Raw genomic sequence first — 71,178 nt, forward strand, 5'->3', positions numbered from 1 at the left:
AACATTTTGGAGGAACTGGTTGTCCAGCCTCTGTTGGTATCAGTCAGTGCTCTGACTCTTGCAACTGAAACTGTTCGGAGCATTCTGAAAATCGATGATGTGGTAAGTGTTTCCAGGTGGCAAATTTTCTTAGGAGGTCAAAAAGGCATATATTTTTTAAAGGTTTTTTTGTTGTTGTTTTTTGTTTGGTTGGTTGGTTGGTTGGTTTTTTTGAGACAGAGTTTTGCTCTGTTGCCCAGGCTGGAGCACAGTGGCACAATCTCGGCTCACTGCAGCCTCTGCCTCCAGGGTTCAAGTGATTCTCCTGTCTCAGCCTCCCGAATAGCTGGGATTACAGGTGTGAGCCACAACGCCTGGCCATTGTTTTTTAAAAAGTTTTTACTTTTTTTTTTTTTTTGAGATGAAGTCTTGCTCTGTTGCCCAGGCTGGAGTGCAGTGGCACAATCTCGGCTCACTGCAACCTCTGCCTCCTGGGTTCAAGCGATTCTCCTGCCTCAGCCTCCCACCTCCCAAGTAGCTGAGATTACAGGCATATGCCACCACACCCAGCTAATTTTTGTATTTTTAGTAGTTCACCATGTTGGTCAGGCTGATCTCGAACTTCTGACCTTGTGATCCACCCACTTCGGCCTCCCAAAGTGCTGGGATTACAGGCATGAGCCACCATGCCCAGCCAAGTTTTTACTTTTGATAAATGTTTGCTAGTCATCAAGGTGACAGCAGTTCTTAATACAGGTTTTCCTTTTATTAATTGCCTTAAACATTTTCCAGCCTTAAAATTATATCATTACAGGTTTTGAAATCTAAGTTTTTCTCTTATCAGGTAAACACTCGATAATCTGGATAACTGACTAGCACCATTGTGATCACGAGTATTGCAGCTGGAGTGGAACAAGATCACCTTGGTGTCCCTTGTTTGGAAGATTATTTCCTCTGAATTTCTGGGCTTGGTCTTCCAGTTGGCATTTGCCTGAAGTTGTATTAAAACAATTTAATGAAAACATTAAATATTTGGTTTCAAAAGGCAGATCAATTTATCTTCCAACATTCTGTTATTTCTGATACTTTTGAAAAACTAATAAAAGAAGCATAAAAAGTGAGTTTACATGTTGAGGAAAAAGATGGCCCAATATGCTCATCACTGATAAATGCTCATTGGCATTAAAAACTACCAACATGTAATATATATGCTGTCTTAAAAGTTAACAATACAAGTGGCACCTCTCTGAACCTACTCTGGCTTGGGAGGCTGCCCAATTAAAACAAAAATAAGTTAATGATACAGAAAGAGAATGAAAAATGAAAGCCTCCTTTTATCCTATCATCCTAATTCCTTTTCCCAGTAATAATGACTGCTGTGTTGGATTCCTTCTGCAAATAAAGGTGTATACATATATGTAGCAAATCTTTCTTACACAAAAGGGATTCTTAACCAATGTCTTGTTTCAGTGATTTTAAACATCTTGATTGCCACCGTCCTGATCTAAGCATCAGTGTCATCTCACCATGAAGAGTGTGAAATCTGTAACTAGTCTCTTCCCTTTAGCCACCTTCCAATCTATTTCGCACACATTGAAGTCTAGTGATATTTTTATTTTTTTAGAGAAAAGCTCATCACCCAGGCTGGAGTGCAGTGGTGTGATCATAGGTCACTGCAGCCTTGAACTCCTGGACTTGAGCTAAGAATAAAGAATCCTGCTTTATTCTTTTGAATAGCTACAGCTACAAGTGTGTGCCACCATCCCCCTATTTTTTTTTTTTCCAGAAACATGATCTCACTATGCTGCCCAGGCTGGTTTTGAACTCCTGGCCTCAAACAGTCCTGCCTTGGTCTTCCAAAGCCCTGGGATTAAAGGCACTTAGTCAAGCACTCTTTGTAAAAGCTTCCATGCCTTTGAGTAAAGGCTAGACCTTTTAAGGTGGATCAAAAGTTTGGCCTACACAATCTGGTATTTCAGCTACCATCTCCTTGGGTATTTCACAAGGAGTTTCATGAAAGCAGCTAGGCCCCTGTAGCGTTGTGGAGAAAGGATTTCAGCCAAACAGTCTTGAAGCTCCTTTTGTGTTCATCATGGAACTGAAATAGTTAACTAACTTGGTAAGTGTCTAATATTTTTAGATAAAGATTTTTGTATTATCTGGAATTTAGTACTTCAGTTTATTCCTCGTTTTGATAAGAATGTGAAATATGTTGATTCTGGCTGCCATAAAACAGTTGAATCAGGTATATCCTAAAATCATAAGTCAAAATACCTAATCCATATTTAAACATCTGTCAGTTACTCAGCACAAGATGTTTTGTTTTTCAGTGGCAGTGCCTTGCCACATTGCTTTGGCAGGAGTGTGGTGGCTATTCATGTGCAAAGATCATAGCTCAGTATAACTTCAAACTCCTGGGCTGCAGCCTCCCAAGTAACTAGCACTACAGGCCTGTGCCACTGCACCCAGATAGCAGAAAAGTTTTTTTTGTTTGTTTTTTTGAGACAGTCTTGCTCTGTCATCCAGGCTGGAGTGCAATGGTGCTATCTTGGCTTAACCACAACCTCCACCTCCCAGGTTTAAAGCAATTCTCCTGCCTCAGTCTCCTGAGTAGCTGGGATTATAGGTGCGTGCCACCACACCCAGCTGGTTTTTGTATTTTTAGTAGAGATGGGGTTTTAACCATGTTGGCAAGGCTGGTCTTGAACTCCTGACCTCGTGATCTGCGCATCTTGGCTTCCCAAAGTGCTGGGATTACAGGCATGAGTCGCCATGCCTAGCCAAGTGTTTTTGTTTTATATGTCTTGAGACAGGGTCTTGCTCTGTCGCCCAGGCTGGAATGCATTGACACAACTACGGCGCACTACAGCCTCAACCTTCCAAGGCTCAAGCAATCCTTCCACCTCAGCCTCCCTAGTAGCTGGTTTTACAGGCTCACACCACCATGCCACTAATTTTTGTATTTCTTTTTTTATAGAGACGAGGTCTCGCTGTGTTACCCAGGCTGGCGTTTAATTCCTGGGCTCAAGCTATCCTTGCCTTGGCTTCCCAAAGTGTTAGGATTACAGGCATGAGCCACCATGTCCAGCCTAACAGCACAAAGCTTTTTGTTCTTAGGTTATGCCTAAATAATACAAATAGTTTATATAGCAGCATTCTTAAAAGAGAATTCTTCCAGCCAGGTGCGGTCGCTCACGCTTGTAATCCCAGCACTTTGGGAGGCCGAGGCGGGTGGATCACAAGGTCAGGAGTTTGAGACCAGCCTGGCCAACATGGTGAAACCCCGTCTCTACTAAAGGTACAAAAAAAAAAAAAATAGCCAGGCGTGGTGGCAGTCACCTGTAATCCCAGCTACTCGGGAGGTTTCAAGAGTAGTATGTACATTGTATTACCCTCCACTTAGATTTAGCTACTAATTGACCTTTTGTTACATAATTATGTAACAAATAGGAGTCATTGCAGTATGCAAAATTGAGACAACACCCAAAAACTTTAGCACAAAGGGAACCTAATAAAAATAAGTTTTACCCATGTTAAATGGTTATGAAATACTGTATTAATACATCCATCTCAAGAAAAAAAAAAAGGAAAACAGTTGTAAGAAAACAATTCTGTAATGTCCAACACCCAATCCATGTTCAGATTCTTCTGACAATCTCCAGAGCAGGGGCGTCCGTCCAATCTTTTGGCTTCCCTGGGCCACGTTGGAAGAAGAAGAATTCTCTTGGGCCAAACCATAAAATACACTAATACTAACAATAGCTTATGAGCTAAAAAAAAAAAAAAAAATTACATATATAAAATGTTTTAAGAAAATTTACGAATTTGTGTTGGGTCACATTCAAAGATGTCCTGGGCTGCATGTGGCTTGTGGGCCGCGGGTTAGACAAGCTTGCTCTAGAGTGGTTTTTTTGTTTTTTTTGTTTTTTTTTTTTTTTTGAGATGGAGTTTTGCTCTTGTTGCCCAGGCTGGAGTGCAATGGCGTGACACATTGTATTTTTGTTATTATTTGACTCTCTATATAATTTCTGTCATGACTGTTTCTGTAACGCACAAATTGTTTTTTGAGGAGTTTTAAATTTCTCAACTAAAAAGGCTTTTCTAGTTATTTTTCTTTTATAATGTCTAACTTGGCTAGGTGTGGTGGCTCAAGCCTGTAATCCCAGTGCTTTGGGAGGTCAAAGCAGGCGGATCACCTGAGGTCAGGATTTTGAAACCAGCTTGGCCAACATGGTGAAACCCCGCCCTATACTAAAAATACAACATTTGCTAGGTGTGTTGGCAGGTGCCTGTAGTCCCAGCTACTCAGGAGGTTGAGGCAGGAGAATCGCTTGAACCTGGGAGGCGGAGGTTGCAGTGAGCCGAGATCACGTCACTGCACTCCAGCCTGGGCGACGAGGAGACTCCATCTTAAAAAAAAAAAAAATTAAGTTTTGTTAATTACAACAATTTATGTCAAAAACAAAGATAATTTCTTAAAACTCTTCACTTCCTCTTATGTTCCTTGCATTTACTGTATCTGTATGGTGGAAATATTATATAATGGTGTGCTACTAGACATCTTTTCTCAAATTCGTATTAAGTGATGTCACGTTGGTGGCTTGAAATTGGCCATGATGGGAGTATTGACATCATGGAAATCAGCAAATGCTAAAAATTGGACATTTAAACTTAAGAAACTGATGTGGAAAATATTAATGCAGAGTAAACTTAAAAGTTTGTGTTATCTGTAGCCTTTACATTGTGACCTGCAGAAAAAATTAAGAAAAATTATTCTGGTGTTAGAAAATTATAATCTATTTCAGCAAAGAAGTTGCTCATAACATTGACAAGTGAAATTCTGACATAAATCTTGGATATGTCACTCTCATCTTAATCATAAATAAAAACAAAAATATTAACCAACAATCATGTTGGAACTAGGTTGTTAATCAATTGCAACCATAAGTTGGCCACAAATATAGGACTACAGCATAAACCAACGAAAGCATTCCGAGAGAAGCAATTGTCTATGAGGAATTTACAGCAAAGAGAATCGTATATTTCATTATTTATAATTCATGTGCTGTAATTCCTTATCAATACTTTTGTTGTTGGTGGTGGTGGTGGTGGTGAGACGGAGTCTTGCTTTATTGCCCAGGCTGGAGTGCAGTGGCGCCATCCCGGCTCACTGCAACCTCCGCCTCCCGGGAGGGCGCCTGTAATCCCAGCTACTCCGGAGGCTGAAGCAGTCTTGTAGCCACAAAACTGGCTGCTGTGTCTGACGGGAAATTGCTCCCCTGGACACTTGGCCACACCTGGCAGTCCATATCTCATGGTTCTGGCTCTGGCTTCTGCTTAGAACCCAGTCAGCATCTGTTCCAGCATGGGAAGCAACTGTTCAGCCAAAACAAAGAGCAGCCTGAAGAAAGTGGGGACGTGGGAGACTTTGCAGGTGCTCACACCCAGAAAGGAGAACAAAGGTTTGGTAAGGGCTCAGACCTTAGAGATGGGTTCTCGACGATGTGCAACGCATAACGAGGAAAATACTGACCGGAGGAGGCTGGTCGTAGGGCTGGGGAGCGGGAGGAGGGCAAAGGATAGAGAGGGGGTAGATAGGGAGGGAGTAGATAGGGAGCGGCAGCCTCGGCCTCAGTAAGCAGGGGCTTAGGGAGCAGATGCCTGAGACTGCACCACGTCCGCTATTTTGAGGTTTGGCTTCTCTTACTGCCACGTGGTGCAGAGGGAAGGCGCCATTTGATGCGTCCAAATCCCGAGTGGGAAAAGAAGATACGGATGAGGGAGACAGATGTGTCTGTGGTGACTGGGCACTTGTGCCGTTCAATCCTGTCACTCTCAAGCTGATGAACCCAAAGCAAACGCTAGGTTTACACTACCTGCACTATCACTCATTAGTGGGAGGGTCAGGCGCCACCCAACTCTGGGCTTTTATTGGTCAGGCCAAGAAAAACGCGAGAGGGACAACTGGGAGCCTCCTTCTGATTGGTGGATTCCTGCAAGACCTCAAGTCAATCAGAGTAGAATGTACCTCCCTCCTTCCCACTCTGGCCCCCGCGGGAGACATGTTAGGTAGCGGGACGCCAACCTTGCCACTCTTCTGAGACCGCCACCCAGTAACACTTCCTGCTTTCCTCCGCCGCCGCCGTCTCCTCCATCAACCGTCTCCTTCTAACATGGTATTGCAGTTAATAAAAAAGCGCTCTTTTCTTCACAAAAGCAGTTGTTTCATTGTATAATGTGAGAAGTCTGCGTTCAGGCGGTTAGACGCAAAGGAGTGGCATAAGTGCCCTGTTCAGCCTGCCAACCTTCGGAACCAGCAAACAGACTCGGTACTGACTGCCACGATCCAGTAAGCACCCGACTCGGGTGTCTGGCAGCCTGAGTGGATTTTGCGTGACTTTTGGTCCCTGGCGGCTCCTGTAGCGTCCCCAGTTACGGCGCCCATAGCAACCGGCTCCCTAGCTAGGAGCCCCCGGTTTGCCAGGGGCCGCACCGGCTTTCCCGCCCCGGGCCAACGCAGGCGCTCAGGCCTCGGAGGCGGGGCGATGGCCGCCTCCCACCGAGCGGCGAAGCTGGTGGCCTCCAGTCTCCAGACCCCGGTAAATCCCATCACTGGAGCGCGGGTCGCCCAGTATGAACGCGAAGATCCCTCACAGGCCCTGGCGGCAGCGGAGGCGATCTTGGAGGACGAAGAGGAGGAGAAAGTGGCGCAGCCCGCTGAGGCATCGGTAATACTGGGGCGGGACGTGGGCTGGGACCTCGCATGGGCTGGGTGCAGGCCGAAGGCTGTCCGGTTCCCCGCCCAGCTGAGGGCAGGCTGGTAAACGCGGGTCCCTGTGCACATACTTCCTACTTGGTGGTCCTGGCCCAGCCCCTTCTCTACGCTCACGAAAAATACTCTAAATCGAGGCGTTGACAAGTGTTTTAATTTTCACCGGAGTCTGTTGTAAAAGTTTCCTAGACAACACTTATGTTAGTCTATTTCTGGCAAGTGCAAAGTATAGAATTTTACTCTCTACTCTCCAGCATCTCGGGAATGGATATATATACATAGATAGATATACTTCTATCTATGTATATATATCTATATCTATCTATCTATATATATATAGTAATTTGAGGAAAACTGTTCTCTCAGGTGTGTTTCGTTATTACCTTAAGATCTTGGTTATAAGTGGATCTCAACATAGTGCTCTAAAGATGCGTATTTAAAACCATCACGTGTTCACTGGCTAAATCAGACACGGATAGATAAGCAAATCACTGAGGTTTCAGTGTTTCCTAAACAGCTCTTTAGGGTACAGCGAGACAGCCTTTTCACTGATCAGTTTTCATTGTTAAATCTGTTGTGGACACCAGTCCAGCAGGTAGAGGGCAGGGTCTACCATCTGCTCTATTCACTTAAAAGATGGGAATCTTGGCCGGGCGCGGTGGCTAGTGCCTGTAATCCCAGCACTTTGGGAGGCCGAGGCGGGCGGATTACGAGGTCAGGAGTTTGAGACCAGCCTGACCAACATGGTGAAACCCCATCTCTACTAAAAATACAAAATTTATCCGGGCGTGGTGGTGCGCACCTGTAATCCCAGTTACTCGGAAGGCTGAGGCAGGAGAATCGCTTGAACTTGGGAGGCGAGGGTTGCAGTGAGCTGAGATCTCAGACCCAGTCTCAAAAAAAAAAAAAAAAAAAAAAAGATGGGAATCTTGAATTTAAACTAGCAATCTGCAGATAGAAAAAGTTTCCTACTACCATGTGTCCAAAGCTTCTCAGACACAAAACTTATGATTGAGGACTAACTGAAATAACTGGATATTTTGGAATTCTAATCTCTTTAACCTACAGTAAAATTGTTAATGAGAACATCTTTAGCAACACCTTTTGTGACCAATCTTTCACCAACAGACAAACAACTTGAAGTTATCCAGAGTAAGGCAGACTGAGACCCTGAACGTGAACCAGGATCAGAGTGCTAGGACCGATTTTGTTCATGATGAAGCTACCCCTCAACACAATTTTCAGTAGGCAACAAGGCAACGGGATGGAGAAAAAGGATTGAAGAGTTCTGTATTAGGATCCATTCCCTGCCACTTCGTAGGTGGTGTTAGGACATAATTTCCTTAAATCTCAGTTTCCTTATCTGTAAAATAACTATAATAATTGTCTTTTTCCCGTCTCAGCTCTATGAGAACCAAATGAAAGAATGTGTGTCTCCTATAAAGAGCAATCTATATAAACGAGTTGCCAGTGGGAGTGTCATTTGTGTGCCTTCCCAAAGATTAAACTCAACTTTGGCTTGCTGTGGTAAAGGAGTCAGTCACTTCTAAGTTGCAGATAGGCTTCCACAGTGTCCCGTTAAACTGCAAATTTGTATTAGAAACTGTTATTACCTTAGGAGGGATCAGTTTATACAATAATCTAGTATGGAAAGGACAGGATCCTACCAAAAAACAAAAGGAAGCCAAGTCTTAAGAGTTTGATACTGTTCTGAGACCACCACACATGAGGGATCCAAAAGTAAAGCTGGGTAAGCTGCCACAGTGGGCCTGATAGCCAGGGGGCACAGGGCTGGGGGAAGAGGCATTAAAAAGGCAGGAAGAGTGCAGGAAATAGGCTCTGCTTTCTTCACTGGTCGGCTTGGGTCTCCATCTTGATTTTTAAAGGTTAATTTGCCTTAACCTTATTATCTATAAAATGTAGTAAAGTCAGATATTATACCTAACCCACAAGATTGATTTGAGAACCACCCATCACAATAGGCCTCTTTCAGCTCTTTGGTTTTGCCAAAGCCAGACCACTCATCCCACCCCACACTAGCCCCCCAACCCCCCAACCCCTGCACCATCCCTATTCACCCTCGCAGCTCTGGCATACACACACAGCCCCCTTGCAGTGCCCATATTGGGCACTGATGCCTGTTCCTTGAATCTAGCCTTAGTCAGAGATGTTGGTCCACATATCCTGTTATATGACTGATGATGACACAGGTAATGCAATATTCTGTAATTCGCAATTAAAATCTCACTCCTCCCAGCACTTTGGGAGGCTGAGGCGGGTAGATCACTTGAGGTCAGGAGTTTGAGGCCAGCCTGGCCAACATGGCAAAACCCGGTCTCTACTAAAAATACAAAAAGTAGCCGGACGTGGTGGCACGCACCTGTAATCCCAGCTACTAGGGGGTGCTGAGGCAGAATTGCCTGAACCTGGGAGGTGGAGGTTGCAGTGAGCTGAGATGCAAAAACTGCACTCCAGCCTGGGCAACAGAGTGAGACTACGTCTCAAAAAAATAAAAAATAAAAATAAAAAATAAAATCTCACTCCTAATGGGGCAACCTTATCTTTTCAACAAATATTGAACATTTATTAAGTGCTAGTCATTAACTATTCAGTGTGTAGCTCACATCCTCACAGAATTTTTAGTCTGGTGAGGGAAATTGACAATTAAAAATGAACAGGGCCAGGCACAGTGGCTCATGTCTGTAATCCCAGCACTTTGGGAGGCCGAGGTGGGTGGATCACCTGAGGCTGGGAGTTCAAGACCAGCGTGACCAACATGGAGAAACCCCATCTCTACTAAAAATACAAAATTAGCCGGGCGTGGTGGAACATGCCTGTAATCTCAGCTACTCAGGGGGCTGAGGCAGGAGAATAGCTTGAACCCGAGAGGTGGAGGTTGCAGTGAGCCGAGATCATGCCATTGCATTCCAGCCTGGACAACAACAGCGAAACTCCATCTCAAAAAACAAAAAACGAACAGACACATAACTGTAAGATGGGAAATGTTGGGAATGAAATGAACAGCCTAGAATGATTAAAAATAAATAGGAGAGAACCTATTTTTTTTCTTCTGACTCTACTTTTTATTTATTATTATATTTTGAGACAGAGTTTCACTCTCTTGTCCAGGCTGGAATGCATTGGTACAGTCACAGGTCACTGCAGTCTCAACCTCCCAGGATCAATCAATCTCCTCACCTCAGCCTCCCAAGTAGCTGGAACTAAAGGTGCATGCCACCGTGCCCAGCTAATTTTTATATTTTTTGTAGAGACAGAGTTTCACCATGTTCCCCAGGCTGGTCTCGAACTCCTGGGCTCAAGTGATCCACCTGCCTTGGCCTCCCAAAAGTGCTGGGGTTATAGGCATGAGCCACTGTGCCTGGCTCCACTGTTGATATACATACACACACACACACACACACACACACACACATATTTTTTTGAGATGGAGTTTTGCTCTTGTTGCCCAGGCTGGAGTGCAGTGGCATGATCTTGGCTCACTACAACCTCCACCTCCCAGGTTCAAGCGATTCTCCTGCCTCAGCCTCCCAAGTAGCTGGGATTACAGGTGTGCGCCACCACGCCCGGCTAATTTTGTATTTTTAATAGAGACAGGGTTTTTCCATGTTGGTAAGGCTGGTCTCCAACTCCCGACCTCAGGTGATCCTCCCGCCTCAGCCTCCCAAAGTGCTGGGATTACAGGCATTAGCTACCGTGCCTGGCCTATATTTTTAAATTTACCTGTTATTTTAGATACAGAGGTGCATGTGCAGGTTTGTTACATGGGTATATTGCATCCAGGTAGTGAGCATGGTACCCAATAGATAGTTTTTCAACCTACACCGCCCTCCCTCCCTCCCTCCCCACCTGGTGGTATCCCGCACTGTCTGTGGTTTCCATGTTTATGTTCATGTGTACTCATTGTTTTACCTGCCACTTATGAGAACATGTGATATTTGGTTTTCTGTTCCTGTGTTAATTTGTTTAAGATTATGTCCTACAGCTCCATCCATGTGGCTGTGAAGGACATGATTTCATTCTCTCTCTTTTTTTTTTTTTTTTTTTTGTGTGATGTAGTCTTGCGCTGTCGCCAGGCTAGAGTACACTGGCACAATCTCGGCTAAATGAGACCTGTGCCTCCTGGGTTCAAGTGATTCTCCTGCCTCAGCCTCCTGAGTAGCTGGGACTACAGGTGCACACCACCACACCTAGCTAATTTTTGTATTTTTATTTTTTTAATTTTTATTTATTTATTTATTTTATTTTATTTTTTTGAGACGGAGTCTCGCTGTTTTGCCCAGGCTGGAGTGCAGTGGCGCTATCTCTGCTCACTGCAAGCTCCGCCTCCTAGGCTCACACCATTCTCCTGCCTCAGCCTCCCGAGTAGCTGGGACTACAGGCGCTTGCCACCACGCCCACCTAATTTTTTGTATTTTTCGTAGAGACGGAGTTTCACCGTGTTAGCCAGGATGGTCTCGATCTCCTGACCTCGTGATCTGCCCGCCTCGGCCTCCCAAAGTGCTGGGATTACAGGCGTGAGCCACCACGCCCGGCCTTAATTTTTGTATTTTTAGTAGAGACAGGGTTTTACCATGTTGGCCAGGATGATATTGAACTCCTGACCTCAAGTGATTCGCCAGCCTTGACCTGCCAAAGTGCTGTGATTACAGGCTTGAGCCACCACGCCTGGCCTAATTTTTTTATTTTTATTTTTATTTTGTAAAATAAAGGTCTCACTGTGTTGCCCAGGGTGGTCTCAAACTCCTGGGCTCAAGCAATTCGCCCTCCTCGGCCTCCCAAAGTGCTCGGGTTAGAAGTATATGCCACCATGCTGGGTGACATTCTTCTCTTAAAATATCAAATGTTACATATGACGCTTAGGCCGTTTTAACAACTCTCCCCCAAAAGAAAATATGAATACCTACTCCCTCCCTAATGGTAGCCACTGTTTCAAAATTGATATGTATTCTATTCTCTGGCCGTTTTCTATCTCCTCCATATATTTTAATATACAGTACATACTATAAAAGCCAGAGAGAGGGAGATAGTTCTGCAACTTGCTTTTTTTTCTTATTTATTGGGAGTTTAGCCATGTTAGTACATGTAGATCTCTCTCATTCTTTACAAATTCAGTGAAAAAATTTTTTTCAAAAATTACAGATTGCAGATGAAACTATATAGGCTGCAGCACAAATAATTCTTCATGGGTGCTGATTACTAATAAAGCAACAGGTGCTGGAAGGATTCATTATCTAAATGGGTCAAGCCAATCTAGGGAAGATTATCCTGTAATCTGGTGGCTGCATTTACAACATTCCACAAAAAGCCGATTAAAGGGAGAGGATGCTATTTTAGGCTCTTGGAAAAATAATGTCTATGGCCTAGGTTATTTTGTATACTAAATATTTTCTCAGTGGAGACAATTAAAGATTAAATTAGAATTGGAGGTCATTTACTAGCCATTCATCTGTTTTAGGTTAAACACTGTAAGATCAGTTTATCTGAAAAGTTCCAGCTAGTGTTAACAGTATTAAGCTGAAAACAGAATGGATCCAGTGCAAAATCAGTACATAAGTATAATTTATCAGACCTGCTGCATCTTTCATAAGCTACTCATTCTTCTATATGGTTTTCAAACGGTTCTTCTAGGTCCAAATAAATTTGATCCGTCTTGTGTAAATGACTGCTATAAGACATGATTTTTAAGAGATATTCTAAAAGAATGAATGACAGCGCATAGATTCTTTTGCTTAAAAACAGTTCTTTGGAATACCCTCCCTGTTTTAATTATAGGTTTTGGAACATAGGCCTTTTTCTTAATACTTGGTGGAATATAGCTCTTTAGAGCAGCCAGCATTTCTTTGCATGGTTCATTCTTTTGGGAGGGAGTAACTGCCCTCTTCCCAAGGTGGAATTTTTTTTTCTGTACATTCATTCATTCATTCAGCAAATATTCCTTGAACATCTGCCATTAGCCAGGTACTTTTCTAGACACTGGGGACACAACATTGAACAAAGGAGACAAATCCTTGCCTTTGTTTTTGTTTTGTTTTGTTTTTTTGAGACAGGGTCACACTGTTACCCAGGCTGGAGTGCAGTGCCTCCTTCATAGCTCACTGCAGCCCCAACCTCCTGGGCTCAGGTGATCCTTAAGCCTCAGCCCCCCAACTAGCTGGGACTACAGGTGCATACTACCTCACCAAACTAATTTTTTGTAGAGATGAGGCCTTGACATGTCACCTAGGCTCGTCTGAAACTTCTGGGCTCAAGCAATCCACCTGACCCAGCCTCCCAAAGTGCTGGGATTACAGGCCTGAGCCATCACGCCTGGCAAATTCTTGCCTTTTTAATGTTTACTTTTTGGTAGGGGCAGGCATATAATACACAATCAAGTACAGATATGTAGGACGTCAATGGTGATGAGTACTTCTGGGAAAAATAAGACAGACAAGGGGGCTGACAGTGAGTCCTGGGAGGAGTTGTAATGGAGAGTCAGGGAAGACCTTATTGAGAAGATGACATTTACATAAAGACCTGAAGGAGTGAGCAAGTGGGTCATGTGGATATCTGGAGGAAAAGCATCCTAGGGAGAGGGAACAGCAAGTGCAAAGGCCTTGAAGTAATTCTGTGGATTTTTGTTTCTTTTTTTTTTTTTTTTTTTTTTGAGATGGAGCCTCACTCTGTCACCCAGGCTGGAGTGCAGTGGTGCGATCTTGGCTCACTGCAACCTCCGCCTCCTGGGTTCAAGCGATTCTCCTGCCTCAGACTCCCGAGTAGCTGGGATTATAGGCATTCACCACCACACCCGACTAAGTTTTGTGTTTTTAGTAGAGATGGGGTTTCACCATGTTGGCCAGATTGGTCTCGGATTCCTGACCTCAAGTGACCCAAAGTGCTGGGATTACAGGCATGAACCACTGCGCCTGGCCAATTCTGTTGATTTTTCAAGTGAAAACTGCATAGTGGATTCAGACAGTGCTACTAAAACGAACTGCTGCTGCCCAGATGAAGAACCATTGCTAGACTGACACAAGGAGACAGGAAGCAGACAGAGGGCTAACAGAAAGGAATAAGTCCCATCTTTCTTCTCTAGCCTTGTATCTCCCTCTAACTCCACTTTTAGCAGAGTCTGATGAGGAGCACTGGCAAAGCAGAAGTGTGGTTTGCAGAGTTCCAGCTCTGGCATTGCAAAGCAGTCAAAGAAGGGTGGCACTGGAGCTGAGAGACACTAGTTTAACACCTGGCACACCTACTTTATGTATCTTAAAGCTGATGTTCAAGAAGTTCATGCCCACATCACATTGCTAAGTGCAGAGCCCAGGCTTGTATGAGTATCCTGACATCACATCTGAAATCTTTCTCCTAAGTTGTCAGAACACTCCAAACTAAAAGTTGTTTAACTCCCACCCAACCCTTTCATCTTTGAAGGGTCATAAGGGGGCTGAAACCAGGTGACCAGTAATCAGGAGCCAGTGGTAGACAGGAGATGGAAACCCCTTCTTGCTTGCCCTAACCTCCCTTTCTAGGTTTACTTCCCAAAACTGCTTTATGGGTTTTCCTCTCCTTTTATCCGGCAGCCATGTGCACCTTGCCCTGTGCTATGCATAGCCTCCCCAACCCCAGCCTGTGCATTTGCTAATGCCATTTCCTTTGTCTAGGGTACTTTCCCCCCTCTTTCCCATAAACACTCTGTGATCCTATAGATTTCTCCATTCTTTTTTTTTTGAGACAGAGTCTTGCTTGGTCGCCAAGGCTGTAGTGCAATGGCTTGATCTCAGCTCACTGCAATCTCTGCCTCCCAGGTTCGTGCAATTCTCCTGCCTCTGCCCCCCGAGTAGCTGGGACTACAGGCACACACCACCATACCTGGCTAATTTTTGTATTTTTAGTAGAGAAGGGGTTTCACCATGTTGGCCAGGCTGGTCTTGAACTCCTGAGCCCAAGTGATCCACCCACCTCGGGCTCCCAGAGTGCTGGGATTACAGGCATGAGCTACCGCGCCCAGCCTTCTTTTTTCTTGATACAAGGTCTCACTCTGTCGCCCGGGCTCAAGTGCAGTGGCATGCCCACAGCTCACTGCAGCCTCAACCTCCTGGGCTCAAGTGATCCTCCCACCTCAGCCACCACATCCAGCTAATTTTTAAAAAAAAAATGTGTAGAGACGGTGTCTCGCTGTGTTGCCCAGGCGCTGGTCTGGAACTCTTGTCCTCAAGCAGTCCTCCCACTGCAGCCTCTCAAAGTGCTGGGATTACAAGCATGAGCTACCACACCTGGCCTCCATTCTTTATGACTCATCTCAAATATCACCTCCTCCAGGAAGTCATCCCCTATCTTCCAAACTCAAACCAAACAAAAGCTCCCTCCATTTCCTGTCTACCACTGGCTCCTGGTCACTGGTCACCTGCTTTCAGCCCCCTTTTGACCCTATAAAGGTGAAGCATTGGGTGAGAGTTAAATAACTTTTAGTTTGGAGTGTTCTTATGGTTTAGGAGAAAAATTACAGATGTGGTGTCGGAATACTCAATCAGAGGCTCCAAAGACCCTTATCAGTTGGTCTTTGTATCTCTCATGCCACTCTCTACCTCCTATTAGTCCTCCTTCCACTGCTTATTTAAATGTTGGTGTTCTCCAACATCTCCATTCTCAGGTCCTCTTCTCTCTGGTTGCCCACACTCCCTCCAGGCAGCCTCGTCCAAAACCAAGGCTGCACTGGCTACTTCTGTGTGGATTGGTGGCTCCTGCATCTGCTCTCCAGCCCAGTCTTCTCACCAGGTCTCCAGACATTTATCCACGTGTTTCCTGGTGATGGATGTTCTAGCACTATGCCTCGGATTTATTTATTCCTTTTTCACTGCCTCCCTGATCTGGCAAACTTTGTCCTCATCCAACCATGTGTCTCCAGTCTGGCTCACCTCTGTGAATTGTGCCTCTGTCTCTTAGTGTCTGACATTGTGACATACATCTGTCTCCCTGCTTAGCCGGAAGTAGCTTGTCGGCAGGAATCAGGTGTTTTGTCTCATTCTAAGTCAGCTGTCAATTATTGATATACAAGTCTTTTCCTAAGCTAGCTGGAAACTTCTCAAAGGTAGAGTTTTTGTTTGTTTGTTTGTTTTAAGTGAGACGGAGTCTTGCTTTGTCACCCAAGCTGGAGTGCTGTGGTACGATCTTGGCGGACTGCAACCTCCACCTCCTGGGTTCAGGTGACTCTCCCGCCTCAGCCTCCCGAGTAGCTAGGACTACAGGTACGTGTCACCATGCCTGGCTAATTTTTGTATTTTTAGTAGAGACGGGGTTTCACCATGTTGGCCAGGCTGGTCTCAAACTCCTGACCTCAAATGATCTGGCTGCCTCAGCCTCCCAAAGTGCTGGGATTATAGGTGTGAGCCACTGTGCCTGGCCTCAAAGGTAGAGTTTTAAAAATATCTGACGTACCTTTTAGCAGCTAGCTGATTGCAGTATGGCCCCCAAATATTTAATGAATGAGGAAATTCACAAAGTAGTCATCCTACACATAAGAAGTTTATGGTGAGAAGCACATAAAGAAACAGCAGAAGATATCAGAGAATTCTCTTAATTGAATTGTTTGACATACTTAAAGCAGTTCTCTGATTCATAGAGTTGTTGGTAGCAAATTTCTGCATATAAGTTCTATTAAGGACTGATTTTTGTTTTTGGAGACAGAGTCTCGCTCTGTCACCCAGGCTGGAGTGCAGTGGCCTGATCTCAGCTCACTGCAAGCTCCACCTCCCAGGTTCACGCCATTCTCCTGCCTCAGCCTCCCGAGTAGCTGGGAATACAGGTGCCCGCCACCACGCCTGGCTGATTTTTTGTATTTTTAGTAGAGATGGGATTTTACCATGTTAGCCAGGATGGTCTCAATCTCCTGATCTCCTGATCTGCCCGCCTCGGCCTCCCAAAGTGCTGGGATTACAGGTGTGAGCCACCCCGCCCGGCCCCTGAAGACTGATTTTTTAAAATTTGTTTTCTTTAAGTTACCCCAAGTAGTACAACATTGTCCTCTTGTACGCTGATTTTAGCCCATTTAAAAAAACACCATATCTTCTGAGAAGCCTCCAGTGGGAAACAAAAATGCCACATCTATAACTACTATTTATAATTGACTCTTCTGAATTTTTCTTTTGAGAGAAGCTAAACAGATTTATTTTCTAGAGTCTTATCAGATTGGATCTATAATTTTCTGTAGCAAATTTTTTCATTTTGCATCTGTTCCAGACAGTAGGCTAAATTTAAAACCGTGGTTGGCAGCCTTTTATGCATAGTATCATAAGTAATGTTTCTCAACTGAGAACATAATAAAAATTTTATATTTATGGAGAAAATGGGGTTTTATCTCTTTAGTTGCTTCAATTAAAAGAACTGAAAGGGTAGGGCACGGTGGCTCAAGCCCATAATCCCAGCACTTTGAGAGGCCAAGGCGAGTAGATCACCTGAGGTCAAGAGTTCGAGACCAGCCTGGCCAACATGGTGAAACCCCGTCTCTACTAAAATACAAAAATTAGCTGGGTGTGGTGGCGTGCGCCTGTAATCCCAGCTACTTGGGAGGTTGAGGCAGGAGAAGGCAGAGGTTGCAGTGAGCTGAGATCGTGCCACTGCACTCCAGCCTGGGTGACAGAGTGAGACTCCGTCTCGTAAAAAAAAAAGAAACAAAAACAAACAAAAAAACTGAAAGGTATGTAAAGGGAGTGAGGGAGAAAGGCCAGTTAGACCCTTCTAAACATGATCTGTATGTTGAATAATTACACCATTTTTTCTTCTTTGCTTTGTTGTCATCCTAAAGTCCCGGTCACCTATGGGAGCTACTGCTTTTGTGCCCACAGGAGCAGCTACCCCCTCCCATGTCCTCTTACTCCCTCCCAAAGTCTTGCCCCACTGTGAGGAGGGCTTCTCCCTGGCTCCTTGATAAGCCACTGAGAACTTTGTCCCTGCCCGCATTCCCTCTATTTCCCTGCCTTCTCTCCACTGGCAGTCCTTGGCGCCACAGTGCAGGAGCGCAGCCGGAGGGAGAGCATTGGGCTGCGGTTGCCTGGTTTACAGCAGGAAGAACTGTGTTCCCCTTCATCTCAGTTAAAACTTACAGCTCAGGAGGCTCCTTATAGAAATACTTTGTAAAGGGTTGTTGGGTTCTATCCTATTATACCTTTTGTTGGTTGATCTGGGAATTGAACCATCCTTTATCAAACGGATTAAATAACATTTATTTTCTGACCATTTGGTCTTGCTCCCTCTTGTTCTTAAAATATCACTGGGGAAAATGTACATAGCCCACAAATAACCTATAACTCATTCTATATGCATAGCCCATAATTCATGTATAACCTAACTAGGTAGACTCTTTAAGAAGCAGCATTTTGGATCAGTGTCAGCTTAATTTACCTTTCATCTCCAGTCACCATATAACAAGTGTTTTCTCCCCACCAGGCTGATTTGAACACCAGCTTTTCTGGGGTGGATGAACATGCACCGATAAGCTATGAGGACTTTGTGAACTTTCCCGATATTCACCACTCTAATGAGGAGTATTTCAAGAAAGTAGAAGAGTTGAAGGCTGCCCACATAGAAACTATGGCAAAATTAGAGAAAATGTACCAGGATAAATTACATTTAAAGGAAGTTCAGCCAGTGGTCATCAGGGAAGACTCTCTTAGTGACTCTTCCAGGTAAGCTTGTAACTCAATGTTATTTGTGGAGTATAAAATAAAATGTATCCTTAAAAGGATAGAACAAAGTTATTTCATAATATTCTCTCTTAAATAGCCCTTTGTACTCCCAGCGATATACACAGGTAGGATTTTATTCAAAATGTTTAATGGCTTATCAGCTTACTGGGTGACCTTTTGCTTGAGGGTCCTTTGGTGGCCATTTGGTCTTTTCTCTCTGACCCACCCATAGAACTGAGGGCATGTATCAAAATACTTAGTCTGGGCCATTTTAAATGGTAAATATAAAAGTTTAATTTTAAAAGCTCTTTATAATATGTGGATTAACATGAGCTCATTAAAGATCTAGTACAAAGAGTTCAGGACTAGGAGACATGAATCTGATTTATGTTTTCAAAATAGTCTGCAATTTCAAGACCCATTTCTGCTATGAACTCACCTGCTCTGAGACTTACACATCTAGTCAGTCAGCAATGCTTGCATGTCTCCTGTGTGCCAGACTATGCCTGGGCACTGAGGAGTCAAAAACAAGATGCCCTCAAGGAGCGTAGAGACTAGCTGAGAACCAAAAATTGCATTACAGCATGATGTAACAGAGTGTTACAGAGGAAGAAACAGTTGGTCATGCCAAGCTTTCGGAGGGATGCAGGCCAGAATTTTCCACTGAAGTGTCACATCTGAGTTCAGTCTTGGAGGAGGAATAAGTATTGGCCTTCTAGGCAGCAGAAAACATGTATGCAAAGGCAAGATGGCATGAGAAATCATATCGTGTGAGGAACTTCACAGGACTGGATATGAATGCAGAATGGAGACTGGGGTAGCCAGTGGTGAGGGGTAAGACTGAAAAGATAGGCGCTGGTCTCGAAGGGCTTGTAATCTAGGCTTGACTTCGTAGCAGTGAGGAATTATCAAAAAGTTTCAAGCAGGGGAATGACATGATCAGATCTATGCTTCAGAACAGTGACTCTGGAAAGTGTGGGGAGAATTTAATAGAGGTTAGACACAAGGAGCCTCTGCCATCTCAGGTTCCTTCTCTGTAAAATGAAGGAGTCAAAGTGGGTAATTTATGGGCATTGCCCAGCTCTATTCCAAATAAAAGTGATAATTCTTACAAGCCCTGTCCAGCTCCTCTCTTCTCATTATACCCTGATCTTAGAAAATATGTAACTCTTGGCTGGGCGCAGTGGCTCATGCCTGTAATCTCAGCACTTTGAGAGGCGGAGGCAGGCAGATCACGAGGTCAGGAAATTGAGACCATCCTGGGTAACATGGTGAAACCCCGTCTCTACTAAAAATACAGAAAATTAGCTGGGCATGGTGGCACATGCCTGTAGTCCCAGCTACTCGGGAGGCTGAGACAGGAGAATTGCTTGAACCTGGGAGGTGGAGGTTGCTGTGAGCCGAGATCATACGACTGCGCTCCAACCTGGGCAACAGAGTGAGACTCTGTCTCAGAAAAAAAAAAGAAAATATGTAACTCTTAATTTTTGTATTTGGTCACATACAACTGAAAGTATAACATAGTTATTCTTCTCATTTAGATCTGTATCAGAAAAGAACTCCTATCACCCTGTCTCATTAATGACATCATTTTCAGAGCCTGATTTAGGCCAGTCCTCCTCCTTGTATGTGTCCTCCTCTGAAGAGGAGTTACCCAACCTAGAAAAAGAGTATCCTAGGAAAAACATAATGATGACCTATGCTAAAGAGCTCATCAACAACATGTGGGCAGACTTTTGTGTTGAAGATTATATTTGCTTTAAAGATACTGGCTTCCACGCAGCTGAAAAAACAAGGAAGAAACGAAAAGAATGGGTGCCCACGATTACAGTACCGGAGCCTTTTCAAATGATGATAAGAGAACAGAAGAAAAAAGAAGAGTCCATGAAATCTAAACCAGATATCGAAATGGTACATAAACTGCTCAAAAAACAAGAAGAGGATCCAGAGTGTAAGAAGAAATTCCGAGCCAATCCAGTTCCTGCATCTGTCTTTCTCCCCCTTTACCATGATTTAGTCAAGCAAAAAGAAGAACAGAGAAGGTCTCTGAGGGAGAAAAACAAAGAAGCTCTTTTGGCCTCACAAAAGCCATTTAAATTTATAGCAAGGGAGGAACAGAAGCGAGCAGCCCGGGAAAAGCAGCTGAGAGACTTCCTTAAGTATAAAAAGAAAACAAATCGATTTAAAGCCAGACCCATTCCTCGATCTACTTATGGTTCAACTACCAATGACAAGTTAAAAGAAGAAGAGCTCTATCGAAACCTTAGGACACAGCTGAGAGCCCAGGAGCATTTACAGAACTCATCTCCTCTGCCTTGTAGGTCAGCTTGCGGACATAGGAACCCCAGGTGTCCTCAACAGGCTGTAAAGTTGAAGTGTAAACACAAGGTTAGGTGCCCAACTCCTGATTTTGAGGACCTTCCTGAGAGATATCAGAAACACCTCTCAGAACACAAGTCTCCAAAACTCTTAACGGTGTGTAAACCATTTGATCTTCATGCATCTCCACATGCATCTATTAAAAGAAAAAAAATTTTGGCAGACATCGAAGCAGATGAAGAAAATTTAAAAGAAACACGTTGGCCTTATTTGTCTCCAAGGCGTAAGTCACCAGTAAGATGTGCAGGTGTAAAGCCTGTGCCTTGTAACTGCAACCCTCCAGTGCCCACGGTATCTTCCAGAGGACGAGAACAAGCCATAAGGTAAGTAACTAGGACACAGTACTGACTGACTCATGGTTGCCAGATGAGTGTATGCAGCTCTGTGAAGTTTATGTTGGTAAATTTGAAAATACTTAGAAATTATTATTGTATCTATAAGATATTTTACTATATAATATATTTTGTCAGAGGGTATTCTAAGAAATGAATGTATTTTTCATTTATAAATTTTGGTGGATTAGAAAATATTAGTCTTAAGATTTCTAGTTTTACCTGGCCAGGCGCGGTGGCTTACACCTGTAATCCCAGTGCTTTGGGAGGCCAAGGCAGGTGGATCACAAGGTCAGGAGTTCAAGACCACCCTGGCCAAGATAGTGAAACCCCATCTCTACTAAAAATACAAAAAATTAGCTGGGCGTGGTGATGGGTGCCTGTAATCCCAGCTACTCAGGAGGCTGAGGCAGAAGAATTGCTTGAATCCAGGAGGCAGAGGTTGCAGTGAGCCGAGATCACGACATGGCACTCCAGCCTGGGCGACAGAGCAAGACTCCATCTCAAAAAAAAAAAAATAATAAATAAATAAATAAATACTTCTAGTTTTACAGGTCAGATCCTTTTCAAAAGGTTGCCTTTTTTCAAATTTTGAATTATCAAAATTCAAATTATCCCATGTTAAATCTTTGCTAAACAACATTCTCATTGGCTTAAAGTGGATTAAGCCTTAGTTTGTTACCCTCAGGAGATCACTTGAGGAAAAGAAAATGTTGGAAGAAGAGAGAAATCGGATCCTAACTAAACAGAAGCAAAGAATGAAAGAATTGCAGAAACTCCTGACAACCCGGGCTAAGGCTTATGACTCACATCAAAGTTTAGCTCAAATATCTAAATCCAGAGTAAAATGTCTCAGGTATCATGAAAAAATCTTGAATCTCCAGACCACTGGTTTTCAAACTTTCTTTTTTTTTTTAATCAGTAGATAGTAAAATATGAGCAGATTGAAAATAGCATTAGTGTTTTAGCTTATGGATTTAAATTGTCATCAGTCACTCATGTTCAGCGCACACATACTCACCTCATGGTGAGAACCAACATATATACTTACCTTTACGGTGAGAACCATGAAGCTATGTTGATGAATACAGACATTTTCTATTGCGGCCTTAGTTAATGGTTATAATCTTATACCAATATCTGATCTTGTTCTTTATATTATTTTTGATTGCAGTAAACAGATATATCAAAGAGCTTTGTTCTAAGGTTTGGATGAAATCTGATAGCACAGATTAACACATTAAACATCGGTTATGTGATGTGTTCATTAGCACATATGTTAATGTTTAGTAGTATGTGTTGCATTTTGTTAGTTTCAATATAAAAATATTCACGGAATCCTTAGAACCCCTTCACTAGAATTCTGCAGTACAAAGTTTGAAAACCAGTGTTCCAGATGTTGCACATAAAAATGTTGATGTTTAAGTAGGAAAATATCTCCCTCAGAACCAGGTAAGTAATATGATTTATTACTTTTTAATCTGATTTCTAAATATGCATATGTGCTTTTAATTACAATGAGTATTCTTTTATAATTTAGCCTTAATCCATTGATAAAGGGAGCATAATTTGATGAACTTGAGCATAATGTTTCTTAGAAATAGATTACTTACCCTTAGGAAGTAAACTATTAATAGCTTTTATTTTTTATTTATTTATTTATTTTTGAGACAGAGTCTTGCTCTGTCACCTAGGCTGGATCCTGAGTTCAAGCAATTCTCCTGCCTCAGCCTACAGAGTAGCTGGGATTACAGGTGCTCACCACCACGCCCAGCTAATTTTTGTATTTTTAGTAGAGATGAGATTTTGCCATGTTGGCCGGGCTGGTCTCAAACTCCTGACCTGAGGTGATCTGCCTGTCCCGGCCTCCCAAAGTGCTGGGATTACAGGCGTGAACCACCACGCCTGGACAATAGCTTTTTCATAACACCAACTTGTGTATAATTAAGCCTAATTATCATTTAAAAGTATAATTATTTTCCCCAATCCATTAATCTTATTATCTTGGTAGCAATTGTATCTTACATAGAGAAAATAGTGTAGTTTAATTTATTATAGGATCTTGCTGAAACAGTGAGAACACTTACGGTAAATTTATATATTTTGGTTCCTGTTTCTCTTTATGTTATATTCCCATGCTCTTTACTTCTCCTTTGACTTGCTCCCATTGAATTAACTTTGCCACTAACCTGTAGGAGATCTTATTTAGGGCAAAAAAATAACAGCAAAGGCTGGATGCCATGGCTCACATCTATAATCTCAGCACCTTGGGAGTCCAAGGCAGGAAGATTGCTTGAGCCCAGGAGTTTGAGACCAGCCTGGTAAACATAGTGAGACCCCATCTCTACAAAAAATTTTAAAAAATTAGCCAGGTGTGGTGGCATACCCCTGTAGTTCCACCTACTCGAGAGGCTAAGGTAAGAGGATCATTCGAGCCCAGGAAGTCAAAGCTGCAGTCAACCATGATTGCACCACTGCACTCCAGCCTGGGCAACAGAGCGAGAACCTGTCTCAAAAATAATAGGCCAGGCACAATGGCTCATGCCTGTAATCCCAGCACTTTGAGAGGCCGAGACAGGCAGATCACCTGAGGTCAGGAGTTCAAGACCAGCCTGGCCAACATGGTGAAACCCTCGTCTCTACTAAAAATACAGAAAATTAGTCAGGCGTGGTGGTGCACACCTGTAATCTCAGCTATTTGGGAGGCTGAGGCACGAGAACTGCATGAACCCAGGAGGTAGAGTTTGCAGTGACCTGAGATTGCGCCACTGCACCAGCCTGAGCAACAGAATGAGACTCCATCTCAAAACAAAAAATAAATAACAACAATAAAATAATAATAATAAATAAGAGCAAGGTCTTGTTTTCAAAAGAAATTCCTTACAGAGAAGATAGCTAATTTGTTCCAAAATTTTCTTGGTTTTATACACTTATAAATGAGACAAGAGGGCTTTCATTCATCTCTTCAGGTCAGTTTGAAGTCCCTTAATATATTTATGCCTTGAGGATTTCAGAAATTAAAGTGTCCAGACTATTCTTAGAGCATAACATGTGTGATCTCAGAACCTAGGATTTTATTCTGCATTCCATGAGAATTAACCAGTATAGAAGAGGAACCGAGGTAAACTGTGAACTGTGCTCATAATTTCTGATTTGTCAGCTAAGCTAAATGTTACTTCTTTTTTTTCATTGACTTTGTACAAGTTGATAAGTTAAATGTTACATATGTAAGTTCTTATTTCTTAGATGATCTTTTAAAATTCCATTGCTTTTATTTAATTTTAGAAAGAGCGAAAAGGAAAGGATGAGAGAATACCAACGAGAACTAGAAGAAAGAGAAGAAAAATTAAAAAAGAGGCCACTGCTATTTGAAAGAGTTGCTCAGGTTGTGTTTATTGGAATTTAAGAGCTATTGTCAGTTTTTTTTCTTTTTACAGCTTTAGCTCCTAAATTTACAGTCCATTTTTCTTATGTGTTATATAACTGTTGAGATACATTATTGTTGTTTGTGTTGGCTTCATCATATCAGCCAATGAGTAATTTTGCTTAAATCCGAGCATTTAGCCAGGTGTGGTGGTGTGCACCTGTAATCCCAGCTACTTGGGAGGCTGAGGTGGGCAGATTGCTTGAGCCCAAGAGTTTTGGTCCAACCTGTGCAACGTAGCAAGACCTCATCTCAAAAAAATAATCTGAACATTGAATCTTTTTGATGAAGCACATAAGTTTGATAAATAACATGCCAATCCAGTAGTTCGTAAAATAATTTTGCAAGCAGTTTTCTAATGGCTGGTCTTTTTTCAGTACAAACTTGGTTAGATATTAAAATGAGGCTTCATGATATCACTTAGAGGTCTTTGAAGAATTAAAAAAATGAAACAAAATGGCTAATTGAATCAGAGTTATTTCTGCCAGGTTTTTTTTTTTTTAAAGTGAGTCTGTAATTCAATCTTCTCTGCAATTACTAAAAGAACTTCCTTTCTATAGGAAAAACAAACTAGTCTTACAGACAGTGGACCCTGATTTTACTAAGTTTATGCCCAGTTTTACAACCTTTCCCTTAAGGGAAATTTGTCAATTTTAGGTCATCTTCTCCTTTGTCCCATAGGGGAGGCATCTGTATGGGCGACATGGCTTAACAATTGACAAAATCACTGGAGATTACAGGTTCTAAATTGTGAATTTGAAGCTGTTATAATTGGACAATAGACAGTTGGAGAATTTACCTGTAGCAGATGAGCATAGTTACAGAACTGTACTTGCCAGTGACTCATTGAGGACAGTGGACATGTATTGTGGGTGAATCTTCACATTACAGTCTCTCAAAGTTATGTAATCTTTTTGCTCACTGATCTAGATATAATTTTATATAATGCCTTTCATTTTAAGGGATGGATTTTTTTAACATCTTTATTTCCACTTTAGGGGGAAAAATCATTTTAAGATGTTCTACATTATAATCATAAAGTGGTTGGCTTTTGGCTCAAAGACATTATCTCCAGTTCTGAACTGCAAGTTTTTTGTTTTTGTTTTTTACACTGCTTCTGGGTTTTTCTTATTTATTTATTTTTTTTTTCAACTTTTGTTTTAAATTCAAGGGGTATATGTGCAGGTTTGTTACAAGCGTATGCCAGGCGCCGTGGCTCACGCCTGTAATCCCAGCCAGCATTTTGGGAGGCTGAGGCAGGTGGATCACCTAAGGTCAGGAGTTCGAGACCAGCCTGGCCAACATAGTGAAACTTCGTCTCTACTAAAAATACAAAAATTAGCTGGGCATGGTTTCGCGTGCCTGTAGTCCCAACTACTTGGGAGGCTGAGACAGGAGAATTGCTTGAACTTGGGAGGCGGAGGTTGCAGTAAGCTGAGGTTGCGTCATTGCACTCCAGCCTGAGCAACAGGAGCAAAATTCTATCTCAAAAAAAAAAGGGGGGGTATATTGTGTGAGCTGGGGTTTGGGGTATGATTGAACTCATCACCCAGGTAATGAGCATAGTACCCAATAGGTAGGTTTTCAACCCTTGCCCTCCTCCCTCCACTCTCCCTCTTATATTCTCCAGTGTCTGTTGTTCCCATCTTTATTTCCATGTGTACCCAGTGTTTAGTTCCCACTTGTAAGTGAGAACGTGTGATGTTTGGTTTTCTGTTTCTGCTTTAGTTTGCTTAGGATAATGGCTTCCAGCTGCATCCATGTTGTTGCAAAGGACATGATTTCATTCTTTTTTATGGCTGTGTAGTATTCTGTGGTATATGTGTAACATATTTTCTGTATCCAATCCACTGCTGATGGGCTGGGTTGATACCATGTCTTTGCTGTTGTGAATAGCACCAGCACTTGTTATTGTCTGTCTGGTTTTTTTAGAAAAATATTTTTAGAGACAGGGTCTCACTCTGTTGCCCAGGCCAGTGCAGTAGTACAATCATAGCTCACTGGAACTTTGAACTCCTGAGCTCAAATGATCCCCAGTATGAGCATCCCCAGTAGCTGAGACAAAGGCCCACACCATCATGCCCAGCTAATTTTATTTTTTGTAGAGACTGGGTCTCGCTGTATTGCCCAGGCTGGTCTTGAACTCCTGGCCTCAAGTGATCCTCCCACCTCCACCTCCCAGGTTGATGGGATTACAGGCATGAGCCACTGCACCTAGCTTTTGTCTGTCTTTTTGTTATAGCATTCCTAGTGGGTACAAAGTGGTATTTTATTGTTCAGTAACATTCTTTCAACTGATCTTTTATCTTTTTCATTACAGACTCTATCTACTAGCTTATTGATATGGTAGTTGAGGATTTAGCTGTTTTAACACGTCCTCTCGGAAGCACACTTACCTACCCTTTCAGTGTCTTTCCATCCTTCCGTTTCCCAGTCAGCTCTATCACAGTTAGATCAGAATTCATTGTTATAACTTAGTAAACAATGTTAGCAGCTGAGCCCTATATTATTATCATCACGTTTCCTTTTTTTTTTTTTTTTTTTGAGACAGAGTCTTGCTCTGTCACCCAGGCTGGAGTACAGTGGCACAATCTCAGCTCACTGCAACCTCTGCCTCCTGGGTTCAAGCCATTCTCCTGCCTCAGCCTCCTGAGTAGCTGGGATTACAGGTGCACGCCACCACGCCCAGCTAACTTTTTTGTATTTTTTGGTAGAGACGAGGTTCCACCATGTTGGTCAGGCTGGTCTCGAACTCCTGACCTGATGAACCGCCTGCCTTGGCTTCCCAAAGTGCTGGGATTACAGGCGTGAGCCACCGTGCCTGGCCCATCACATTTCCTTTAAAAATTTTTTTTCTTGTGTTAATAATTACTAATTTTGTTTGGTCCTCCCCCCACCTTCCCTCATTCCCCACCAATGTATGTATCATTTTTGAGGGTCTCGTTTTCACCAGGTGAGTGCAGTGGGCAATCTCGGTCATGCAGGTCCGCCCCGGGTAGCCTCCCGCGTAGCTGGGACTACAGGCGCCCGCCACCTCGCCCGGCTAATTTTTTTTTTGTATTTTTAGTAGAGACGGGGTTTCACCGTGTTAGCCAGGATGGTCTCGATTTCCTGACCTCGTGATCCGCCCGCCTCAGCCTCCCAAAGTGCTGGGATTACAGGCGTGAGCCACCGCGCCCAGCCTCATTATTATTCTTAAGCTTTTCTGTTAGCTCTCAAAAATCCCCCTCAAACAGTTAAACACATTGGTAATTCATCAGTTCCTTTCCTCCCCTGGAGCCCGCAAGTGTCCTGCTCCACTTTGGAATGGTTTCTCTCTAGGCCAGCAGTCCTCAACCTTTTTGGCACTAGAGACTGGTGTTATGGAAGACCATTTTTCCACAGACCAGGGTTGCGTGGGGTGGGGTGGATGGATGGGGGAATAGATCATTTCACGATGAAACTGTTCCACCTCACATCATCAGGCATTAGATTCTCATAAGGAGCATGCAACCTAGATCCCTGGCATGAGCAGTTCACGATAGGGGTCACCCTCCTATGAGAATCTAACGCTGTAGGAGGCAGGGCTCAGGCCATAATGCTCGCCCTCCCACTGCTCACTTCCTGCTGTGCAGCCTGGTTCCTAACAGGCCATAGACCCGTACCTAGTTTGTGGTAGGGACCCCTGCTCTAGGCCTCTGGCATAAGTGACATCTTAGGACCTTTTTCACTGTTATACTGGGGATTAGTTAGATATTAACCTGGATTTATCCACATTTCTTGTATTTCTTTTAAAATCACCATTATTTTATTCAATTCTGGAAGATTTCCTCAAATTTATCTTCCAAATCTGCATTTTTTGCTTATCTAATGAAAAATGACATAATTTCCAGAATGCTTCCCATTTATTAAGTATTCCTTTGGTATTTTCCATGGGTGCAGTACGTTTTTGTTTTTTTTTTTTGTTTTTTTTGTTTTTTTTTTTTTTTGAGACAGGGTCTTACTCTGTCCCAGGCTGGAGTGCAGTGGCATGACCTCGGCTCACTGCAACCTCAACCCTTTGGGCTCAGGCGATCTTCCCACCTCAGCCTCCCAAGTAGTTAGGGCTACAGGCACAAGCTACCATGCCAGGCTAATTTTTGTATTTTTTGTAAAGACAGGGGTCTTACTGTGTTGTCCTTGCTGGTCCTAAGATCCTGGGCTCAAGAAATCCTCCTTTCTCGGCCTTCCAAAGTGCCGGGATTCCAGGTGTGAGCCACCACACCCAGCCTATCTTTTATATCTCTGAGCATACTGGTGATATTGCCTCAGTTTCCTTCAAGTTCCTTTTTCTCTTTTTTAGCTTCTTGTCTATCATATTAGAAGCTTTCCTCAGATTATCTTTGGTTGTCTGTTTGCATTTAAGAGGGAGACTGCACAAAGCTATTTGGAAGCTGGTTTCTAATGTTTTTTGGGAGGTTGCTGAAAGACAAGCACTCCACTAAGCATTTTATATGCATTATCTTAACTGACCTTTACACTGCTCCTGTGAGGTTCTTATTTCACAGATGAGGGACATCTTGAGGCTTAGATGATACAACCAGAAGAAGGGGAACCAGGATTCAAACCCAGATCTGACTGTCTTCATGTGATTGTTTTATCTATCATATTGTTTTCCTGCCCGCTTCTCAACAAATGCTTTTTGAATATCAGAAAATCCCTTGAGACCCTTAAAGTCAGATAGAAACAAGACAGACAAATGTAGTCATTCAAGACACACAATTGCAGCAATTACAGATGTCTGTTGAGACAAAATTGTGAATATGATTGTTTTGGAGGTTGGGGGAATGGTCAGATTGATATGTTATTTTTTTCTGTTAATCTCAATTCCAGGGAGCAGGTACATAACCTGGGAATACTAATATTTGTGTTAGTGACATGCGAGGCTTTTTCCAACAGGTCTAGAAAAAAAAAGGGAAAGTAAATAAATGCTAAATTAAAGGAATCATTATAGGTGATACTATAAAACAAGAAAGAAAGTATGAAGTATTATTTGGGAAGACCAATATTGAACAAATATGCAGCAATGATTTATTATAGTGCTGTTTGTCTAAGAAATATCTTTTTTTTTTTTTTTTTTTGAGAAGGAGTCTCACTCTGTTACCCAGGCTGGAGTGCAGTGGCTCGACCTCAGCTCACTGCAACCTCCGCCTCCCGGGTTCAAGTGATTCTCCTGCCTCAGCCTCCTGAGTATCTGGGATTACAGGCACGTGCCACCATGCCTGGCTAATTTTTTTTGTATTTTTAGACGATACGAAGTTTCACCATGTTGGTCAGGCTGGTCTCGACCTCCTGACCTTGTGATCCGCCCACCTCAGCCTCTCAAAGTTCCAGGATTACAGGCGTGAACCACCACATCCAGCCAGAAATATCTTTTTTTTTTAACTTACATAATGTATTTAAAATAGTCAAATTTATAGAGACACAAAGTAAAATATTGGTTTACTAGACACAAAGTAAAATAGAGGTAGAAATAAGGAATTGTTGTTTAATAGGTATAAAGTTTCAATTTTGCAAGATTAAAAATTGCAGAGATCCCTGAATATAATTAATGCTACAGAACTATACACTTAAAAATAGTTAAGATTATAAATGTTTTTTTAATTAATTTTTTTTGCACACAAAACAATAAACATTTTCTAAAAATACATACAAACAAAAAGATGCATATCAAACATATTAGGAAGGTTGCACATGGGAAGACGGGGAATGGAAATGGGGAGTGGGAATTAAAGAAAATAAATGACAGAGGGACTTTGTATGGATCAATGATAATAACTCAATCTTCTATTTGATAAAGAAGAAGGAGAAGGAAGAGGAAGAAAAAGAAAGTGGGATAAAGGATCAGAAAGGGAGGAAAATAGAAAAAATTGAGTATGACTCCAGGGTAGACCTGTTTTGTTGTCACTGGGTTGGTTGGTTGGTTTGTCGTATTTTTCGTATGTTTCACCATGTTGGCCAGGCTGGTCTCGAACTCCTAGCCTCAAGTGATCAACCTGCCTCGGCCTCCCAGAGTGCTGGGACTACAGGCGTGAGCCACCACGTCCAGCCCCCACATTGCTTCTGGCCTCCGTGGTAGACCTCCCAGACAGGGCGGTCGGGCAGAGGCGCACCCCACATCCCAGATGGGGCGGCCGGGCAGAGGCGCTCCTCACTTCCCAGACGGGGCGGCCGGGAAGAGACGCTCCTCACTTCCTAGACGGGGTGGTAGCCGGGCAGAGGCGCTCCTCACATCCCAGACAATGGGCGGCTGGGCAGAGGAGCTCCTCACTTCCCAGACGGGGCGGCCGGGCAGAGGCGCTCCTCACTTCTTCCCAGACGGGGCGGCCGGACAGAGGTGCCAGAAATATCTTTATATTAGAGAAATTAGGCCAGTGACTCACACCCTGTAATCCCAACACTTTGGGAAACTGAGGGGGGAGGATCATTTGAGGCCAAGAGTTTGAGACCAGTGTCTACTGTTCTCTTTTTGTTTTTTTTTTTGTTGTTTTTTTTTGAGACAGGGTCTCACTCTGTCACCCAGGCTGGAGTGCAGTGGCGTGATCTCGACTCACTGCAACCTCTGCCTCCTGGATTCAAGTGATTCTCCTGCCTCAGTCTCCCGAGTAGCTAGGATTACAGGTGCACACCACCATGCCTGGCTAATTTTTTTGTATTTTTAGTAGAGATGGGATTTCACCATGTTGGCCGGGCTGGTCCTGAACTCCTGACCTTAAGTGATCCACCTGCCTCAGCCTCCCAAAGTACTGGGATTACAGGCGTGAGCCACCGTGCCTGGCCTACTGTTCTCATCTTCATATCTGTGTGTACCCAATTCCTCCCCATTCAGCTGGTCATTGAGAGACCTATCAAATTTTCTTCCTAAATAATTTTTGGATCTGCCCTTCACCATCCTTGATGGTGAAATGCCAGGTGGAACCTTTATTTCCTATATGAATCATAATAGTTTGATTGATTTTTCTGCCTTGCTCTTTGCAGAACCATTCATTATATCTTCACCTTACCATTTCCATTCCCCTACCAAAATGTTAACCCTGGGTAGACAATTAATAAGCCTTTATAACAGGAGCAATCATCCATTCTCACCAATTCCATTTATTCTTATTTTCAATGAATGATATCAAGGGGTCTTCTCATTAACTTCTCAAAAAGTATATACAGAGTTACTGTGGCAGTGAATCACCATTGCTTTTTTTTTTAGTACATTTTTTGCTGCAGTCTATTTTGCTGGAACTATTGCTGCTAATTAACAGCTGTTTTTTAATAAATTTGCTTGCAGCTATTTGCTTTGCCCATTTATAGGAGTTAATTGTGGTCTCGCTGCTGCTGAGTGATTCCCTAACACAATATGCCTGTGATTCTTTACAGAATAAACTATGTTGTCCTGTTTCTTGGAAATCACAGGATTAATTAACTGAGAAGATGTTAAATTGAATTTTAAACCCAGTCAGATGAAGGCTTACTGGCACAAATTTTGACTAATGTCTTTTTAATGTCTTATATATTTAATTTGCTGAAGTCAGAATATACGTTGGTAATGCATTCAGAGCTAGGTTTGGGGTTTCTTTATTCTTCTCTGTAGTCTTTAGGGTATCGTTCTTATTTCTCATTTTGCCTTTCCTTTCAGTTCCCCAAGGCTTGTCTGTTGATATTCACAGACTTTGGATGGGTTTTTACTTACTTTTCTAAAAAATATTATTGTTACTCACAGTGAGTGCATTTTAGCAGCAGTGCTTCTTTTTCAGTTTTCCAGAGTATCAGGAAATGCACTGGTGATAGTTTTATCCATTGTAATCAGTCCTTGCTATTTCGGGTTCTCCTGTGGTAACATTAGACTCCATGGCCCCTCATTATACTAGATTTGGCAAATATCTGACAACTACGTTGCTCAAGTCAGGCTTTAGATCACCTTCAAACTCTAGGACGACCACTACCACTTAGAGAAAGTAGCATGATGTAATATAAAAGACCTAGGAAATGGTCAAGAGACTTGGTTCTACCACTCACTAGCCTTGTGACCTTAATCAATTTCACCTTTGAGACAGGGGCTGGGGGAGACTTGGTTTCTTTATTAAATATGGGGGTTAGACTGGGTACTCCTCCACACCCTTCCCAGTATGAATGCCATTGGTACATTGGAACTGGGCCATTCCTAGTATTAGGAAAGCTTGCTTTAGTTGGATGTCCAGAGGGCAATTCTTGGCCCTCTAACAGTTCAGATCCACTCATGGGAGCTAAAATGGGCTAAAGTCGAGGCACTAGTGTGAACCCAGTCACTATGTGGCTCCATAAAGCCTGCCATCTCTGGAACTGTAATGACTTCCAACTTGACCCAGGTATGAGAGGGTCATCACAATTCCAACAGATCTTAAAGCCGGGAAGTGACATTCTACAGATTTGAACCCAGTTCTAAATTCATATTCTTTTTGTTATATCCCTTGCTTTCTCCACAGAGTAAAGATCACAACACTGGTGCTTTTATCATCTTTAATGGATTGGGGATATGGCTTATAAAGAGTAAAAATTACAGTAGATACATAAAATAAAAGAAATTGGCCAGGTACCGTGGCTCATGCCTGTAATCCCAGCACTTTGGGAGGCCAAGGCCGGTGGATCACTTAAACCCAGGAGTTCGAGACCATCCTGGACACAACATAATGAAGCCCCATCCTACAAAAAATACAAAAATTAGCTGGGCATGGTGGCACATGCCTGTGGTCCCAGCTATTCCAGAGGCTGTGGTGGGAGGATCGCTTGATCCCAGGAGGTTGAGGCTGCAGTGAGTTGTGTTCGCACCACTGCACTCCAGCCTGGGTGACAGAGCAAAATCCTTTCTCAAAAAAAAAAAAAAAAAAAAAAAGAAGAAGAAAAGAATCCTCTGACAACAATTATCGCATGAAATCTTTTTTTTTTTCAGATATCTTTATACAGTCATAAAAGTATATAAAACCTAGGTACAATATAAAAAATAATTATAGATCAATCTAATGTGGCCACCACCCATGTTAACAAATAGACCATTGCCAGCACCCCAAAAACCCTATGTGCCCTTGCAGATTACAGCCCTCTATCTCTCCCCAAGAGGTAACCACCATTCTAACTTTCAGGATAAGTACTTCCTTGTTTTTCTTTGCAATTTTACAGTGTGTGTACCTATCCTCAAACAATACAGTTGTTTTGCCCATTTCTGAACTTTATATAGATCATACAGTATGTACTTGTCAGTGCTTTGCTTCTTTTGCTCAGTATTATATTTGTGAGATCCATCCATGTTGTGGCATGTAACTGTAGTTCATTCATTTTCCTTGCTTTATTTCACTCCATTATAGGAATAGACCACAATTTATTTATCCATTCTGCTACTAATAGATATTTGGGTGATTTCCCATTTGGGGTTATTGAAGGACAGTACTATCCTGAACATTCTTGTACATGTCCTCCCTTGGAACACATATGTGGGAGCTTCTCTGGGTATATTCCTAGGAGTGTAATTGTTGGTCACGGGGTATGCAGATTTTCAAACAACTGTAACTGCTGAACTTAATTATCACCAGTACTTTTAATCCATATATATATATATATATATATATTTTTTTTTTTTTTTATATATTTGTTTTTTTTTTTTTTTTTTGAGACAGAGTCTTGCTCTGTCACCCAGGCTGGAGTGCAGTGGCGCGATCTCGGCTCACTGCAAGCTCCGCCTCCCAGGTTCACGCCATTCTCCTGCCTCAGCCTCCCGAGCAGCTGGGACTACAGGCGCCCGCCACCACACCTGGCTAATTTTTTTGTATTTTTAGTAGAGGCAGGGTTTCACCATGTTAGCCAGGATGGTCTCGATCTCCTGATCTTGTGATCCACCTGTCTCAGCCTCCCAAAGTGCTGGGATTACAGGCGTGAGCCACTGCGCCCGGCCTAATCCATATATTTTTGATGAAAATTTAAAGTCTTCTGTTCTCGTCTAAAAAGGTTTGTTTTTCCTATAGAAAAATGCAAGAATGGCAGCAGAAAAGCATTATTCTAATACCCTAAAAGCACTAGGAATATCTGATGAGTTTGTTTCAAAGAAAGGCCAAAGTGGAAAAGTACTTGAGTACTTCAACAGTCAAGAGACGAAAAGTGTCACTGAAGACAAAGGAAGGTAACATATATAAGATGTCTGAATGGCTTACCTTTGAAAAAATTATTACCTGCAGAAAAGCACAATTTTATACTATATATATTTTTTGTTCTATTGTTTCAAAAAGATTTTTACCCAATAGTAAAAGACATGTGAACTGTTGTAAAACACACTGATTTTTTTTTTGGAGGGATCGGCTCACTAGGTAACTGCTCTGGTGAATCCCTGTCAGTTCACCTCTCGGTACTTCCCACCACCTCAACCTTTGACGGGGTTTCACCGTGGTCTCGATCTCCTGACCTCGTGATCCGCCCCCCTCGGCCTCCCAAAGTGCTGGGATTACAAGCGTGAGCCACCGCGCCCGGCCAACACACTGATATTTTAACATGTTTGACACATTAACGTTCACATGAAGTATTTTATTTTTAAAGCAGAATAACAGATTTCTTACTGACATAAGTAACAAAAATAATAGCATGCTTTCAAATGAAGTTTAAAGAACTAATCACTCAAATTTTGAAATAAATTAGTCTTCAGGAATATTAAATTTCTCAGTGGGCACTTTTATAGCGTTTTCTTTCTTTTTTTTGAGTTGTCTTGGTAACAAATTGGAATTCATACACTTAAGGAAGACAGGCTACACGGTGCCATACTTGCAGAGGGTTTGTTTACCTTTAAACCAACTCATTTTTCCTTTGAAAGACTGATAAATTTCTTCCCCTAGCTTTAATGAGGAAGAAAAAATAGAAGAAAGAGAGAATGGGGAAGAAAATTATTTTATTGATACCAACAGCCAGGATTCTTACAAGGAAAAAGATGAAGCCAATGAAGAAAGTGAAGAAGAGAAATCTGTTGAAGAATCACACTGAATCAAGGTTTCCTCTCTATCCCCTTGCTGTTGTTTGCAGCGTCAGGGTGTCAGTAGCCGCATTTGTGTTTAGAACATCTGTGGAGACGCCTCTGATATGTGCAGGGCTGTTGATCAAAGTCATCTGTAGCCTGAAAAGCCTGAATCCAGCTGATTGGTCATTTGATCAGTTAGAGTAAGGCTTTGCCTATTCAGTTTTAAAATCATTGTGTATTATCTGTTTGCAACTGTGATTTTGTATTTTTAAAAAGTGAGAACCACAGCTGTCACAAACTGATTAGTTATAAAAATATACATTATTTCATCAATTTTACTGGAAAAAATGGCTTAGTATTGAAATCAGAGAGAAGTATTGGTCTTTGGTGATTTACTTTTTAAAAATTTTGGAAAGTGTGAATCAATAAGTATTTTTAATCATACTATTTGCCCGTTCTTTTTCTCTGCAATACATTTCACAGAATAAATCCTCTAACTTGTTTTGCTGCTCTAAGCCGTTTTTAAAAGTATAGGAAAAAATGGATACTTGCAAATTTACATTTATTTTTGCACTGAGAGTTTACTGTTAAATTCTCTACACCATCATCCTTTTTTCTTTTTATCCTTAGTTCTAGTCCAAATTATTTTTGATATGTAAATTATTAGGAAAGTTTTTATACTAGCTTTTTTAACCCTATGTATTATTACAGATGGAAGTAATTATGGCATGTGTGAATTATAGTCTAAATTAGGGGCAAGTATCCCTGTTTTTTATATGATGAAATTGTGCATAATAACTTGGCTAAAGCAAGTCTCCAAAGTAATTCAGATTTAACTCTTCACTGCTAGACCCAGTTGTGTTCAACTTTTTACATATTATTGCCAACACACTTTATCTCTGTGTACAGTGTTAATCTGATTTTATAAATCTATATTTTTTTCTTTAAGCAAATTTTTGTTTTAAAATTTGAAGCCAATCATAAAGATAATATAGCATAAGACATTTTCTTTTCTAAAAACAATCAGCATCATTTTAAAAGGATGAACTAATATAGGGCTATGTAATAGCAGGGTTTCCAAATTGGCAATTTATGCTTTAAATTTAAAAATAAGGTCATTTTTCTCCATCAGGGGCAAATGTTTACTTGTAATTTTCTTCCTACAGTTCATGTTCAATTACTTTTTACTATTATTATATTGTAAACTCCTTGGGATTTGGCACCATTTAAAAATTCATCTTTGTATTCCCCTAATATTTGGCACAGGATTGTACATATGGTAGGTACTTAATAAAGGTTTGAATGAGTGTGTAGATGAATATGGTTTTTATATACTTACAGCTGCTTCAGAATGAGTACACATGGGATTAAAAACATTTCCCTCCTAGCTCACTGGGAGCCTGTGAAACAATCTACATATTGTAATAGTACTTAAAACATTACTTGCTTTCAAGGATTCACTCCACAGCCTGTCCCTTCTCGATTTCATGAGGAGAGTGTGGGCTTTGGTCTCGAAACACTTGGCTTCAGGATCAATCTCGTTTTCTTACCTTTAAAAAAATGGGAATAGTACCTATCTTGAGTGGCTGTAGGAAGGACTGGATGAAATCATATATGGAAAGTTCTTTGCAAACTGTGATATTCAAATGATGGTGTCAGAAGACAGAATATTCCTGAGGAAACTATTAACTTAAAATACTTGTACTTAAATGAGATGCACTGTGATTTAAATATTATTTGGTTAGAAATAACTTTTGAAGCACTTTGTTAGACAGGATCTGTAAACACAGAACCAAAGTTAAACACAAACCAAACTTTGTTAGACAGGATCTGGTAAACACAGAACCAAAGTTAAAAAAAGAGAGAGAGACACTGACAGTTTCAAATCATTCTATGCATATCACTGTTCACTTTGGGAGGCCGAGGCGGGCAGATCACGATGTCAGGAGATCAAGACCATCCTGGCTAACACAGTGAAACCCCGTCTCTACTAAAAATACAAAAAATTCGCCGCGCTTGGTGGCGGGCACCTGTAGTCCCAGCTACTTGGGAGGCTGAGGCATGAGAATGGCGTGAACCCAGGAGGCGGAGCTTGCAGTGAGCCTAGATGGCACCACTGCATTCCAGCCTGGGCGACAGAGTGAGACTCCATCTCAAAAAAAAAAAAAAAAAAGCCATCAAATGGATAGCTGAAAGATTACTTTAGCAGGTCACATTACACAGTGATGGTCAGAAATCAATTGGTTAAATCAAACATGTTTTGAGGTGTTAGGTAACTGAAAATTTTTTACATTTGTATCATCTGAATTGGCTCCAGAATTCTTTTTACTTATGGGATTTTCCTTTATGCAAGAGTAACCTAACATCAAGAAAAAGGTTATGCTCTTTTTTTCTTTCGTAATATTACTGGGTACCCTATGACTTCATACTTATTTCCGCAGAAAAAATGGCCTGGGGACTTATTGGAGGATTAAGTTATTTTACACATACACGAACACACACGTATTTATGTATCTATAAATATGATGGAAGTCTGGATGTGGTGGCTCATGCCTCTAATCTCAGTACTTTCGGAGGCAGAGGAAGGCGGCTCACTTGAGGTCAGGAGTTCAAGATCAGCCTGGGCAACATGGTGAAACCCTGTCTCTACAAAAAATACAAAAGCTAGCCAGGCGGGGTGTCATGCACCGAGTAGTCCCAGATACTCGGGAAGCTAAGGTGGAAGGATTGGTTGAGCCCAGGTGGTTGAGGCTGCAGTGAGCCCTGATCACACCACTCCAACCTAGGTAACAAAGTGAGACCCTGACTCAAAAATAAAATACATATATGGTGGAAAATTTAGCAATTTTTTTTTTTTTTTTTTTTTTTTGAGACAGAGTCTCACTCTGTCGCCTAGTCTGGAGTGCAGTGGTGGATCTCGGCTCACTGCAACCCCTGCCGCCCAGGTCCAAGCGATTCTTCTGCCTCCACCTCCCGAGTAGCTGGAATTACAGGTGCCTGCCACAGCGCCTGGCTAATTTTTGTAGTTTTAGTAGAGACGGGATTTCACCATCTTGGCCAGGCTGGTCTTGAACTCCTTACCTCGTGATCCACCTGCCTCGGCCTCCCAAAGTGCTGGGATTACAGGCGTGAGCCACCGCAATTATTCTTTTACTCTTTTGAGTTAGTCTACATAATAAAACAAATAAGCATGCCTTTAAGGATATCTGGTATTTTTCTCTTAGTATTTCTCAAGTTAATTCTAGTCACTTGAGAATAGCAAAGATTTCAACATTTGGACCTAGGCAATACAAAATCATTAACTTCAGGCCGGGTGCAGCGGCTCATGCCTGTAATCCCAGAACTTTGGGAGGCTGAGGCAGGCGGATCACCTGAGGTCAGGAGTTTGAGACCAGCCTGGCCAACATGGTGAAACCCCGTCTCTACTTAAAATGCAAAAAAAATTAGCCAAGTGTGGTGGCATGTGCCTATAATCCCAGCCACTTGGGAGGCTGAGGAAGGAGAGTCGCTTGAACCTGGGAGGCAGAGGTTGCAGTGAGCCGAGATTGTGCCACTGCACTCCAGCCTGGGCAATAAGAGTGAAAATCCCATTTCAAAAAAAAGTAAAAAATAACTTTATAAAAATTACCTCATTGCTTCAAAGAAAAATGTATGCCCTTCTCAACTATCACATATGTGTATATGTGTGTTTTAGTGGTTGTTTAGAAGGGAGCAAGTTATTGTGAAATGAAGTTTTTGTCACTTTGACAATATTTAGACTATAATATTATAGTGTCAAAGTTATTACTTTGTCCTAAATTCTTTAGATAGTCTCATTTCTTGTCACTTATATGTAGTCCTGATGTGGCTGTGGTTTACTAACTTACCTATATTTTTAGAAAAGTTATAGGAATAACTTTTTAAGATTTTTAATTTAATTTTAAATTTAATTTAGAGACAGTGTCTCGCTATGTTGCCCAGGCTGGTCTCAAACTCCTGGACTCAAGTGATCCTTCTGCCTTGGTTTATCAAAGTGTTAGGATTACAGGCGCGAGCCACTGTACCTGGCCAGGAATAACCTTTATAGTATAGCAACTTTGTTTGTTTTTAAGGGAGGAAATAATAATCAGGGTCACAGTATGTAGTGTGTTTTTAAATTTTTACTTAAAAATTCTAATATTCTGCCAGGCACGGTGGCTCACACTTGTAATCCCAGCACTGAGGCAGGCGGATTACTTGAGGCCAGGAGTTTGAGACCAGCCTGACTAACATGGCAAAACCCTGTCTCTACAAAAATACAAAAATTAACGGGGTATGGTGGTGGGCACCTGTAATCCCAGCTACCCAGGAGGCTGAGACAGGAGAATCACTTGAACCTGAGCAGCAGAGGTTCCAGTGAGCTGAGATCATGCCACTGCACTCCAGCCTGGGCAACAGAGCAAGACTCTGACTAAAAAAAAAAAAAAAAAAAAATCCAATATTCTGACCAGATTTCTGACCAGATGCAGTGGCCTACACCTGTAATCTCAGCACTTTGGAAGGCTGAGATGGGAAAATCACTTGAGTCCAGGAGTTCAAGACCAGCCTGGGCAACAGAGTGAGATCCTGTCTCAAAAAAAAAGAAAAAAGAAAAAAAGATACTCAGATTCTATTTTACAGATTGAATAAATGAAAAATAAAACTATGGATTGTAAAATTTTCAAGTTAAGAAAGCAGATATACTAATATTTAGATATCTACTTACTCTAATTATTTTTTCATTTTTGTAACAACTAAGACTGTGGTCTTTGGCAAGTTATAAATGTCAATAAGAGAAAGAGATAAAAAATTGAGAAGAAAAAAATTGGTGTATAACTATTAAAAGTCAAGGCATAGGTGGGTGCAGTGGCTCACGCCTGTAATCCCAGCACTTTGGGAGGCTGAGGCAGGCGGATCACAAGGTCAGGAGTTTGAGACCAGCCTGGCCAATATGGTGAAACCCCATCTCTACTAAAAGTACAAAAATTAGCCAGGCATGGTGGCAGGCGCCTGTAGTCCCAGCTACTCTGGAGGCTGAGGCAGGAGAATCACTTGAACCCGGGAGGCCGAGGTTGCAGTGAGCCGAGATTGTGCGACTGCACTACAGCCTGGGCAACAGAGCAAGACTCTGTCTAAGAAAAAAAAAAAAGAAAAGAAAAAGTCAAGGCATAAAATGCATGCTTATATCTAACTCTGAAAAGATATACCAGAAAATAAAAATGTTAATAGAGTTTGCCTCTAAGAGCCTGGGAGTAGGTGATGGAAGAGAGACTTCATTTTTTTTGTTTCTTCCTTTTCAACACTTATATATGTTAAAGAAAAATATAAATGAGGCTTTAGCTTTGTAGGAAGGTATTTTGTAGTTATATCTTCTAGATGTGCCCATCACCTAATGTCAAGAATTATCAACTCACAATTAAGTTTATTTCTTCTATATTCCCACTCTCTAGTCCCTAGTTGTTTCAAAGCAAATCACAGACATATTTAATGTATAAATATTTCAGTATAGATCTTTAAATGATAAAAACTTTCCCTTGTTACACAGCTCTAATACCATCATCACAGATACAAAAAAGAATAATACAAAAAAGAATAACCCCTTAATACCAGTTATCTAGCAGTGTTCACATTTATCCTACTGTCTCTTAGGTGATGTTTTTCAGTGTCTTCTTTAATGCCACCAACAAATAACTTTTTCACGGCTGAGTAGCACCTGGTCTATGAGAACCTTCTCTTGAGACAGCCCTCTTTGGTTCCACAGCTCTCCCATCCACCTTGTGTGGCCTTGCATTCATGGCTGCATCCACCTCCTCCACAGTGGCATAGGTGACAAACCCAAAGTCCCTGAAGTGCATGGTGTTGGGATCTCTCATGACCACACAGCCTGTGAGCGTTCCCCATTGCTTAGAATGGCTCCTCAGCCTCTTATCAGTCGTTTCAAAACTCAGCCCTCCAGTGAAGAGCTGCCACAGCTGCTTGGCTCTTTAGGAGACTGACTTAGACATGACAGCAGTGGGAAGAGAGATTTTAATGATGCTTCCTGGTGGCAGCCACGGGCAGAAAGTGGGTTTCTATTAAATGCAGCAGAACACAATTCCTAATTTAAGAGGTATACCCAACCCATCATTAAATATACTGTGTGAAGTAGCATTTCTGAATTTCCACCAGCTACATGTGTCTGTGATGTACAGTGAGGTCCATCATTTACTTCTCTTAGAAGAATGCTCACTTTTTCCAAGACAAAAAATATCCTCTATGAGGAAAAAATGCAAAACAAGACATTAACATTGTATAATAGAAAGAAATCATAAAGGAGCCTTTCTCAAAAAAATAACGATATTCATTCATCTTGAATGCTAATAAAAAGAAGATGGTATACTTCATTATGAAAATAAGTTATCTTGTTGCACTATAATAATGCTCAGACGGATGAAAAAAACCCACAGCATCCTTTTGCTAACCCTAAAAGTTATGTTCCTGAAAACCATGCCAAGAGAGTGTGTGGTTGAGGAACTGTAACACTTCATGGGAAACAAAAACAGGAATCAAAATAGGATAGGAGGAAGCCTGACAAAGTCAGTGCATTTTAAAAAAATGTTCACTAATATAGAACAGTCCACTGAAGATAATGTCAATGACATTAATGTACAATTAATTGTTTTTTGTTATTCCTTGCTCATCACCACACTTTCAGAACTTCTCTTTCTACCAGACTTGAATGAGATTTTGTTTTCTTGGTTTTTTTGTTTTGAGACAGAGTCTCACTCTGTCACCCAGGCTGGAGTGTAGCAGCAGGATCGTGGCTCACTGTAACCTCCGCCTCCTGGGCTCAGTGATCCTCCTTCCTCAGCCTCCTGAGTAGCTGGGACTACAGGCATGCGCCACCACCATGCCTGGCTAATTTTTGTACTTTTTGCAGAGACAGGTTTTGCCATGTTGCCCAGGCTGGTCTTGAACTCCAGGAATCAACTGATCCACCCACCTCAGCTTCCCAAGTTGGTGGGTACATTTAGTTTTGATATCTCTTTAGTCTATTTTGTCTAGACAGCTCTCTGCCTTTTTTGTCTTTCATTTCATTGTTACTTTGTAAGAGTCAAGGCCAGTCATCTGTAGCCTGGCATATAATTTAGATTTCTCTAATTGTTTGCTTTGATTGGATTCTGGTTAAACATTGTGGGCAGGAATACTACCTAACTAATATGTGTACTTTGTATGACATTAAGTGGGGAGGCACAGAATGTCACTTTGTTGCATTATTATTGATAGTAAATTTGATCAGTTGGTTAAAGGGCTATCCATCAGTTCTCTCCATTGTAAAGGCACTTGTATCCCTTGATGCTTAAATAACCTGGTAGTGTCAGGAGGATACTTGACACGGTGTGAACATCCTGTTCCCCAACACATTTTACCTAACAGTTTTAGTATTCCTTGATGGTCTTCACCTGAATAAGTTATTATGCTGGGGGTTGCAAAATGGTCATTTTCTAGTTCTATTAAGTGTTCTATATTAGCTGATAGTCTCTGTAAAGAAGAGCTTCCCAGTCTCTTTTATGTGAGGTATCACCATGATGCACAAATTCTTCATTTATGCAATGTGTTATAATGTGTTACCATCATTAAAATTTTTAAATTATGCTCAAATTGTCCTAAATTTGGCCAGTGGGAGCCCCTACAAGCTGGTTTGTGTGTTTTATTTACATCTTTCCCTCAGTCTTTGTGCACTTTCTTACTTTCTGGAACAAGAAGAAATCCAAGGATCATCTTGTACTTTCTCTGCCCCAGCCCTGGCATTGGCCATTTATTTGACAGACCCTGAAGCCTTTTAATGGAAAATGGTGTTCAGAAATTAGGATCCAGCTGGGGACGGTGGCTCACACCTGTAATCCCAACACTTTGGGAGGCCAAGGCGGGTGGATCACTGGAGGCCAGGAGTTTGAGACCAGCCTGGCCAACAAGGTGAGACCCCATCTCTACTGAAAATACAAAAATTAGCCGGGCGTGGTGGTGGGCACCTGTAATCCCAGCTACTCAATAGGCTGAGGCAGGAGAAATGCTTGAACCCAGGAGGCGGAAGCAGTGAGCCGAGATTGCACCACTGCACTCCAGCCTGGGCAACAGAGACTCCAACTCAAAAAAAAAAAAAAAAAAAGGATCTGAATGTTAGGTATGCTCATTGCTATTAGGTGTCATTGTTTCTAGGTCTGGGAAACATATATGCTTCTTGTTTTGGTTTGGTTTTGGTTTCGTTGTTTGTTCCAGACAGGGTCTTGCTTTGTCACGCAGGCTGGAGTACAGTGTAGAATCACTGCAGTCTCAACCTCCTGGGTTCAAGCGATCCTCCCACCTCAGCCTGCTGAGTAGCTGGGACCACTCCTGCAAGCCACTGCACCTGCTAATTTTTAATTTTTTTTGTAGAGACAGGGTCTCACTATGTTGCCCAGGCTGGTCTTGGACTCCTGAACTCAAACCATCCTCCTGCCTTGGCCTCCCAAAGTGTTGGGATTACAGGCATGAGCCACTGCACCTGGCCTATGTTTCTTTGTTTTTGAAAATGTTGGTTTAACACTTTGTGATGAAGCAACTTGAAGGATTTGTCCTAAGCTGAGTGTATCTCAATGCTGGGCTTGAATGTCTGTCATGCGAAAAAGAGACTCCACCAGGCTCCGTGCTCAGGATCCAGTATTCACATATGGTGAGGTTTGTTGTTAATTATAGTGAATGTAAATCCTTATTTCAATAATCTTCTTGATAATTTTGAATTTGTTGGCTTAGTCCAAAGTAAGAATTGGTTAGATCACCATTGTTTTCCCTCCTAATATGGCTGATTAAGAGCTTGTACCAGGTACAGAGAAGCATTCTTGCGTTTTCTTGTTTCCTTGTGCTGTGTTAATAGTATTATCTTCAGTCTGAGGTTTCTCTGCAGGATTTTCTTTTAAAGCCGCTTGTCTATTTTGTCAGGATTGGTTTTGGAAAGCTGCTAATATGATCTGTGAAGCGACTCACAGGGCACACACAACCTGAGGGGCATGGCCAAATTCCATGCAAAGAAAGCGAAGGGCCCTGTCCCCGCGTGGCACTTGGCCGTCTGCCATCCGACTGAGACTGGATCATGTGAGCAGCCAGTGACAAACCACATATTAAATCTTGGTAAAGCTTTATTTCTTTTTTAGATAAAGTTAGTATAAATGTTCTACCTATTTCAGTTTTGAATTGCAGTTTCTTTCTGCAGCAAGTGGGGCATGTTGCTCCCCTCCCGCCCCGGGTGTGTGACCCCACTTGGAAAATGCCTGCTTGGGGCCCCTGCGGCTGACTCCCAGCTGCCTTCCCTGCTTCGTCTCTGGCCGATGCAGCCAGTGTGGCTAGAGTGAAGAGTGACTGTAGGAATGTGATTGCCGAGGCAAGTAGGGCAGAGAATGAAGGGTCATTTGCTCCAAGTTAAAGTACACACAGGCCGGCGCCGTGGCTCACACCTGCAATCCTAGCACTTCGGGAGGCTGAAGTGGGAAGATCACATCCAGGAGTTCGAGACCAGCCTGGGCAACACAGCGAGCCACCCCCACCCCCGCCGCTGTCTCTACAAAAAAAAAACAAAAATTAGCCACACCTAGTGGTGTGTGTCTGTGGTCCCAGCTACTCAGGAGACTGAGGCGGAGGATTGCTTGAACCCAGGAGGTTGAGGCTGCAGTGAGCAGAGATTGCACCACCACACTCCAGCCTGGGCGACAGAGCGAGACCCTGTCTCAATTAAAAAAAAAAAAAAACAACAAACAAAAAGCCCTCAGTTTATAGTAGGGCAGGGTAGAGAGAGAATAAGCCCAAACTCCCCAAACCACCATTGCCCCCAGTGTCAAGATGATACTTGTAGATTTGGGCAAGGGATGAAGGGATGCCTTTGTTGTCAGTCAAGGTCAGAGAGCTAATGTGACCCAGGCAGTGGGAGGGTGAATGTAAGGTAATAAAGTGAAAAAAGTGTGTTCACAGAAGTAAGACTTCTATGCGTAGCTCAGATGTGGAGTTTCAGAAGAAATGCATCCTCAGTGTGGAGGTGTGTTTGAGTTTATGCTATGGGAGAAAGCCAACGTCAATGGAGGTCTCACTGCCGCCCAAAGATCCAAGCTTACCTCCTTTCAGGGGGTGGGGATTGTGGGGCAAGCAAGCAAGACTTGAGTTTAGGAAGCCTCTCTGCAGAGTCAGCAGTAACTGGTTTAGGGCTCAAGAAAAGACATTGATTTTCCATAGAAGCCTAAGGATGAAAAATTCGCAAGACACAGAAAAAAGGGGATAGGCTTTCAATTACTTTTGTTGGGAGGATTGGTTTGCTTTGGGTAAAAGGAGGTAGACAGTGGAGAAGGAGGGACAAAACACAGGGAGAGAGGCCAGGTGTGGTGGCTCACGTCTGTAATCCCAGCACTTTGGGAGGACGAGGTGCGGGATCACTTGAGGTCAGGAATTCAAGACCAGCCTGGCCAACCTGGTGAAACCCAGTCTCTACTAAAAATACAAAAACTATCTGGGTATGGTAGCACATGCCTGTAATCACAGTTACTTGGGAAGCTGAGGCAGGAGAATCGCTTTAACCTGGGAGGTGAGGTTGCAGTGAGCTGAGACCGCGCCACTGCACTCCAGCCTGGGTGACAGAACGAGACTCCATCTCAAAAAAAAAAAAAAAAGACACATCTTTCAGGGTGGACACAGAGGATTTTGCTAGTAAACAGCAGACACTTTGCTCAGGTTGGAGAGGCTTCTGACCCTTTGTACGCACTTTCCTGGGGCAACACAATTGGCCATCAGGACATTAGTCATGAGTTGTCCCCTCCCTTGAGGCTGATTCAACGAACAGGTTCTTTCCTGCTCTCCAAGCACACCGTCATACAGCATGCTGGTATGGCATTTGGACAAAGGTTTTCTACCTAACTTTGTAATTATATGGAATATCTCTGAAAAAGGTCCTCCCAGATAATGCTGTGACTTACTAGAGAACAGTAATTTATAGCTATAATTTGTTAATCCCATGAGTATCCCTAGAGGAGGAAAAATCTTGATTGTATGGAAGCTGTGTGGACTTAAGGTCTATATAAAAGAATTGACCCAGGGCTGCTCCTAGTCATCTGATGGGAACAACTCCTTCTTTGTGGACCCCTAGGCATCAAGGAATAGCTGCACACCCACAGATAGTGACTGATTTGGACAAACGGAGCTGATCACTCACTCTTCACAGTGATAGAGACTGTCAGCTAAAAAATCACGAGAAATTCCGGCATCTCTAACCTCACTCTGAGAGTGGCAGCCCTGGAAAGGAGAACTTTATTTCTTAAGAAGAGGATTTCGCCTCTGGCTGAAAAACTAAAAGCAAACTCTTTGAAGGAGAAGAGGTTGGCAAGGGATTTATACTGAAGTTGGCCAAGTATACACATTCAACAGGTTGTAGGAGGAGCTGTGAATATTCATGAAGGGGGTCCTGATCATGCATATTGAACAAACATGCATTTATTTCTTCCTGTCTTGCCCTGCTGCCCAGGCTGGAGTGCAGTGGTGCAATCATGGCTCACTGCAGCCTCGACCTCCTAGGCTCAAGCGATCCTCTCACCTCAGTCTCCCAAGTAGCTGGGATTATAGCTGCACATCATCAAGCCTGGCTAATTTTTGTATTTTTTGTAGAGACGGAGTTTTGTCACGTTGCCCTGGCTTGTCTCAAACTCCTCTCGAGTAGAGGAAAGGAAGAGAAGCAGAGATACAGATTACAATTGTGCTAACAGTTGTCTGAGCATAACTGTATAACAGTATTACCACTACTGCATTTCAATTCATGTTACAGCAAGCATTTCAATGCTGTGACAATATCTATGATCAACGCATTCTGTAGTTCAGGAGTGAGCAGAAAGCAGTTAAAAGATCTAACAAAACTAATAAGCAAAAAAGTTCAAAGAGCAAACTGTCAGGAACCTAGGAACTCAGAGAAAATGGGGATAAGTTCTGGATGAACAGGATTTACATACAGAATTCCAATCCATTTCTGAGGCAATAATTTTCTCACTGGTAGGTGACACTCCAGCTACCCACAAACCTCATGCCCCTTGTCTGAGTGGAGCTCCCCTTTGCCCCCTGACTGAGTCTGAGGGGCTTCTGCATTTTCTCTCCCATTGCTGCCTCCAGGATGCATCTTTCTGGCATTTCTAACCTCACTCTGAGAGTGGCAGCCCTGACTGCCTGGCACCTCATACACACTGCTAGCTCAGAACTCCTCAGGGTTCGGTCACAATTGTTGTGATGTTGTATCCCTGAAGGCCAGATTTTATCTTTCAACTTTCTATCCCCAGGACTGGCCCAGAGCCCAGTGTATAGGATGGGCTTAATCCATGTTTTTGAGTGAATGACCAATACATAAATCCATAATAATCAAGCACACTGTTTCAGCAAACATCTCAACAATACAGCTATCAGAGTGACTTTTTTCTTTTCTTTTTTTTTTTTTTTTTTGAGACAGGGTCTTGCTCTGTCACGCAGGCTGGAATGCAGTAGCACAGTCGCAGCTGACTGCAGCCTCACCCTCCTGGGTTCAAGTGATCCTTCCACCTCAACCTCCCAAACAGCTGGGACCACAGGTGCACACCACCACATCTGGCTCATTTTTTTTTTTTTTTTTGAGGTAGAGTCTTGCTGTGTCACCCAGGCTGGAGTGCAGTGTCATGATCTCAGCTCGCTGCAACCTCTGCCTCCTGGGTTCAAGCAATTATTCTGCCTCAGCCTCCCAAGTAGCTGGTATTACAGGCGTGCATCACCATGCCTGGCTAGTGTATTTTTTTTTAGTAGAGACGAAGTGTCACCATATTGGCCAGGCTGGTCTTGAGCTCCTGACCTTGGCCTGGCCACATCTGGCTAATTTTTAAAATTACTAGTAGAGATGAGGTCTCTCTATGTTGCCCAGGCTGGTCTTGAACTCCTGGCCTTGTGATCTACCCACCGCGGCCTGGCCACATCTGGCTAATTTTTAAAATTACTAGTAGAGATGAGGTCTCTCTATGTTGCACAGGCTGGTCTTGAACTACTGGGCTCAAGTGATCCTCAGCCTCCCAAAATGCTGGGATTACAGGCATGAGCCATTGCCTAGAATAACTTTTTTCTGGTATTGTTACTTTAATCTTCATAAGAACATAACACAAGACTATTCCCTACCAAATTTACACTTAAGCACTCTTTTTTTTTTTTTTTTTTTTGAGACGGAGTCTTGCTCTGTTGCCCAGGCTGGAGTACAGTGGCGTGATCTTGGCTCACTGCAAGCTCCGCCTCCTGGGTTCACGCCATTCTCCTGCCTCAGCCTCCTGAGTAGCTGGTGGCGCCCGCCACCATGCCTGGCTAATTTTTTTAATTTTTAGTACAGATGGGGTTTCACCATATTAGCCAGGATGGTCTCGATCTCTTGACCTCGTGATCCACCTGCCTCAGCCTCCCAAAGTGCTGGGATTACAGGCGTGAGCCACCGCACCCGGCCAGTATTCTTCTTTAAAGTATGGAATGTTTGTTGTTGTTGTTTTGTTTTTGTTTTTGTTTTTTTGTTTGTTTGTTTTGAGACAGAGGCTCGCTCTTTTTGTCCAGGGTAGAGTGTAATGGCACAATCTTGGCTCACTGCAACCTCTGCCTCCCAGATTCAAGTGATTCTCCTGCTTTAGCCTCCTGAGTAGCTGAGATTGCAGGCGCCCACCACCGTGCTCAGCTGATTTTTGTATTTTTAGTGGAGATGGGATTTCACCATAATGGCCAGGCTGGTCTCGAACTCCTGACCTCAGGTGATCTGCCTTGGCCTCCCAAAGTGCTGGGATTACAGGCGTGAGCCACCACGCCTGGACTAAAGTATGGAATGTTTTATTGGAGGCTTTTAATTATTTTATTTTAACCAGAGCACTAACTTATAAATAATCCATATAAAATCATCAGACTGTCCCACAATACATACTAATTCATTAAATTAACAAAAACTTCATCTAGGTACTGAGAATACATCAGCAAACAAAAAAGAGAGCCCCTATTCTCATAAAACTTACATTCCAGTTGGGGGAGGATTGGAGATAAGCAGTATAAAAATAATGTCAGTTGTTTAATAAAGAAAAATAAAGCAAGGTACAGGGGTGAAGAGTAACTGGGGGAGAGTTTGCCTGGTTAGAGTCAGGAAGGCCTCTCTAATAAGCGGACATTCGAGTCAAGGCTAGAAGGAAGTTAGGGCTGTATTCTGTGGATAACTGGGGGAGGCATCTTAGATAGAGGAACAGCAAGTACCCTGGGCCTGGGGTTTTGAATTACAGGGAAACCAGGGAGGCCAGGGCAGTGAGACATGGAGAGAGTTGCAAAATGTGAAGTCAGAAAAACAGCAGATTCTATGGGGCCTTCTAGGACACAGTAAAGATTTTGCATTTTATTCTGGGTGAGATAGGGAGCTTTGGGAGGGTTGAAAACTGAGGAGGGACTTGGGTTTTAAATGGTCACTCTGGACTAGACACAGTGGCTCACGCCTGTAATCCCAGCACTTTGGGAGGTTGAGGCAGGAGGATTGCTTGAGCCCAAGAGTTCAAGACTAGCCTGGGCAACATAGTGAGACCACATTTCTACAAAAAAAAAATTTAGGCCAGGCGCGGTGGTTCATGCCTGTAATCCCAGCACTTTGGGAGGTCGAGTTAGGCAGATCACTTGAGGTCAGGAGTTCGAGACCAACCTGGCCAACATGGCAAAACCAGTCTCTACTAAAAATACGAAAATTAGCAGGGCGTGGTGGAGCATGCCTGTAGTCGCAGCTACCTGGGAGGCTGAGACAGGAGAATCGCTTGAACGTGGGAGACAGAGGTTGCAGTGAGCTGAGATTGTACCACTGTGTTCCAGCCTGGGCGACAGAGTGAGACTCCATCTAAAAAAAAAAAAAAAAATTAAAAAATTAGCGAGGTGCGGTGGCGCATACCTGTAGTCCCAGCTACTTGGGAAGCTGAGGTGGGAGGATTGCTTGAGCCTAGGAAGTTGAGGCTACAGTGAGCCATGCTCTCATCATTGCACTCCAGTCTGGATGACAGAGCAAGACTCTGTCTCATAAAAAAATAATAAATAGGTGGTTGCAATAATCCAATAATCCAAGTGAGAGTTGCTGGTGGCTTGGACCAGAGTTGTAGTGGAGGAGGTAGAAATATTTGGATTCTGGATATGTTTCAAAGGTAACACTAAAAGGATTTGAATGTGGAGTGTGGAAGAAATTAATGCATCCAAGGATGAAGTTTCTGTGGGGAGCAATTGGAGGATGGTGTTGCCACTTACTGAATTGGGGAAGAAATGGGTTTGGGAAGTTAGCAGATGCTGTGATGTCCTGTCCTGCATCCTCCTGGCCTACCTGTGAGTTTACCTGCAGCCAGGGTGGATAGTTCCCATAAATACTGATGGCTTCCACCTCAAGTTCACCCTCATTCCTCTACTTCCCTGCCTGCAAGATCTCTCCATTTGCCAGGGACCTTGTTCAGCTTGGCTGCACAGCAGATCAGAAGTGCTGGGGACCAGGGCAGGCGCGGTGGCTCATGCCTGTAATCCCAGCACTTTGGGAAGCCAAGGCAGGCAGATCACCTGAGGTCAGGAGTTCGAGACAAGCCTGACCAACATGGAGAAACCCCCTCTTTACTAAAAATACAAAAAATTAGCCAGGAGTGGTGATGCATGCCTGTAATCCCAGCTACTCAGGAAGCTGAGGCAGGAGAATTGCTTGAACCCAGAAGGCAGAGGTTGCCGTGGGCCGAGATCACACCATTGCACTCCAGCCTGGATAACAAGAGTGAGACTCCATCTCAAAAAAAAAAAAAAAAAAAAAAAGGAAGTGCTGAGGACCTAAATCCCCCAGGGAACAATTGGCCAGTGAGGTGTAGGGTAAGGAATTATTGGGTGAGTAATCTGGTTTCTCTTTCTGTGGAGAGACTGTTCTGAGATGCCTTCTACAGGACTCTTCAGAGGGTATCCAGCAGGATTTAGCTTCAATTGCCCACAGTAATAACCTGCTCCTTAGAGTACCCCTTATTAACTCTCCTCCTTTCTCTGTCTTACTTCTCTTATTTCCTCACTTGTGCTTCCTGGGATAACCTCCTGTATAATTTAGTTTCTGCTGCATAATAAGCCACCCCCAAAATGTAGGGGTTTACAACGGCCATTATTTTTGCTCATGATTCTGTGGGTCAACAATTTGGGCTGCACTCAACTGGGCGACAAATGTTCTGCTGGTCTTGCCTGGGCTCACTCAGTGGCTACAATAATATGCTGGCTTGACTGGGGCTGGCAGGTTTAAGATGCCCTCCAATGGTAGATGGTAGATGCTAGCTGTCAGCTGGCTGATTTAAAAGGCCTCAGATGGGTTGGCTCATGTAGTCCCAATACCCTCTCCTCCTCCACCAGGCTAGACTGGGATTCTTCACGTGGCAGTCTTGGGCAGTGTTCCAAAGGGACGAAAATGGACACTGAGAAGCTTCATGGGGTCCACAGTGCTGCTCCTACTGCATTCTTTTCATCAAAGCAGGGCTCAGGTGCTAGGCCAGATTCAAAAGGTGAAGAGACAAATTCCACTTCTTGATGGCAGGGAAGTCAAAGTCACATTGCAAAGGAAATGTCATACGAGAAGGAAAGAATGCTAAGGCCATCTTTACAAACAACCTACCCATCTCCCCCAACCCCCAAATTCCCTACGGATCTCCTCGTCTCAGAGTCTGCCTTTGGGGGAATCCAAACTAAGCTGGGGTGGGTAGTAATCAAAGCTCTGCCATAGACATGCTAACGGAGATGCTTCCTGGAGGAACCCAAGTGGAAACTTTGAACTGGCAGTTGGATTTACGAGTCTGGAATTCAGAAGGGAGGTCTGGACTGGAGATACTCAATTTGGGAGTCATTGAAATATATGTAAACAAAGACAGTCCTCGTTTGGACAAGAGCATATAAGGAATGTGTGTAGAAAGAAGAGGTCAGAAGGCTGAGCCCCAGGCCACTGCAGTGTTGACGGGCCAGGGAGAGCAAGAGGGTCCAGCAAAGGAGGCTGAGAAGAAGCAGCAGGGAAGGACACCAGCAGTGGTGTCCGGGGGGCCAAGGAGAGAGTGTTTCAAGAAGAGCACTAGGTGGGGTGAGATGGCCCATGCCTATAATCCCAGCACTTTGGGAGGCTGAGGCGGGTGGATCACCTGAGGTCAGGAATTTGAGACCAGCCTGGCCAACATGGCAAAACCTCGTCTCTACTAAAAATACAAAAATTAGTTGTGTGTGGTGGCGGGTGCCTGCAATCCCAGCTACTCTGGAGGCTGAGGCAGAAGAATCGCTTGAACCTGGGAGGGGAGGTTGCAGTGAGCTGAGATCACGCCACTGCACTCCAGCCCGGGCAAGAGAGTGAGACTCCGTCTCAAAATAATAATAATAATAATAATAATAATAATAATAATAATAACAACAATAATTTTTCCCACTGTCTGTAAGCAGTTACTATGAAGCTTTAACTACATTTCCTGTTAATAACTGAAACCTCAAAATACTTCTTTTGAAAAGATAAGGCAATTTCCTCTCTCTGCCCCCTCAGAGATTGCCAGATAGCAGGTGGCCACGTCACTGCCTCACCCCATCACTGAGCTCCCTGCCATCACCTCCCAAATAAATCCTTGTACCCAATCCTGGTCTCAGGGTCAGCTTTTGGGAGACCCCAAACCAGGACAGTGTTTTCTGGAATACCCAAATGTCTAGCAGCACTGGGCCCACAATTTGTGGGTAAAAAATGGAGTCTGGCTGGACACGGTGGCTCACATCTGGAATCCCAAAACTTTGGGAGGCCAAGGCAGGAGGTTTATTTGAGGCCTGGAGTTTGAGACCAGCCTGGACAACATAGTGAGACCATGTCTCTACCAAAAATACAAAAATTAGCCAGGCGTAGTGGCATGTGCCTGTAGTCCCAGCTACTCAGGAGGCTGAGGTGGGAGGAATGCTTGAGCCCCGGAGGTGGAGGTTGCAGTAAGCCATGATTCACGCCACTGCACTCCAGCCTGCGTGACAGGGCAAGACCCTGTCTCAAAAAAAAAAAAAAAAAAGTCTGGAGTACAGAGGCAGCTAACCCTTTCAGGGTCCCAAAAGAGGCTCTGCAAAGTGGGGGGTTCCCCACTTTGCAGAGCCTCTTTTGGGACTAGCCCAGTCAGCATCTGAGCTTGTAATCCTGCACATGTAAGATACAGGCAAGAAAATGTTCTTTTTTACATTTTCAAGTACTGAAAGAAGAGACATACAACAAACAGACATATTTTTACAATTTCAAAACCATAGCACAATCTACGCAATGCTTATAATGGAAAAAACTAAATAAATACTTAAACAAAAAATTCCCTTCCTAAGTGCCTTTTATTTTGTGATTTTTTCTTTTTCTAGTTTTTTTTTTTCTGCCTCTTTATTTGCTCAAGTTGGGATTTCCAGAGTTTCATTTCAAGAACTAACTTGCTTTGCTTCATTTCCGTTGTCTAGGGTTTTGTTACCTGATGAGTTTGAGTGCTTTCAGGACATCTGATGTTTCAACTTCAATTAGCAAGCCCTCCTGAAAGAAAGAACACACCTTTGTCACTTCTAAGTTAATTCTACAACCTTGCAAAATTTGATTTCCACACAAGAATGTGAAAATCATCTTAGATCATTTAGGCAGCAATTTATCTGACAAATATGAGACTCAATTCTTTCAAATAAAAAGATGTGGAGCCGGGTGTGGTGGCTCATGCCTGTAATCCCAGCACTTTGGGAGGCCGAGGCGGGTGGATCATGAGATCAGGAGATCGAGACCATCCTGGCTAACACGGTGAAACCCCATCTCTACTAAAAATACAAAAAATTAGCTGGGCATGGTGGCGGGCACCTGTAGTCCCAGCTACTCAGGAGGCTGGGGCAGGAGAATGGTGTGAACCCCAGAGGCGGAGCTTGCAGTGAGCCGAGAGAGCGCCACTGCACTCCAGCCTGGGCAACAGAGCGAGACTCTGTCTCAAAAAAAAAAAAAAAAAAGATGTGGAAAGCAAAATTGCTTTCATGTGAAAAAATTAGAGCTTACATGTGATTTCAACTTTTTAATATCAGTTACTCATTAAATCTTTCCCTAGGTTTATCTCTAAATAAGAAAGGTTCATCTGTGTGAAAACTAAAAACTGAGAATTAGTATTAAAATTTCACAACCATTAATGCTTTATCTGATTTTAAAGCATGATTAATTTTCCCTTCTCTAGGTGTTTAAAATGAATATCTCACAATGACAACAACAGAATAATAGGGGGCAAGGGCAATCACTGCCATATCTGAAGGCGGTTCATTGTAAAGTAATGCCACACTCTTAACCTGGGACTAAAAAATAATGTGAGTTTTTAAACAGAACTTCAACATGCATGTTTTTAAGTAGTGATGGCACCCTCAAAAGAATGGTTCTAACCATCCTTCCAGATTACAATTTCTTTCTTTCTTTTTTTTTCGAGACGGATCACGGATCTTGCTCTGTCGCCCAGGCCTGAGTGCAGTAGTGCAGTCTCGGCTCACTGCAACCTCCACCTCCCAGATTCAAGCGATTCTCCTGCCTCAGCCTCCTGAATCGCTGGAATTACAGGCATGTGCCACCACACCCGGCTAATTTTTGTATTTTTAGTAGTGACAGAGTTTTGCCATGTTGCCCAGACTGGTCTTAAATTCCTGAGTTCAAATGATCATCCCGCCTCGGCTTCCCAAAGTGCTGGATTTACAGGTGTTAGCCACCATACCTTGCTGAGAACAGGTTAATTTTAAAAAAGTAACGTAAGTAATTTGATAACAAGCCTAGTGAATAAGATATGTAACCAAACTAATAGTATTGGCTTAGGGAAAAAAAAAACAACCTAGCAATAAAAGAATGAGATTGGTGTTTTTGCGTTGCCCAGAACCTGCCTCTGGGTAAGTCTGTTTTGGGCACTGCAACAGATCATTGGCAGTTGCAGCTCCATGAGGGCGGGGACCCGTGCCTGGTACAGGACTGAACTGGGGTCCGCTCACCTGGCTCAGTAAAGCCAGACATTCACTCTGCAGTTTGCAATAGGAAAAAGAACAGTATTTATCTTTGCAGGGCACTAAGCAAGAAGAATCAGGCAGCTCATACTTAAGACCTGACCTCCCCAGTGGCTTGCAAGTAAGGGTTTTTATATTTATTTAGTTTTTGAGATGGAGTCTTGGTCTGTTGCCCAGGCTGGAGTGCAGTGGCGCGATCTTGGCTCACTGCAGTCTCCGTCTCCCAGGTTCAAGCAATTCTCCTGCTTTAGCCTCCCTAGTAGTTGGGATTACAGGCTCCCGCCACCAAGCCCGGCTAATTTTTGTATTTTTAGTAGAGACAGGGTTTTGCCATGTTGGCCAGGCTGGTCTCGAACTCCTGACCTCAGGTGATACAACCGCCTTGGCAAGAGTTTTTAAAGGCAGAGGCAGAGATTACAGGCAAGGTCATAAATCAATACATGGAGGCTACATGCTGGTTTGACCTAAAAAGGCGGGACATCTCAAAGTGCGTGGTGGGGCATGGGGCAGGTTACAGGTCAGAGATTCAAAGATTTTCTGATTTGCAATTGGTTACGATGGCAAAGATTTGTCTAAAAATTTGGGGTCAGGTGAAAAGAACATTAGCTCTGGCTCATGGGCGTGACTTCCTCCAGGCCCCTCAGAAAGAACTTCAGAAAAAAAATGGCAGTCAGAGTTGAGTCCTCAGTTCCCCCTTACCTGAGGTCTAGGTGCCAGTGGATTCATTTGCTGGGCATCCATGTTTCTGAAAAACAACTCAGGGATCTATGTTAGGAGGTTATCTTTAGTTTCTCTCCCTCCCTCCCTCCCTCTCTCCCTTCCTTCCTTCTTTCCTTCCTTCCGTCTTTCTTTCTTCTTTCTTTCTTTTTCTTTCTTTCTTTCTTTTTCTTTCTTTCTTTTTCTTTCTTTCTTTCTTTTCTTTCTTTCTCCTTTCTTTCTTTCTTCTTTCTTTCCTCTCTCTCTCTCTCTTTCTTTCTCTCTCCCTCTCTCTCTCTTTCTTTCTTCTTTCTTTCGGCAGAGTCTCACTCTGTCGCCCAGGCTGGAGTGCAGTGTTGCAATGTTGGTTCACTGCAATCTCCACCTCCCGGGTTCAGACAATTCTCCTGCCTCAGCCTCCCACGTAGTTGGGATTACAGGTGCACACCAGCACACTCAGCTAATTTTTGTATTTTTAGTAGAGACGGGGTTTCACCGTGTTGATCAGGCTGGTCTCAAACTCCTGACCTCAGGTGATCCGCCCACCTCAACCTCCCAACATGCTGGTGTCAGAGGTGTGTGAAACCAGAGCAACTCCATCTTGAAAAGGAGCTGGGAGAAATTAGGCTGAGACCTACTGGGCTGTATTTCCAGACGGTTAAGGCATTCTCTAAGTCACAGGATGAGATACAAGGTCAGCACAAGATACAGGTCATAAAGACCTTGCTGATAAAACAGTTTGCGGTAAAGAAGCCGGCTAAAACCCACCGAAACCAAGATGGCCACAAGAGTAACCTCTGGCCGTCTTCACTGCAGTTTACAAATGCCATGGCAACGTCAGGAAGTTATCCTATATGCTCTAAAAAGGGGAGGCATGAATAATCCACCCCTTGTTTAGAATATTATTAAGAAATAACCATAAAAATGGGCAACCAGCAGCCGTTGGAGCTGCTCTGTCTATGGAGTAGCCGTTCTTTTATTCCTTTACTTTCCTATTAAACTTGCTTTTGCTTTGCGCTGTGAACTTGCCCTGAATTCTTTCTTGCGCAAGATCCAAGAACACTCTCTTGGGGTCTGGATGGGAACCCCTTTCCTGTAACATTGAGATTACAGGCATGAGCCACCACGCCCAGCCTCTTTTTATTTATTTATTTATTTTTTCGAGACAGAGTCTTTCTCTGTGCCCAGGCTGATCTCGGCTCACTGCAACCTCCACGTCCCAAGTTCATGCCATTCTCCTGCCTCAGCTTCCCGAGTAGCTGGAATTACAGGCACATGCCACCACGCCAAGCTAATTTTTATATTTTTAGTAGAGGTGGGGTTTCACCATGTTGGCCAGGCTGATCTTGAACTCCTGACCTTGTGATCCACCCGCCTTGGCCTCCCAAAGTGCTGGGATTACAGGCATGAGCCACTGCACCCATCCTTATTAATCTTATTGTGAAAAATCCTCAATGGCCGCAGATAACATCCTTGCAGTATCTTTACTCCTTTGGCTTTTTGCCAGCACCAACATTGGCCTTTGCAGTACCCCTGACTTTCTCTATTCTGTTCTAGCAGTCCTTTTGTTGCTTTCTTGAGGTCTTTTTCTTCTCGTACAGGCCATGTCTTGCAAGTCTATGTTTGGTATGTTTGGGTTCATTTTACTTTACATAATCAAAGGAATCATGAATCATGCCAAAGCCACCACCAGCATGAGTTCTGAATCCAAATACAAAGATGACCTCCAGTGTGGTCTTGTACATTCTGGCTAGTTTTTCCCGAATTTCTGTCTTAGGCACTGTTGCCTTCCTGGGATGAAGGACATCAATGAGCATCTGTTTCCTCTGAAGTAGTCATGAACTTTCTAGTTAGGATAGTTACCGTGTCATTCATGATGGTGGCCTACCCTCAGACAGCCAGGGAGGAGAAGAGTTATCTTTAGGTTCTATAGGGAACAAAACATCCCGGAATTTGAACTTTCTTGGCTATTGTTTTAAGCTACTATTACCTTCTTGCTTATCAAGTTGCTCATTTACTTCTCAGGACTAGGTGCCTGGAATTTCCTCTGCAATAACGAAAACTTTTCCTTTATTTCCTTGCTTTGGAGAAAGTGCATGGCAGGCCCCTAAGAGGAGTCCCTGCTACATCTTACGACCATCTTGCGAATTACTGTACCGTAGCAACTACTGTAGTGCCTGGTGCATAGGAGGATGACTGAATGAATACATGCAGAAATTCACAACCTGACTAATTCAAAGTACCTGACACTCATTTGAATGCACACATTTGAAATAGTTTTTAAAAGAAAATAGCTTCCATAATTTGCAAATACAACAATAACAGTTTATAGGAAATGTCCCGAGCTAGTCCACTTACTTCTATTTCTTTTTGACACAATACCATCTTCTGAATATATCCCATTTTGCAAAATAAAAAAGCATTTTATGGTGATTATGTTAAATAGAGCCAAGAGCATCATCCCTGTTTTAATAGATTAGAATGTGGGGATGTGGAACAGGTGAGTAATTTTTTCAACATTAGTATTATTAATTAGAATCTCAACTTATAATAACTAATGCCCATTTCTGCCCAAATCACTGGAGGGAGGGCGGATTACCTATGGTGCTGGGGGTGGGGTCAGCTTCTCATAGGTATGGGATGGGGAGATACTTGAGCAAGACTGGGGTGCTCCAGAGAAGGAGCAAAGTGAGAGCAGATCCTGGGTAGGTCTTATGTCCCCTGCAGTCACCAACTAATAAATGGAAGAATTGGCACTCACACTTAGCTCTCCTGAAGTCAAATGCAGTACTTTTGTTTTTAGGGAATGGCTATACAAACAGTTCATTTTAAAGAGAACTTTTGGGGATTAATAAGTTTTACCCAGAGAATAGATCAGGAATTTTATTCTAATTGAAAATTAAATCTGATTTATGTATCTCATGTGTTTTGTTTCAGTGTAATACATTTTACAAATGAAGAGATGTGGGAGAATGCAAATTATAGAAGTTTGTGTTTGTTTTGTTTTTTAAAGTTGTATTACATTCCTAGAGTCCTTCTAGCAGCATTATTCAAAATCCCTTATTAACATTATTCAAGCCGGGCACGGTGGCTCACGTCTGTAATCCCAGCACTTTGGGAGGCTGAGGCGGGCAGATCACCTGAGGTCAGGAGTTTGAGACCAGCCTGGCCAACATGGTGAAACCCCACCTCTACTAAAAATACAAAAATCAGCTGGGCATGGTCATGCGCGTCTATAATCCCAGCTGCTCAGGAGGCTGAGGCAGGAGAATCACTTGAACACAGGAGGTTGCAGTGAGCCAAGATCGTGCCATTGCACTCCAGCCTGGGTGACAAGAGTGAAGCTCCATCTCAAAAAAAAAACCCCAAAAAAACCAAAAAACATTATTCAAAAGCATCCGCAGAACTTAATCCAGTAATTCTATTTTCTTTTTTTTTTTGAGACGGAGCCTCGCGCTGTTGCTCAGGCTGGACTACAGTGGCATGATTTCGGCTCACTGCAACCTCTGCCTCCTGGATAAAAGTGATTCTACTGCCTCAGCCTCCCAAGTAGCTGGGATTACAGGCACCCGCCACCACACCCAGCTAATTTTTTGTATTTTCAGTAGAGACAGGGTTTCACTATGTTGGCCAGGCTGGTCTCAAACTCCTGACCTCATGATCCGCCCGCCTCGGCCTCCCAAACTGCTGGGATTACAGGCGTGAGCCACCGTGCCCGGCCTATTTTTCAGAATAGTACTTTGGTCTTATAAAAACTCTCATTCTTAAGTAATATATATTCTATTGAGAAAGTCAGGTCTATGAAAAGAAAGAGTTGAATGATTCTCATGGGTCTTATCTCATTTATAACAGATTTGGGGGGACATTTTATTTTTTATTTTTTGTAGATACAAGGTCTCGCTATTTTGCCCAGGCTGGTCTTGAACTCCTGGGCTCAAGTGATCCTCCTGCCTTGCCCTCCTAAAGTGCTGGGATTACAGGCATGAGCCACCACGCCTGGCCGAACATTTTAATTTCATTTATCACATCAGTTTTTTTTTTTTAATCAAACCATGACAGTAAATTGGGAACTTCTCCTTTATCAGAAAACCTACTTTTAAAGAATTTGATTCTAATTTAGTCCATAAAATTGATGGCATACATATTTTTTCTTGGGAATTAAAAATGTTTCAAATATGCCACTTATTCATGCAACGTGAACAGGTTCTTTAAAAAAAAATTAATTTTAGGTTCTGGGATACATGTGCAGAACATGCAGGTTTGTTACAGAGGTAAATGTGTGCCATGGTGGTTTGTGGCACCCATCAACCCATCACCTAGGTATGAAGCCCCTCCCTCCCCCAGCGCCCCCGACAGGCCCCAGTGTGTGTTGTTCCCCTCCCTATGTCCACGTGTTCTCACTGATGAATAGGTTCCTAGTTCCTAAACACATATTATGGTCCAGGCCCACTAGACACTGGGATACAAAAGTCAACAAGACCCGGTCCTGCCCTCAGGGAGCCTGAAGTGTAAGGGGGTGGAGAGAGGACCCAACTTCTCATGGGCTGTGAATGGTCCATGGGACTGCGCTAGGCTGGGCTGGGCTGTGAGAGTGAAGCAGAACCCAGCCAGTCTCAGGGAGGCTAGGGGCCTCTTCCAAAAGGAAGCTGGGGCCTGAAGAAGAAGAAGAAAAAAGCCATTTCCTCCAATAGTGACTGCGTGAGGGAATGGGGTGTGTATGAAGGCCCAGAAGAGATAGTGCTTCAGAAAGAGACGCCGCATGGCACAAGACCAGGTTAAAAGAAGAGGCTGGGCCAGCCCGGGAGTGGCCCCATAAACTTATTAGAGGGTTTGGACTCCAAAACAATGAAAGGATCCCTTCCTTTTATTCCTTTTTTTTCTCTTCCTCTTTCTTCTCTCCCTCCCTCTTTTCCTTCCTTCCTTCCTCCCTTCCTTCCTTCCTTCCTTCCTCCTTCTCTCCGTCCCTCCCTCTTTTTTCTTTCTTTCTCTCACCTTTCTCTCTCTCTCTCCCCCCCCTTTCTTTCTTCTCCCCACCCTTCCCACCTCTCTCTCATGCTCTCTCTTTCTCTTTTAGACATGTCCTCACTCTGTCACCCAGGCTGGAGTGCAGTGGCAATCACAGCTCACTGCAGCCTCCATCTCCTGGGCTCAAGCCATCCTCCCACTTCATCCTCCCAAATAGTAGGGATTACAGGTGTGCACTACCACACCAAGCCATTGAAGGATTTTCAAGCAGGGCAAAGACATACTCAGATCTGCATTTTATAATGATCATTATAGTTGCTGTCGAATGGCTTAGATGCTGGCAAGCCTGGAAGCAGAGACCACTCAGGGTAGGGAGAGGCAGATCCAGGGGAGAGAGTGTGGTTCCCTGAACTAGGACTCAGTTGGGAAGAAAATAAGTGGATGGATTGGAAAAACAATTTCCCCTAGCAGGTTCCCCTCCTGCAACCTCCACCTCCCAGGTTCAAGCGATTCTCCTGCCTCAGCCTCCCAAGTAGCTGGGATTACAGCTGCGCAGCCACCACGTGGGGCTAATTTTTGTATTTTTAGTAGAGACAGGGTTTCGCCACATTGTCCAGGCTGGCCTCTAACTTCTGACCTGAAGGTGAACCGCCCACTTTGGCTTCCCAAAGTGCTGGGATTACAGGCGTGAGCCACCACACCCAGCAGCCTGAGTGATATTCTTGAAACAAACAACAGTTAAATACTTAGGTATTTAATACATCTAAATACTTTCTTGGAGCCATGAAAAATGTCAGTGGTCTGTGGTGAATGAGTTTTCAAATCTCTTGCTTATAGGCCTAATTTTATACCTACAAGAGCAGGCTTGCAAATAGCTTTCTCTAATTTTTATTCCTAGGGTCATATGACATTAGCCTAAATAAGTAAACTTCACCTGTTCACACACTGTAGAAACACATCGAAGCTGCTCCAGGCTGGGCAACATGGCTCACACCTGTAATCCCAGCACTTTGGGAGGCTGAGGCAGGCGGAGTACCCCCGCCAGGAGTTCAAGACCAGGAGTTCAAGACCAGCCTTGGCAACAAAGTAAGACCCTGCCTCTACAAAAAAAAAAAAAAAAAAAATTAGCCGGGCGTGGTGGCGGGCGCCTGTAATCCCAACTACTTGGGAGGCTGAGGTAGGAGAATCACTTGAACCCTGGAGGCGGAGGTTGCAGTGAGCTGAGATTGCATCACTGTATTCCAGCCTGGGCGACAGAGCGAGACGCCATCTCAAAAAACAAAACAGAACAAAACAAAACAAAAAAACAGCAGCCATAAAAAAGGATGAATTCATGTCCTTTGCAGGGACATGGATGAAGCTGGAAACAATCATTCTCAGCAAACTAACACAGGAACAGAAAACCAAACACTGCATGTTCTCACCCATATGTGAGAGTTGAACAATAAGAACACATGGACACAGGGAGGGGGACATCCACACGGGGGCCTGTCGGGGGGTGGGGTCTAGTGGAGGGATAGCATTAGGACAAATACCTAATGCAGATGACGGGTTGATGGGTGCAGCAAGCCACCATGGCACAGGTATACCTATGTAACAAACCTGCAGGTTCCGCACATGTATCCCAGAACTTAAAGTGTAATTAAAACACACACACACACACACACACACACACACACACACACACACACCCTGCTCAGATCCTCACAGCAGCAGGTGTAGCCGCCGCTCCTCTTACCATTGCACTTCCCCGGCTTCTCTCCAGCAGGGGAGTCCGCCTGCTGTTTTGCGGCTCGCCGGGGTGCCCACCCCCACAGCAAAGGGATGGGTGCAGGTCGCACACACCACACTCCACAGGAATGGAAAGGGCAGGGACCCGCCTTTGCCCGAGCCCACCGTACATACAGTTCTTCAGCCTTCACCTGGAGCACTTGGAGGGCGGGATGATTTCGGGCTGCGGAGGCGGCGGCACAGGCCTGACAAGGCGGCAGGTGTCCGGCTGCACTTCTTCTCTTCTCCAGCAGGTGGCAATGAGTTAGTGGCAGCCTCCAAAGATCGCCAAGGCCAGAAGGCACGAATATTTAAAATTCTTTTTTTTTTTTTTTTTTTTTTTTTAGACGGAGCCTCTCTCTGTCGCCCAGGCTGGAGCGCAGTGGCATGATCTCGGCTCACTGCAACCTCCGCCTCCTGGGTTCAAGCGATTCTTCTACGGCCTCCCTAGTAGCTGGGATTATAGGCGTCCGCCACCATACCCGGCTAATTTTTGTATTTTTAGTAGAAACGGGGTTTCACCATATTGGCCAGGCTAGTCTGGAACTCCTGACCTCGTGATTTTAACTGCCAACTTTAAAAATATTTAAATTTTGCTTAAACTAGAATAAAATAAAAGGTCTTAGGAGCTGCGAACAAGAAGAAGGCATCTTAAAATGCTCATAGAAATAGAATCCTAAATTTTATGGCCTTTTTTTTTTTTTCTATTTTGAGATAGGGTCTCACTCTGTTGCCCAGGCTGGAGTGCAGTGGTAAGATAACCTCCGAGTACCTGGGATTATAGGCGCCCGCTATCACGCCCAGCTAACTTTTTATATTTTTTTATAGAGATGGAGGTCTCGCCATGTTGCCCAGGCTGGTCTCAGGCTCCTGAGCTCAAGTGATTCTCTGCTGCTTCGGTCTCCCAAAGTGCTGGGATTACAGGCATTAGCTATCACACCGGGCCCCTTTATGGCTTTTTATATTAAAAGATGATGCCACTGACCAGTGCCAGTGGTGAAACAGTAGAGTCTGAAGATGACTCTGGGCTTCCAGAACGGGGAAACAGCTGTAACCCAGTGCCTTCCTATTTCTTCCAAACTCGGCTTCCCATGACTTTCTCCCTCCCCGCTGGAAGGGCTGCAACTTCCAATGGGCACCCAAGACTTCCAGATAAGAGGCAACTGGCCTTCTCAGATAATCCTGACTCTTGGCATCTACATCCAGACAGCCTGATGCCACATTGTCTATGTGGACCCCACGGATAAGAATGTTCAAGTTTTGGTCTTGAGAAAGAGAGAACAAAAGGGGAGGGATGTGCCTGGAATGCTCACTATGACCCGTCCAACAGAACACCCTGTTAGTGATGGTAGTTCCCTGCAGATCTGCATCTACGATGCTGTGACTTTGCCTGAGCTCCGTTGTACAACATCTGCTTGCCTTCGCAGAATAAATTCTTGCCTTCTCAGAAGAAAAGAATTCGAATGAGGGGCATAAGGCCGAAGGAGAGATTGTGGCAAGTTTTAGAGCGGAAGTGAACGTTTATTAAGCTTTAGGGCAGGAACTAAAGGAAGGAAAGTACACTTGGAAGAGGGCCAAGCGGGCGACTTGAGAGACCAAGTGCACTGTTTAAACTCTTTTTTCTTGAGACGGAGTCTCGCTCTGTCGCCCAGGCTGGAGTGCAGTGGCGCGATCTCGGCTCACTGCAAGCTCTGCCTCCCTGGTTCACGCTATTCTCCTGCCTCAGCCTCCTGAGTAGCTGGGATTACAGGCGCCCGCCACCACGCCTGGCTAATCTTTTTTTTTTTTGTATTTTTTAGTAGAGACGGGGTTTCACCATATTAGCCAGGATGGTCTCGATCTCCTGACCTCGTGATCCGCCCACCTCGGTCTCCCAAAGTGCTGGGATTACAGGCGTGAGCCACCGCGCCCGGCCTGTTTAAACTCTTGACTTGGGGTTTTATATGTTGGCATGCTTCCAGGGTCTTATGTCGTTTCTTCCCACTCCTGAGATCTTATCAGGAAGCTGCTGATCACCAGTTTCTTTCCTTTTTTTTTTTTTTTTGTCAGGGTCTCACTCTGTCACCCAGGCTGGAGTGCAGTGGTGCCATCTCGGCTCACTGTAACCTTGGCCTCCCAGGCTCAAGCAATCCTCCCACCTCAGCCTCCCGAGTAGCTGGGATTATAGGTGTGTATCACCATGTCTGGCTAATTTTTGTATTTTTTTGTAGAGGTGGGATTTTGCCATATTGCCCAGGCTGGTCTTGAACTCCTGGGCTCAAGTGATCCGTCCACCTCAGGCTCCCAAAGTGCTGGGATTACAGGCATGAGCCACCATGCCCAGCCTTCAGGCATTTTCTTTTCTTTTTTTTTTTCTTTCCTTTTCTTTTCTTTTCTTTTCTTTTCTTTTCTTTCTCTCTCTCTCTTTTCTTTCTTTCTTTTTCTTTTCTCTCTTTCTTTCTTTCTCTCTTTCTTTCTTTCTTTCTCTCTTTCTTTCTTTCTTTCTTTTTCTCTTTCCTTTTCTTTCTTTCTCTTCTTTTTTGAGACAGAATCTTGCTCAGTTCCCCAGGCTGGAGTGTAGTGGCACCATCTCAGCTCACTGCAATCTCCACCTCCTGGGTTCAAGCGATTCTCCTGCCTCAGCCTCCCGAGTAGCTGAGATTATAGCCACCAGGCCTGGTCAAGCATTTTCTAGTTATTAGGAGACTGCCTTTCCCTGGTGGTGGCTGTGAGCAATTATTACTTTAGAAAGACAGTTAACAATTGCCTGACCATCACGTGATGGTCGATGGACACTCCTGGTGTGTGTGTGAGGGGAGCCCTCTCCTGCCCTGCCCATACCTCACTAGCTACCTACTGTAACAGCCCTGGTCCCAGCATATCACCCATGCCTTCTCTTGCAGACCCCCAGCTTATAAGTTTCCCAGTAAAGCCTGCTCATTGATCTACGATGCTGTGACTTTGCCTGAGCTCCGTTGTACAACATCTACTTTGAGCTGCTTTCCAGATGATGAGTATTTCTTTTGCCTTCCATGCTCTCACCGTCGTAAGCTCTCTGGGGACCAACATACAGAATGAAGCAGCAATCTTTCTAATTGGAAGAAGGCAAATAAAACCATGATCTATTTTCCAGTGGGATATCTTTAAAGCACTTAAAAAGCATCACTTGGATTTGGTATGAGACTTGAGAAATATGTAATTTTCATTTCTCCATTCTTATTTATGGCACTATCAGTTCAGTTGATTTGTAAAATTTATCCTGGCATTTTCTGCCCTACATCTCTATGGAAATATCCAGGTTTGTTGAACATACCTCTTTTCTATGGATTTGATGGAGGCACTGAAGAAAAGAAGTTGCCCATTGTGACATCCACATATAGAGTCTTTTGTGCTTCAAAATAAATGCATAAAGACCTTATCAATCATACAACAACACAGTGTCATGATTTCACAACTTCCTGTAAAATGTTTGTATAAACAAACTCTTTTATATTTGGCCTACTAAACTAATTAAGAGAGAACAGCTGTCTAAAGTTACATTATGGAAATCTCTGTTGTGCCAACATGCAAAAATCGTTATTCTCTTGAATATGATTAAGGTATTGTGTTTGGAGGTAGCCTTGAGGGTTCAACTTTTTTTTTTTTTGACAGGGTTTTTGAGACTCTGTTGCCCAGGCTAGAGTGCAGTGACATGATCTTGGCTCACTGCAACCTCCGACTGGGCTCAAGCCCTCCTCCCACTCAGTCTCTCAAGTAGCTGGGAATACAGGCTCATGCCACCATGCTCAGCTAGTTTTTGTATTTTTTTGTAAAGGCAGGTTTTTGCCATGTTGCCCAGGCTGCTCTCCAACTCCTGAGCTCAAATGATCTTCCTAACTCTGCCTACCAAAGTGCTGGGATTACAGTTGTGAGCCACCATGTCCAGCATAGAATTTCTGATTATACCTCAGTTTCAGGTACAATTTTTGGTAATTTAATCCCAGCACTTTATATGTGTTCTTCTATTGATTTTTTTTCCTTTTCAATGAGGACAATCAGCATCTGATTATAGCTGAATTCTGTTTCTTTTTAATAGTCAAATGATTTCTATCTTTGTCTCAATCATACTAAGTGTATGAAAACTAAACTTGCAGTCATTGGTATCAGCCCTTTGGTTTTTAGTTTTTTCTTTCTTTCTTTCTTTTTCTTTTCTTTTTTTTTTTTTTTTTTTTTTTGAGATAGAGTCTCCCTCTGTCACCCAGGCTGGAGTGCAGTGGTGTGACCTCAGCTCACTGCAACCTCCGCCTCTCAGGTTCAAGCGATATTACTGTCTTAGCCTCCTGAGTAGCTGGGATTACAGGTGCCCGCCACCACACCTAGCTAATTTTTGCATTTTTAGTAGACATTGGTTTTCACCATGTTGGCCAGGCTGGTCTAGAACTCCTGACCTCTGGTGATCCGCCTGCCTCAGCCTCCCAAAGTGCTGGGATTACAGGCATGAGCCATTGTGCCTGCTGACTTCCCTTCACTTTATGAATAAAATAGAAGCAAAATGCAATCAAACATTCAAATAATTGCATAAACAAACTCATCACCAAGGGTAGTGACTGCCGAAATTGAACTGAAACTTTTGGCTGTATCACCATACTGTAGTTCAAAATATCAATTCATCAGCTGATATAGAAAAATCTGAACTGAATGAAAGGTGGGTTGGAGTGTGAATGTATAATACATAGAAGAGCAGGTGGTAAAATTGAAAGGACTACCTGTATATCATTACAGTCAATGACTCTATCTAGTAGTTTAAAAGCTTATTTTCAATTTTTTCTTAATAGACTTTAACAGGTCTACTTTTTCCAGGGAAGCAATGACAGAAGAGTGTGCCAGGTAAAGGATACATCAATGTCCACTCAGGCTAAGGAGCCATTTGTACTAGTAATCTTCAAAAACCAGACACTCCTCTCAGAGCCCCCACTGCGGATCTAAGCTTCTGCAAGATTCCTCTAAATAGAGGCCTCCACTTCCCCTGATTTTCCAGGATAATGCTGGTCTCCTATTTCCCTCTAAACCTTTTCACTTTTATTCTGTTTTTGTCAGATTGAAAAGAAATCACCAAAGGTTTATTTCAAGGTTGCTTCACATAGCCATAATTAGGCTTATTGTCTTTAGCCAATCGGGTATTGTTCCTTTTTAAATAATTATATAAGACTTCTTAAAAACATCCAGAAACCCTGGCTCTTAGAGGCAAGGATGGAATACTTTGACTATCTAACAGGAGCATATCTTTATCTTCAATCAGATGCTTATTGTGAAGGAAGAAAAAAACAGTAGAACATACACACGCAATGCTAGTATGATTTTATTCATTGATTCAACAAATACATGAATCCTTATGAAGCAAACTGCTAGCTTCTGAGAGGGTACAAAATGTATAAACTCGGGTCATTACCCTGAGTTTATTATCTCACTGGGGCAACTAGGCATACATGCTAAAAAAGTTCATGAAACTAAGGGAGTTTATGAATGAAGCGTGAGATGTGTCATACAGATTATAGTTGCTGTGGAAGTTCCGCCCTTTTATATTCTCAGTTCATTACTCCTCTTATAATTTCGGGTGCCCTTGTACCCTGTCTAGATGTCATGCCCAGCCACTTTAATTACATTAGCATCTCAGAATCCTCTGCCCACTCGATCTTTCATATCTGCCTTCTCAATCCCCACCCCTGGGTAAGCTCCACTGTCTACTTTCTCAGCTTACTCTCCCAGGGTGCTAAGCCTAGCTGGAGAGAATTGTGTTCTTTGCTTTATCTATTGTCTATGTGATATCACACAGTAGCTCTTCCAATTTTTCCTGCTCTCTCGGAGCTCTTGATCCCAGAGGTTCCTTTATCTCAGCAGAAGACCTGATCTCCTCCTTTGATGAAGGAACCAAGAACTTGATATCACCTTCTATTTTTCCAATCTGAAAATTTTTCTGATCCTCACTCTTCCTTTCCAAAAATAACTTCACCCTTTACTGATGATCCTACCCCCTAGAAACTTCCTCCAGAATTTGACCTAACTATGATTTCCCCTCTCCTTGTGTGATCTTCACTCTTGGTCTCCACTGGCTCCTTCTTTTCAATCCACAAGCATGTTTAAGACTCTCCTTTTACAGCTGGGTGCTGTGGCTCACGCCTCTAACCCCAGCACTTTGGGAGGCTGAGGCGGGTGGATCACCTGAGGTCAGGAGTTCGAGATCAGCCTGGCCAACATGGTGAGACCCTGCCTCTACTAAAAATACAAAAATTAGCTGGGTGTGGTGGTGTGTGCCTGTAATCCCAGCTACTCAGGAGGCTGAGGCAGGAAAATCACTTGAACCCGGGAGGTGGAGGTTGCAGTGAGCCAAGATCACGCCACTGCACTCCAGCCTGGGCAACAAGAGCAAAACTCTGTCAAAAAAAAAAAAAAAAAAAAGACCCTCCTTTTCCAACCTCCTGCATTAGTTATCTATTACTGCATCAAAAATTACCTCAAAGTTTAGTAGATCCAACAACAAACACATGACCTCATAGTTTCTGTAGGTCAGGAATAGGAGATCAGCTTAGCTTCTGGTGGTTCCAGCTCTGCATCTTTCACGGGGCTGCAATCAAGATGTCAACCAGGGCTGTCATCAACAGAAGGCTTTACTGGGGCTGGAGAATCCACTTCCAAGGTTGAGCATCCTCACAACATGGCAGCTGGCTTCCCCAGAGCGGGTGATCCGAGAAAGCAAGCAAGAAGGAAGTCCGAGTGCCTTTTATGACCTAGTCTCAGAAGTGGCACACTGTCACTTCTGCCTCATTCTATTTGCTAGTAGTGAGTTGCCACATTCAGCCCACATTCAAAGGAGCAGAATTCATCACTGCCTCTTAAAGAAAGGAATTTAAAAAAATTTGTGGACATATTTTTAAGCCACCATATGTCTCAAATAAACCATTTTTCAAGGCAGCTATTCCTTCAAGCTATTTCTCATTTTCTTCCTCCTTTCAGGGCCACTCTTCTCAATGTACTGATCTATTTCCTTCCCTTACTTTTTTGTCACTTAATATTCAACTTCTGACAGTCCGGATTATAATCCCCTAATAGAACAATACTGCTCTTGAGCATAATGTCCAAATTAGCATGGCATTCAAGGCCTAGCCACAGGCTTTGAATTTTCATCTTATCTCCCACAGTGTCCTTTACACATCAGCCAGTTGGATTTCTCAGCATTCCGCAAACATGCCTTTGGTTTTCCCACCTCCATGCCTTTGCTCAGATGGTTTCCCTCACCAGGAAGTATCTTCTACTCAAGCTCTTTTTTTTTTTTTTTTTTTTTTGAGACAGAGTCTCACTCAAATGTCCAGGCTAGAGTGCAGTGGGGTGATCACGGTTCACTGTAGCTGCCACCTCCTGGGTTCAAGCGATTCTTGTACCTCAGCCTCCCAAGTGACTGGGATTACAGGCGTGTGCCACTATGCCTGGCCAATTTTTGTATTTTTAAAAGAGATGAGGTTTCGCCGTGTTGGCCAGGCTGGTCTTGAACTCCTGACCTCAAGAGATCCGCCTGCCTCAGCCCCCCAAAGTGCTAGGATTATAGGCGTGAGCCACCATGCCCAGCCTCAGGTTCTCATTTTCAAGACCCAGTTCAAATATCATGTCATGCAAGAAGACTTCCTTTATCTCCCACCCTCCTTCACACTCCCAGAGCACACTGATCATCAGCTTTACCATAGTCATCTCATTTTACACCATTATGGTATTGGTATATGGCTCTGTGTTCTTTTTAGTACCCTGAACAACACTGTGCTTAGACTAAGTTCTTAATCTTTTTTGGATGAATAAATTTACCTAAATCATTAAGATTTAATTTTACTCTAACCAAAAGGCAAATTAAAGTCTCTATAATCTCTAATGCTGTTAGATTAACATATGGTGCTAAGGGAAATTGCAGAAGGGTCTCTGCTGAAGAAAAATACAGTTTTATTTTCTATTATTTGAACAGTTTCAATGGAGTGACTCAAAGTAAATCACAATAATTCTCTAAAAGGGTCTGCTTCTAAGATATGTTTGCATATAGTATTTTTACAATTCCTGGTCAACATGTAATTTCCATGGAAACAGATCACACACACTGGAGAATAAAGGAATTGAATTGTGTTTGAGCTGCATTTTGTCATCTCCATGGAGCTATCTGTGCTAAATATTTG

The 71,178-nt window shown here is 43.2% G+C and overlaps 2 protein-coding genes, 1 long non-coding RNA gene and 1 pseudogene across 9 annotated transcripts in view; 2 read left to right on the plus strand and 2 right to left on the minus strand.

The window, feature by feature from the left end:
* CCT4 (chaperonin containing TCP1 subunit 4) overlaps positions 1-1,394 on the plus strand; it is a 20,112-nt gene extending 18,718 nt beyond the window's left edge. The window contains exons 13-14 of the mRNA XM_032177369.2: positions 1-102; positions 824-1,394. The exon at positions 1-102 is cut by the window's left edge and continues 12 nt beyond it. Of these exons, the coding sequence (XP_032033260.1) occupies positions 1-102; positions 824-838 (117 nt within the window). The 3' untranslated portion in view covers positions 839-1,394. The remainder of the gene's footprint in view (positions 103-823) is intronic.
* A 3,841-nt stretch (positions 1,395-5,235) lies between these two features.
* FAM161A (FAM161 centrosomal protein A) lies at positions 5,236-47,952 on the plus strand. 6 transcript variants are annotated; one of them, XM_058428584.1, is made up of 9 exons: positions 5,236-5,446; positions 5,919-6,707; positions 18,191-18,429; positions 19,971-21,131; positions 21,829-21,996; positions 24,426-24,525; positions 34,566-34,720; positions 42,459-42,538; positions 44,498-44,601. In XM_058428584.1, exons 2-9 carry the CDS (start codon positions 6,525-6,527, stop codon positions 44,518-44,520), a joined length of 2,109 nt encoding a protein of 702 aa, XP_058284567.1. In that variant the 5' UTR covers positions 5,236-5,446; positions 5,919-6,524; the 3' UTR covers positions 44,521-44,601. The 6 variants fall into 6 exon arrangements, 5 of the variants coding, with proteins under 5 accessions (XP_058284567.1, XP_058284569.1, XP_032033261.1 ...); XR_009209981.1 differs by lacking the exons at positions 34,566-34,720; positions 42,459-42,538 and adding an exon at positions 46,683-47,952 and having other exon boundaries at positions 5,237-5,446; positions 44,498-44,686; XM_032177370.2 differs by lacking the exons at positions 42,459-42,538; positions 44,498-44,601 and adding an exon at positions 35,424-36,751 and having other exon boundaries at positions 5,238-5,446.
* On the minus strand, positions 37,004-56,367 carry LOC116483385 (uncharacterized). 2 transcript variants are annotated; one of them, XR_004252267.2, is made up of 3 exons: positions 56,279-56,367; positions 54,046-54,104; positions 37,004-37,092 (listed from the first exon to the last, which is right to left on the minus strand). It is a non-coding gene; the product is annotated as an uncharacterized LOC116483385 (long non-coding RNA). The 2 variants fall into 2 exon arrangements; XR_004252266.2 differs by lacking the exon at positions 37,004-37,092 and adding an exon at positions 51,422-52,116.
* A 171-nt stretch (positions 56,368-56,538) lies between these two features.
* On the minus strand, positions 56,539-58,332 carry LOC131381328 (small ribosomal subunit protein eS24-like; annotated as a pseudogene).
* Positions 58,333-71,178: the final 12,846 nt, after the last annotated feature.

The sequence above is a fragment of the Hylobates moloch genome, unplaced genomic scaffold, assembly GCF_009828535.3.
Source record: "Hylobates moloch isolate HMO894 unplaced genomic scaffold, HMol_V3 SCAFFOLD_15, whole genome shotgun sequence".
NCBI lineage: Eukaryota > Metazoa > Chordata > Mammalia > Primates > Hylobatidae > Hylobates > Hylobates moloch.

Coding starts and splice junctions, on each gene's coding strand:
- FAM161A (XM_032177370.2), top strand. CDS start 6,525: ATGGCCGCCTCCCACCGAGCGGCGAAGCTGGTGGCCTCCAGTCTCCAG. Junction 18,430..19,970: donor TCTCTTAGTGACTCTTCCAG/GTAAGCTTGTAA, acceptor CTTCTCATTTAG/ATCTGTATCAGAAAAGAACT. Junction 21,997..24,425: donor TCCAGAGTAAAATGTCTCAG/GTATCATGAAAA, acceptor ATTTAATTTTAG/AAAGAGCGAAAAGGAAAGGA.